The sequence below is a fragment of the Mytilus californianus genome, unplaced genomic scaffold, assembly GCF_021869535.1.
Source record: "Mytilus californianus isolate M0D057914Y unplaced genomic scaffold, xbMytCali1.0.p SCAF_11, whole genome shotgun sequence".
Classification (NCBI taxonomy): Eukaryota; Metazoa; Mollusca; class Bivalvia; order Mytilida; family Mytilidae; genus Mytilus; species Mytilus californianus.
In genome coordinates this window covers 62,758,282-62,830,370 of record NW_026262593.1, presented here as the reverse complement: position 1 = coordinate 62,830,370, position 72,089 = coordinate 62,758,282, and the positions used below count along the sequence as shown (strand labels likewise).

The window sequence follows — 72,089 nt, the reverse complement described above, 5'->3', positions numbered from 1 at the left end:
ATGCCTTCTTGTTTATACCGGTAACTTATTGTGACCGAGATTATTTTGACAGATTTTTGTCTTTCCCAATAAATAAAAAAATAACTTTGTAAAAATTAGATTTGGCAATACACTAACGGCTTTGATCCATTTTGAGGGGGACTTATATGCGGTTTAATCGTATAGCAAACTTCAAATGTACCTGTGCTAAAAGGATCAAATTGGTTAAAATAACGTTGTTATAATCGTCATGTTAACCATGGATTATTACCTTTATTCTTTAACTTTTTAAATTTTCATGGAACCTTATTTGTATTGTTAACGTCTTTCAAACCTAAACTGTGCCAAAAACCAAATTCATCTGTTGACTGTCAATTTAGTCATTATATCAGAACCAAGATCGTCTTTTAATGACAACAAACGGCGTACATATATACTATATGTACATGCCTTCCCTCGTCCGTGACCATGTACTAGCTAATTCTTTTTTTATATATGATATAGCAAATGTAAAATAATTTCTTTAATTATTTTTGTAGGACCTAAAACTTTTATGTATCGTTAACAACACTAGCGAACATCCTGACAATATAATCTACCTTGTGAAAGGATCAGACGATGATGTTATATGTGACACAGAAGAACTTGAGAAACTCAGCGATGAAATACACAAAATCAGCAGAAAAAGTAGTCATAATGAGATATTTAAGAAACTTTTTTTATTACAAGATGAACAAGTTTCTGTTCGTATTGGAATGTGTTTGCTGAACAGTCTTACTTGTATTATCAATAGAATTCTTGAAAAAGTGCAAGTTTTCAATGGCTCTATGAATTACAAACTGACAGATTTAGTAAATAATAAGAATTATCATATCAATATTTTCGAGAAATTTATTTCAAAATCGGGTTTCAAAATATGCAATTTGGCATCACAAACATCAAATCGCGTAAAGATTAGAAAATTGATTAAGCTTTTAAAAAAAGAAATTGAAAGAAAAGACTTGCTTGTTGGAGTTAACATTTCTAAAGGCAACAAAAATAATCAGATAGGTAAAGTCGGTAAAAATCTTGAAACTAGATTTGGTATTTGTCTTCAGAAAAGAAAAACTTTCTTGAAAAAAAAACAATTCCATATACACAATGGGCGCACACCAAAATATTCATCTACGCGATTAACGAGAAGTATGACAAAAGAAGGCTTAATACCCAAAAACTCCAAGACAACAAAGGCATTAGATACAAAGAAGGATATTAAACATATTTGTCTGACCAGGTGTAGCAACATTTTTTGTAGAAATAATTTTAAAGAGATGGCAGAAGAAGTTTATACAGAACTTCTCCATTCGTCAACAAAATTTGTCCACAGCTATACCGAAGATCTAGCAGAGTTTCCGAAGATGATTTCCGACGAACGGTTAAAAAGGGCTTACAGCTTAAACATTCATGAGTGGAAAACAGTTGCTATGAGGTATACTTTATAGGTGAATGCTTTTCTTTTCGGTTTTGAAAATAATAAAGTATTTAAAGTACTAATTGTCTAGTATAATTGTTCCATCACTACTGACATCGATAGACAATGTATGAATTCTGTAATACATTTTATTCTTTTGATTTTATGAAAAAAAGAAAAAAAAAGAAAAAAAGAAGTCAGCAACGGCTTTAACCAATGTTTATTTCTTACAAAATAAACTTATTTATCATTAATTTCAGAAATGTGCTCGTGAAAGGCTTTGGATGTGTTGAAAATAATATGTTTATCTATCTCAAAACCAACGATGAAGATGAAAAGTTTTCAATATCTGAATACGTAAAGAAATATCTCAGTGACCCACCAGATAATTACAAGCTGCAAATCATATATAAACAACGCAAAATCTCTTTATTCTCGAAACTCGAACAGGGAAGCAAAATTAATAGAAAAGAAACTGTGCAGCAACCTGATAAACCTAGAAAATACGGATCGGTCGGAATGTTTCTTGAGGACGAACATGGCAAATCTTTCTTTACAACTTGTGCACATGTTATTGGAAAAGAAGAATATGCATATTCACCAGATGACAATTCAATAATTGGACGGAACGTTTATATCAACCATTCAGTTTGCAATGAGAACGACAAAAAATACCCTTATATTGACTTTTCGCTGGTTCAGGTTTCTCCTGAAAAAACATTAACCTGCACATTTGGTCTAAAAACGATAGGCGGTGATTTTAAAAACGGTCTAATTTTTAGAGGAGACTTGTCAGAAATTCTTAAGCGAAATGTTTATAAATGGGGTGCAACATCACCTTTTTTGCGACAAGGCAAGTGTACTGGATTCGAGGATGAAGGGTCTATTTTGTATTTGATGGTAGATACTAAGGACTTTGCAGAAGAGGGCGATAGTGGAGCCATTGTATGTGTCGGAGAAGACTTTGAAACAGGCTTAGCGGCATTTGTTATCGTAGGCGGTTCGCAGGACGATTCGGCATGTACAAATACTTCAAACTCTGAACGCAGTTATTTAGTTTATAAAGTATCTGATGCTTTAGATAAAATTTCTGGAATGAAGCCATGTTTGATTCCATCCACAAGAACGATTTCAATTTCATCATTACATTCTGATTCCATTCAGAGTACGTAAAAGACATGATGATGTCTGAAGTTTCCTGTAAACAGTTGAGACATTCAAGTTTAGTTGCTTTGTCTTTTTGCTGACGGTAAGGTTGAACCCGAAGACAACAACTGATTCTATTGCTTTCTTATACATAAAGACAAATGTAATCTGAACAATTAGTACAAAACCTTTCTTTTTAAACTGCAGTTTGAAAGGAATTTATATTTGGATAAATCAATTTTCTCATCTTACTTAAAATGTCATTATTTGTATTCATTTAATAGCATTTAAAACACATTATAGCTTAAATGCCAACAGTGCACAAACAAAAATTTAAAACAGCATACGAAAACAGCTGTTTTAAATAGATATATATGCGAGTAAACTGCTGTAGGTTTTAATCAAATATAGTGCTGCGTGATGACATATAACAATAATAAGATATCGTATGATTTCCAATGAGATAACTCTCCACAATAGACCATACAACACAGAAAAAAAAAATAGAACATTAATAACTGTTTATAAAGAAACAAATTATGTTGACTAGTTTGTTGAAATTTTGAACGTATCTTTACCAATTGCTATATTTAGGCACAACTCGTAAAAACCACATACAATATTACCATTAATAAATGTAACGGAAGCCACAGATGTATATTTATTATCATTATCATAGCATTATTATTCCACAATGAAGATTCCTAGTTTCGAAAGAAACTGAAGATACTCGTAAAGCGGATTGTATTCGTAGCGGCTGACAAAGCAGCCAAACATGTGATGATGGTTCCCTTACTTCTATCAAATAATTTATCATTAACTGTTGTAATAAAGCATATAAAAATAAAGGAATAAGTTATTTGTGGTAGTAAAAAAAATATGTGGATGTTTTATATAAAGTACGTGATTTTAGGATTTTTCGTCTCTCACCACCACACGTCCACACACTCTTATCAACTAGAAGAGTTCTTATTTAATAAAATCTACCTTTTAAATCTCATTGCTTATGTAATATAAAATTAAAGGGATGTGGTATGATTGCCAAGGAGACAAATATCCATCAGCGTTCATACGAAGTGGTTGTTAGCAATTATAGGCTACCTGCGGCCTTCAACAATGAGAAAAATAACCTGCGTAGTCGGCTACAAAACGCCCGGACATGAAAAATGTGAAACAATTCAAACGAAACATCTAACAGCCTAATTTATAACAGAACAATTTACGAAAACAATATGACTGATATGAAGCAACGACAAACACTGAAATACTGGCTCCTGACTTGGGACAGGCACATAAAGAATGTGGCAGGCTTAAACATGTTTGGGAGTGCTTTACTCTCCCCCTCACCTGTGACAGTAGTGTAACAGCACAATATAAGAAAAATCTGTAAAAATCAGTTGGGATTGGCTTAATTTAAAAACGCGGTACGAGATACAAATACAACTAACATACATGTGAAAAACAAAAGACACAAAGCACCGTAATAAAAGTACTCGCGGTTACTGAAAGTACTGAGGCAGCAATGCCATAAAACATCATAGTTTCTCCCAGTATGTAAAAATCCAGTGACAGCTCTCACAGAATCCGGTTCTTCTGGTGAGATTTTGTCGAGATTCAGAAGGAATAGCAAACTCAGCAGACAAACCATATTACATTACTTGAAACATACATCAACATTCATAGTTTCTATTCCACTATTAGATAAAAACTTTCCTTAATCAACGCGAGCATATTTACTTAAAATATGTTTTAATCTACTAAAAATAAAAATTAATGATATTCAAGGGTCTTACTTCAATGTTAAATTGATAACCTATGATAATAAGCTTATTCAAGTGATAAATGCGTTAATAGGATCGTATCTAAATTTAGGAGGTCTCTATAAATATCATCGATATCACGGTAAGTACAGTATAAGAAAAGGACATCTCGTTTGTAATAAGGTACATCCAAACTGCCAAACCAAATCTTTGTATCTATTGAGAGAAGTTAGTAATTGTTTTAATTACTAATTTGAAGAAACGAAATCCCTTATTTACCTACTGATCAGATATATATAAATTAAATTTGTTGAAAGTTAAAACGTCAATACAGATACGGACAAAGCGAACAAGATGGAGAATATACACACCGTGAAGATTGGCGAAAGAAACCAACAAAATTACAAAACAGAAATAATCTTTTTTGTCGTAATTTTTGGTATCGAGACCAGTACATGTGTGAAACTGAAACTATTTAATCTAGAAAAAGACAAGTATTGCTGCTTATATTAGATATGTTTAAAGTTCTATCCTGGAAGCATAAATTTCTTCAGTAAAGTTTCAGTTTTCTTGATTACTGAGAAGTATTTAATGCAAACATATCATCAAGGTAACGGTAGGTGTTTTCTTTTTTCTTTTTTACATGAACTGGGATTTAGACGGATCTTGACATTGTTTTACCATCAACAATGATTCATAAAATATCTAAAGCCAATCAATTCTAATTAATATACGTTGTCAAGATCTAAACTGTCCATTATCTAAAAAGATAATGTCAAAGATCTGCTTTCAATACCAAATTTACTTTACTGTTCAATTTTACTGATAATTTATAACTTTGAGATGGAAGATTCCTTAAAACAAAATAGAGACGAAATTTGTGAAAATATAACGGGGTTGCATCCTTTTAGCTATTTGTATCAAAACGATAACCATTGATATATTTTTATCTTGCTCGGTTTTTTGTTTTTATTTCAGGGATCAATTATTTTTGGGATTTCTTCAATATTAATCATTCTTCTAATTAGTATATCGATTGTGATTTTCTTCAATGCTGTTTGCGATTATGACAAACTTATTTTTCGTAGAAGACTGTTTTCCTAGTGGAAAATTACAAAGGCAGAAATCAAATCAAGAAATAGTTGTTGATAACATCCATAAATGATTGCAAATCACACATGACACCAGACTACCAATGTGCATATTTTTTAAATAGTGCAATTAACTGAAACATAAACAGATCAAGCAATTTTGAATTGTGAAAAAGAGTAAGTTTGAGAGTTACACCTGTGGGAAAGAAATATATCCAGCCTTGTTTTCGAAGATCTTTTTACGCGGTCCCAGTTTAATCTATTGTAAAAGGGACGTTTCGCCACTTTAAAGCACAGCAATATTCGTTGTGCAATAAAATTTAACAAATTGGAGATATACACCTGTATAACTAAAACGACAATGTAGACCATGTACATAATATTTTTTTTTAAATAGGTGTAAAACTTTCTTTTTTTCTACTTTTGCAAAGCCGCCTGAAGTCAGTTTTCAGTTATCACCAAACAATACTCGGATTTCTTTTCAACTGCGTTTTACTGTGCGTATTGCTGTGTGTTTGTTTATTGCACATTGTCTAAAGGTATTAGGGGAGGGTTGAGATCTCACAAAACATTTTTAATCCCGCCGCATTTTTGCGCCTGTTCCAAGTCAGGAACCTATAGCCTTTCTAAGTCTTTTGTGTTTTTTTCTTTAAATATTTTTTTTAATTTGTATGTTTCAGAGTTTAGCGTTGCGTCCATTTTGCTGAACTAGTATACATTATTGTTTAGTAACCAACTGAAGCCCGCCTACGGGTGCGGGATTTTTTGGCTGTGTGAAGACATATTGGTGGCCTTAAGGTTTTTCTGTTTTTTGGCCGGGTTGTTATCTCTTTGACATTTTCCCCGTTTCCATTCTCTAATCTAATCAAACAAGACATATTATTTATCATCAAAAATGATTTATATTTTCTATGTTTGAAGATTATTCCCTTAATATTAGTTCTAGAGTTCTCTGTAAACAATAGGTTCCGAAACTTATCGATCATGTCTCATATGAATGTAAAAATAAGGAGATGTGGTATGATTGCCAATGAGACAACTATCCACAGAAGTTCACATGAAGTGGATGTAACCAATTTTAAGCAACCGTACGACCTTCAACAATGAGAAAAAACCATACCGTATAGTTGGTTATAAAAGGCCCCGAAATGAAAAATATGAAACAATTCAATTGAGCATAAGGGCATAATTTATAACAAAACAATTTACGAAAAACAAATATGACTGACATGAACCAACGACAACCACTGAACTACAGGCACATAAAGAATGTGGTGGGGTTAAACATGTTTGTGAGCGTTCACCCCCCACCCCAAAAAAAAAACAACCTGGGAAAGTGGTGTAACAGCACAACATAAGAACAAACTATAAAAATCAGTTGAAAAGAAGTTCATTAACTACGGACTATAGAGATCATTCTTTACTAACAACACGTAGTAACCATGAATTTTTTAATACAGGAAATAAAAAATCAATTAAGGTTATTAGAAACTTCATTACTGACAACTGACTACTGACAAATTATCAATTCTTTCGAACTAGGGGTGCAGTTTCATTAAAGAAGTGAACATCTAAAACACAATTTAAGAGGCCATATTGTCATGAAATATGTTGATAAAATAAATTATAAATAAAAAAAGAGGAATGAAGGATTAAAAATGAAAACAACACGTTAAATAATTCCATGCGTCCGAGGCGCTTTTCTGGATTTACCTTCATCAGGAACGGTCAAAGCCTAATATTTAAAAGCCGAGGAGGTATAAGAACCGAAACAGTTGAAGAGCTATATGACAAACAAAATGGAATATCATTTCATAATAGATAATCCATGTAATAGGTCATCTTCGTTTTCTATCTGATGTATTTTGTGTTTTAAAACAAATTCAAATGGTTTAGAAGGACTAAAGTACTTTTAATCGCTGTCAGTGAAATTTCTGATGGAACTGTTTAGGGACCGTTCAATATTTATCAGATGGGTGGGCCGGTGCAAAATGGGGCGGGGCAGGCACTTTTGTGTAAATATTTGCAGACAAGATTTTTTTTTAATATGTAAAGTGGATGGGCCAGAACTTATTTTACAGGAAAAAATTTTGCTATAAATTTTGTCGGTGTGTAGAAAATTTCTTTTGCAAGCACACAAAATTAACATAATAAAAACAAAAATAACATTTTTAATATGATTTTAATGTATTTAAGAAATAATTAAATCATGTAACATGAAAACACAACATTTTAGAAATGATTAAATCATGTAACATGAAAACACAACATTTTAAAACTTTGATCAACCAACAATTTTCACATGAATGCAGTTATCTCCCATGTTTTAAAGCTTGTAAAATTATACTTGTTTAATATATTCTGTATATATAGCTTCTGATCAATGCTTAAAAATATAAAATGACTTTAGAAATAGATTTGCATACTGACTTATATTTACTTATTTCAAAATGACAGTATAACTTCAAAAGCACATGCATGTATTTAAAAAAAAAGTAAATTATTTGTTCTACTTTAAATAATACCAGAGGCTGTCCTCTATTACGTATTTCACTGATAGATAATTTTATCGTATGGATGATATTTATAATAATCTTAAAAACAGATATAGGATCAATATATATTTAGCAATATTTTGTTCCAAAAATATTTCAAACACCAGTCTTACAGTGTACAAGTATTTCTATTATATTTCAAGAACAAAGCAGGATATAATTAAGGTACATGTATTAAAGGAAAATCCGTTTGTTGATATAGTCTAACGTTTGATTTTGTCAGTTTAATGGACTTCCTCTTTTCTTAATTTAACTTGGAGTTACACATGTTACATCTCAATACATAAGTAATAGTATACTATATCAGCCAGTCTTTAATAGAGGCTAAAGAAGTGCTAACAATATTCATACAAGTTATAAACATATGAAGAAATATTAACCATACTATTAAATGTACTAAGTTTATATTTATTCTGAAATCTGAGGTCATTTTAAAAACAGTTTAATGTTTCTCTTTTTAAGTCTTTGTTCTATTAAATAATTACATAAGTGGTAGTTTTTAACGTTAAAAGCAGAATTCTCATTTAAAAGTAGCAATGTCTGTAATATATCATACATTGTATAGTCATGTTTATTTTGAAAACATTAAAAAGCAGGAGTTATTTCCCCTTAGTTATCAAGAGCAAGGCTGCACTTCAGATAAAATCAAATCTATTCATACTGGATTTAAACAACAATAAAATTTATGATTCTGATATATATATATATATATATAACATATATTTACCTTCATGTTACATGAAGGTAAATTATATGGCCTTCCAAATACCGTTTCGATTTCTAACATCACTGAAGAGACATTAATTGTCGAAATCCGGATATGGTGTACAAATTGTTGCACCTCATCTTTGCGGTATACCATCTTTTCCGTAAGTTTATTGTTTTCTGTTTGGTGATAAATTAATAATAAGATCTATGTTGTTACATCTGGTGATCAATTTATTTGGCAATCGCCAATGGCAGTCAGCAGGGTTTAAGAACATCAGTTGTTCGACCTGTTAGTCGAATGCGTTTTGTTAAAATATACTTTTTCACTTTTTGGTCTTTTGGAAAATGTTGTTTGTGCTGTATTTAGACCCCTCTACCAAGACATTTGTTTTACATGCACACGTATAAAAATTGCGGTTTTTATCCAACGCAATCATAGGTTTGAACGTTGTTTTCAATTTAGACTTGTATATATATATATATATATATATATATATATATATATATATATATATGGAATTAAGAAGCACATTTTGTATTTTGTATTACACCAAAGTCTATTCTTTGATTTCCAGACATAAATTTAAACATGCAAACATTAAAATAGAAAAAGAACCTAAATCAAAACTGATTGTCTTTAAGTTTAAGAGGGGCAAGCACTTTCTTTTATATAATTTTTGAGATGGGCAAGCACTTTTTTGTAGAATTTAAAAGGATGGGCATCAACTTTTTTAATGAAACAATATTAGGTATGCACTGGCCCATCCCTCTGATAAATATTGAACGGTCCCTTATTGAGGTCAGGTTTCCCTTTAATATTTTTAACGCATTTTGATTTGACAATACTTCTTATAATTTTTTTCTAAAAAATAATACTTCAAAATTTCAAATACTATCATAACTTCTAAATGGTTAATTGTTTGAAGGAATGGTGTGCGACTGGCACATGGAAAAGGTAGTATATTGGATAGTCGGAGAAAATTTGCTTAGCTTACTTGCCATCTACAGATCCGTCGAACAGTACATGTTAGACGTCCAGTGGACGTGACTTTCTACCTAGTACATTACAAACCGGATATAAAAACCCTATTCTGACAGGACGTTGCTGCGTATATTCACATCCCACACAACGAAACGGATTGTTATCTTAGGCAAGGGGTTTACCGCCAACTGGGATAAGTTTAGGTGCCCATACACAAAAAACCCAGTCAGCATAAATCGATTTATATAAACATACTGCATTGTGAATGAATTTTTTTTTTGTCCTAGCAGAGGTTGTACTGTTTGCAGTGTCAGTTATATGTGATGCAGTAGCTAAACAATATTTTTCATTGATTTTTCGATGATTTTAATATTATTCATCAAAATGATTAGTTGTTAAAATGTTGTTGTTTTTTTACTCTATCAATATCGTTATCCAAATTGCAGTAACAAGTCTCTAAAAGATATTATAAAGATTTACTTCCGAAATAATTTTAGTTTTGTTTTCGAATGACGTCTGACGTCGTCGTCTAATAACTTTTACAAAAATTTTCTTCTTTGAAATTACTGTCACAATTGGAAACAAACATCATTGGGGTATCTAGTTTAAACATATATATCCGATCATTCCGCCTGTCAAACAATATAGCTGCATGATAGGGCTAAAAATAGCGGTCAAATGCATTTTTTGTCTATCTAGAAAAACCGCGAAAAAAATCAGACGAGGGACAAAAAAGGTCAGAATGTTGGGATCTAACTACTGTCCATTTACATCAAAATGTCAAGCAACTTCTTTTAGGAGTTATTGCCCTTAAATGACCAATTTTACCAATATTTGTCATTTTTACTTATCATCTTGAAAATCATAATAGGATACTTTATTAGAAAAAATGATCAAAATGACAAGATTTACAAATATGTCAACCTTGCCGAAATCGTCAGTCAACCAACAGCCCATTGGCTAGTGCTTTGATATTGACAAGATTTGAATAATACATTTCGTTTGGAAACCTCAAGTTAAAAAAAACTATGCAAGTGTGCTAAATCTATGGTTGAACCTCCCTCACACAAAGTTAACCTTAGACACTATTAACTAACCATTTAAAGATTATTTGGTTTTTATGCTCACATACTTTCTTTTTATGGCTTTCAAAACTTTTTTTCACAAAGTAGTACTCAGTGGGGTTATTTCGGAAGCACGTGTCAAACGCATTGACGTCATATCATTTGAATGTATTTTACAAAATTGTCTGATCCCTAGCAAAAGGTAACATACAAAAAAAGGATAATCAGCAAAATCAGGAAATATGATTTTTGCTTCCCTTTTGTTAAAAGACGACTTTTGCAGGGTAAATTTACTGTATTTCAAATGATTGCAGTCTAAAATTGTAAAATTATAATGCGACCTGTAATTCATTTGCATAGGGCACCTTCATTTGGCCTGGAAGTAATTGTACCATTTCATGTTACGATAGATACCAATTTACAAACACTTATTATATGCAAGAGAATGCGTATCTATACGTATACGACATCTTGCCCAACTAGCACTATAATCTTTTCCTGTTTATGGAACCATGAAATCATGGTCAAAATCGTTATTATATATTTTTATTTGAGAATTTGTAAAAACTTACTAGCAATAAATATCTTTTTTTGATAGTGACTTATTAACTTCAACGGATGCTGGATGCCTGTGTAAAAAAACCAACTTTAAGTGATGAAGTAAATGTTTCTTCATAGATCGACCGGTTTCTTAAACATAAATTAAATATTTCCGCTTGTCCATAATAATGCCCAAGGCAATACTAATATTTTTCCATGGGGATGTTGGACTTTTATCACTTTTTTTTATAAGTCACCAATATTAACTCCAGCCTCGAAAAAAAACTTTACGATGCAATGAATAAAAAATCCCAAAATTATTTTCTTACCAAGATATCACAACCCTCTTACCATCCTTTAGTCCATGACAAATGTAAATCACACCCCTATCGGTCTTTTTGTCCCCCGCCCAACGCGTTGTAGGGGGACATAGAAATACCGGGCGTCCGTCCGTCAGTCCGGTTTTTTTTAGCGCTCTCACTTACAATTCTTGCCAGATTTTTATGGAACTTATATCATAGGTTTATATCAGCAATGTCATGGACAAGTTCGAAAATCAGTGCCGATCAATTATTTTTAAAATAGTTATGTCCCTTGTAAACATTAATTATATGGAAAATTGCATCGTTAGCGCTCTCATTTGTATAATTCTTGCCAGAATTTTATGAAACTTATATCATAGGTTTATATTTGCAATTTCTTGGACAAGTTCGAAAATCAGTGTTTATCAATTATTTTTAAAAGGGTTATGCCCTTGGAAACATTAACTATATGGAAAATTGCATCGTTAGCGCTCTCATGTGTACAATTCTTGCCAGATTTTTATCAAACTTATATCAAAGGTTTATATCAGCAATGCCTTGGACGAGTTCGAAAATAAGTGCCGATCAATTATTTTCAAAAGAGTTATGCCCCTTGGAAACATTAATTATATGGCAAATTGCATTGTTAGTGCTCTCATGCGTACAATTCTTGCCAGAATTTTATGAATCTTATATCATAGGTTTATATCAGCAATGTCTTTCACGAGTTCAAAAATCAATGCTGATCAATTATTTCTAAAAGAGTTATGCCCCTTGGATAGATAAAATATGTGCAACGCGGGGGACATTGGAACTCTGTTCTTTTATAATACAAAAAATAGTGATATTAGAACACAGATATTACAAACTGATGTACAGAAAAAGGCCAGTAATATGAATGTATTTAAGATTACTGAAATGGGCTCAAAATATGAATAAAAATGTTGGATTATTACAGCGATCGTTCTAGTTATAAAATGAATTATTCATCTTCAGACACACCTTTACTTGTGAGAAACAGAAAGGTGCTAACCTTTATTTCACGAATATGGCTGATTTAACCTTTATGAATTTTGGAAGGCATCTTTGGAGAAAAGGAAATGCTGCTTCAGACCACCAAACATTTGCAATTGTGTAATATCCTTCACCTTACTTTTCAGCAACCGTGTCTTTTAGTTTTACAATATAAAAGCTTAGAGTTTGTCTGGCGTTTATTTATTATACATCAGCAAAATAAATTTGAAGAATATGATATCGTTTTCATCGGATTTAACTATAGCAAAGTACAAGATAAAAATGTCATTGTTTTATTTTCATTATTTTTATTTTTCCGGATTATTTTTTTCTCTTTTTTTGTTTAAGTTTATAATGTTATTTTTGTACAGGCATGTGAGGTATGCCTAACCCCCTTTTCATGTTGTTTGCTGATCTTATAAAATTGAGAATGGAAGTGGGGAATGTGTCAAAGAGACAACAACCCGACCATAGAACAGACAACAGCAGAAGGTCACCAACAGGTCTTCAATGCAGCGAGAAATTCCCGCACCCGGAGGCGTCCTTCAGCTGGCCCCTAAACAAATATATATACTAGTTCAGTGATAATGAACGCCATACTAAACTCCAAATTGTACACAAGAAACTAAAATTAAAAATAATACAAGACTAACAAAGGCTAGAGGATCCTGACTTGGGACAGGCGCAAAAATGCGGCGGGGTTAAACATGTTTATGAGATCTCAACCCTCCCCCTATACCTCTAGCCAATGTAGAAAAGTAAACGCATAACAATACGCACATTAAAATTCAGTTCAAGAGAAGTCCGAGTCTTATGTCAGAAGATGTAACCAAAGAAAATAAACAAAATGACAATAATACATAAATAACAACAGACTACTAGCAGTTAACTGACATGCCAGCTCCAGACTTCAATTAAACTGATTGAAAGATTATGTCTTCATCATATGAATATCAGGCACAATCCTTCCCGTTAGGGGTTTAGTATCATACCATCATAACATATATGAGAAGAACATAACCCGTGTCATGCCAACAACTGGTTTTTAAATAAATGTGTTTAGTGCCGATGCAAAGACCCTATAAGTGAATCAATATTAACGCCAAAATATGCAATCTTTAATGACCTGACAACAGTATCGTAACTATATCCCTTCTTAATAAGTTTATTATGTTTATTTTTAGTAATATCGGTTATGATGGTTAATCAATGAAGTTATTTGAACACAAAACATTAATAGGATAACGCTTCCAGCCAATACATTTAACTTCGACTCAATACGACATAAAACAGGACTAAAATGAAAACACCAATTTAATAAAATTTATCAAAGTGATAACAGTATTGATGATCAATGACAACAGGTAATTAACATTTTATGGAAGGGATTCAGATAATCAAACAATATTTCTCAATTTGAGTAGTTTACAACTTGTAAGGAAAAAAATGTGTGCATTAGCTTCGAGATTAGTTTGTGTATAACCCATTATTGTTGCACCAGTTACAAATATTAATAATCTCAAAGTCAAATATATTTTGCTGATTAATGTTGACTCATGATTGTACTAACTTCTGTTATATATGTTTTATTGTATTAATTTTGATAATAACTACAATTAAAATCGTAATCAACATAAATGCTATATACTGTACACCATCCCTACTCATTAAAGGTGATAAAATGATTTTAATGTAAATACCTTTACATTCAAAAATAATATACTTTGATATGAAAGTTTAATATAAACATTTAAAGGGGCACTAGCTACGAGATTTGAAAAAAAAAAAAATTAATTTTTTGTTCAATCATTGATGAAAGTGAAATAGTGAAATAATAATTCGCTTTAGCAGCAGTTTTGTTCCATTTGGCAAAATTAGCTAAGAAACATGGCTGATGAATTAATCACTTGCAAGTGAATAATTAGACCTCATTGAATCCGTATTCATGTGAACTTCAATTTAACCCCTATCTAGAGATGGGTTACGCAAGAATTATGCGTGTTCAGTTATTTAAAGGAAAAGAATGTCAACATTGAAAGTGAAACAAAGGTAAATCATTTGCTTGACTGATTTGATCCACAAAAACTAATTCTTATACAGGTAAAAATCACGATTGGCATATATTTTAACCTTTAATATGAAATCAAACAGACCTAGAAAAATCCAATTGCACGAGTTTATGTTTATGTTTATATCGGGTTATATGACCGTCGGTAGTTTTCGGAGTCACCTCAATGGTTGATTAGATGGCGTCTAGAATAAAATACACACGAAATGCTGATACATATTATCAAGCATATGCATTGTAAATTGGTTATTTTAGACTTTTTATAATCTAGATATACGTTTTATCATGTTATAAATCAAATATGAAAATTTTAGTCAAATCGGTGAACATGATTTGACAGCTAATGCCCCTTTAAAATATTCAGAAAAACAATATTCGAATAAATGTCTCCTTTGATAAAAAATATTTGAATATGCGTCAAAAGCATAATTTTTTATCGTTCACCTTTGCTGTTGTTCATAAAATTCATTAACATTTGTCAAAAATATATAATCTTTATCCCTTGCAAATATTTCTTTTTTGAAATGTGGGTCGGATCCACTTTAAATGTAGGGGTGAATCGACCTGGGGACTGACAACGTGGGACGCCTCGAATTGGGTCCGGATCGTAGTGAAAGCATTATGATGACTTACTAATTGCATACAGTTATAAACAGAATGACGCAAAAATAGCTAAAAGGTAAAATAACAAAAATACCGAACTCCGTGGAAAGTTCAAAACGGAAAGTCCCTAATGAAAGGGCAAAATCAAAAGCTCAAACACATCAAACGAATGGATAACAACTGTCATATTCCTGACTTGGTACAGACATTTTCTTATGTAGAAAATGGTGGATTAAACCTGGTTTTATAGCTAGCTAAACCTCTAAATTGTATGACAGTCGCATAAAATTCCATTATATTGACAACGATGTGTGAACAACACAAACAGACATAATAGGTTAAAATGTTAAAAATAGAGGTACAGCAGTCAACATTGTGTTATAATCTTAATCACTATAGAAACAATCACATATGTCAACGAAGAAACACAAAAAGGCATAAAGACAAAGCACATTAGCAAAAATGAAAGACAAGAATACAAAAATTTACCATAGCACAATAACACAATGACGGGATATATAAGTACCGAGCCACGTCAAATGGATATCACAAAAAAAGATTGAACAGTAAAAGTAATATTCACAAAGACAAATAAAAGAATACTATAACACGTTATTAGGATGATAAACAACGTCAGTACCCAGAATATATACTTCAAGACCATCGTGTATTATTTGTGAAGTTGATACGGAATATTTATCGACAAGGTCTTTGTACATTCCGATGAACTTTTTTTAGAAAAAAGGACGAGACGTTCTTTGACATACCCCTGGTTCATCAAATTTCTGCTCAAACACTGGTGACGTTTTACAAAGTCTGAGTAGCAGTTACAAGCTCTTGAATACCGAATAAGTTGGGAAATGTATATCCCATATGCAGGTGAAGTTGGAATATTGCTACTAAGGCGGGTGAAATTGATAATTTCAAAATTAAAATCGTCTCGTTTGTCATAGATTCTGGTACTGAGACGACCGCATATGTCAAATTCGAAGTATAAGTCTAAAAATGAGGCAAAGGAAGCCGTGTCTGTTGTTTCTATAATTTCTAGTTCTGGGGGATATAGTATTGGAACCCAATCAGAAAAGTTTAGATTGTTAATTGAAAGAACATCATCAATATATCTGAATGTAAAATTAAATGATCTGGCGTCTTTGATCTTCTTGTTTTTGACAAGTGTCTGAAGGAACTCCGACTCATATGAAAATAAGAAGAGGTCGGCAAGTAGAGGCGCACAGTTCGTTCCCAAAGGAATGCCGACAATTTGTTGAAAAAGTCTACCTCCAAATTCAACAAATTTGTTGTCAATAAGAAACTCCAGCATACTGATCACTTGTCCCTCTGTGTAGCATGTTTTACATTTTTGTTCACTATTCACAAAATATGCCGTATGGTTTCCCAAAGTAATAAATTTATATCGTATGCTACCATTTCATGTTGAAAAGCCTTGTGGATTATTTCTTTTAGACAATTTTTCAATTTCACATGGGGAATGGTGGTATACAGGGTTGAAAAATCAAAAGTAATGATAGAACTTATTTCAGAAAAAGATCGAGATATAAAATTATCCAGAAGTTCTTTAGAGTTTTTTAGAATCCACATATTTCTGAAGACCCTCTTTCACTGCGGACAGAATTTTTGTCAATCTAATTGACAATTCTTTTGTCGAACATGCAGATGAGCCGGCAATGTACCGTTGTTTGTACGGAACTTTGGGAAGCTTAGGTATCCAATACAAACAATGTAAGTCCTCCAATTTGCTGTTCAATGTAATGTTTATTGAAGCCATGAAGGACTTATGATTCGCCAAAATCTCATCCTTGTCAAATGATATGTTCTTTTACAAGACACTTGTAGTAGTACGATTTACATACAAAGACAATATTATTTGAAGCTGTGTCCGCAGGAACAACAACCTACTTAACGTGAAGATATGATAGACATTTCACAGCCTCTTTGTCTATGAAAACGGACTTTGGTCGATCATTCATTTCAACTTATGAATGCGACGTTTTATCAGAGACCTGCTTGTTTTGACCTTTTCTTACAAGGTGTCCAGTTCAACTTCTTCTCGTTTAGCCCATGCTTGGCAATGGAATCCGTAATTATTTTGAAGTTATGATTTCAATTGATGTGTTGGGATTCTCAAAACTTAGGACCATGAGATATCACCTTTCGGAGATGTCCATGTTGAATAATGTTTAGATCCCAAGTAATAACATGGCCTGAGGGGCTGTAAATTTAAGGCGAGTGGGAACAGTCAAATGTCAGAGGGTTTTTTAGGTATTGTTTTAAATCAAGGTTCTGCTATGCTTGTTTATAGTTAAATACTTTGGATGCAATTGTTTTGGTGTAACTGTTTAGGATACAATAGGAACAGACTGATTTTAGAAATAAAGTGGAATTTTAGATGTTACCTCCTTGTGATGTAGAACGTTGCTGATGTTGATTGCATCAATACCTTTAATGGTAAACTAATAAAGATATCAAAGAAATGATGTATATAAAGCGAATACTGATATTAAATTGATGACGTGTTAGCTCATACAGATATCAAGTGAATGACTTATTAATAGCTCATCCAGATATCAAGTGAATGACTTATTAATAGCTCATACAGATATCAAATGAATGACGTATCTATAGTTCATTCAGATATCAAAGGAATGCCGTAAAGATAATTGCTCATTCAGATATCAAATGAATGACGTATACACGTATCTATACCTCATTTAAATATCAAAAGAATGACTGATTGAAAGCTAATACAGGTATTAAAGGGAAGACATTTCATAAGCTAATACGGATATCAAAGTAATGACGTATTGATAGCTTTAAGGAAAAACGTTCAATAGCTCTTGCATATATCAAAGGAATGACGTATTTTAATAATTCGTACAGATATGTAAAACATGACGAATCAACATAGCATACAAATATCGAAGGGATAACGTATAACTAGTTCATACAGATATCAAAGGAATGATGTATAACGTGTGGTCTTCTTATTGTATCTGCATGATCTTTATTTTTACTGCATGTCAATTGATTTTTTTCTTTAATATGTATCCAACTCTCTTGACTAACTTTTTATAATATATGCAGAGAATCGGCGTGTTCCGGTTATTCATATAGACAATAGAAAATGAATCAAAGATAGTACACCAGGAATATTGATTCGTTAACTGATTTAACACGCAATTCAATCCTATTCAAATATACCTGAAATTGATTACAGTATATTGAATTACAAATGATACCTTTCATTTAATGAAAAATAAAACATGTTAAATGATTGTTCAAACCGGATTGAAATTTACACAGTAAGATTGTTTTTGAGATAAAAAGTTATCAAAGGTTCTATGCGTAAACCAATCAACAGAATTCTGACATTAATTTATTGATCATTGTGAACATTTTTATACCAAGTTTAACATCTTTTAATGATTATGTCTCAATTTTGTATAATGTTTATTTGCTGTACCTGAAGACACGATTGATATTTAGACTGAATGACGTCATTATAATGAAAGAAATTATACCCGAATTTAAAATCCAATACCTTAGGGTTTATGATTCATGAGGATAAAGTATACTTTTATTTGATAGTCAAGGTACAGTAAATTTGTTGAATGCACCTATTTGAAGTAAAAGTAGCTTATTACTTACTTCTTACTTCGGTTAATCTTTTTTATTTTTAAAAATATAATTAATACCAGATGTAATATAATGTAGGACAGGACATAAGGCACAAAAAGAAAACAATAATTCAACTACAACACGGAAGTGCTTGGATAAACATTAATAATTCAAAATAGACATTGGAAAATCTATTGGAGAAATTGTTAACAGTTGATCAACAAATATGGCTACCTGTTATGAACTAGAGGTTGATTCCGAAGCTTTCACGTGTCTTTGGCTGACACAGAAGTCGTTTAATGAACAGCTTGCTAAGAAGTTCAAGAAAATAACAAGCATTAACGAGATTGGTAGCATTTTTCGTAAGCCTCACATAAGCGTATTGACTTTTTCGCATGTTGATAGTTTTGATTTTATAGTTGGTTGTCACAATCAATGTAAAATTGTCTCTTTTAAAAAGAGTATTAAGATGTTTGAAGATTATACCAAACCCAAGGTTGTGGTAGTTTTATTGAGCCCAACAAGAAAACAGGGGATATGTTGCCTCAGTGAGAAAGTAAGTTTTAACTATAAACTAACTATTTGTTTATATAGTTTGAATCATAATGAAACATTACCTGTTACATTGATATATCTTTCATCTTTTATATTAAATGATTTGTCATGTATTCACCGTCACTTCAAATATTACAAAATAGAAAGAAGATACAAAGTGATAAAGTCTAAATCGTTTATAAGTCATTATGAAAAGCTAACGCAAAATAGTATATATTTCATGTCTACTCCAAAGACATACACACATTAGCATACCAATAGGTGAATGGTTTTGAAAAAAAAATATCGTCAGGTTTTCAGGACAACGGTAATTTCAAGCCCTTGCCAGACAGAATCAATACATACAGAAAAACAAAATCTCACAAACCGACCAAAAATGAAATCCAAAGAAATGCGGTATTCAAAGCCTTCTATACGATATTGGCTTCGCTCATTGTTGAAGGACAAACAATGACCTTTATTTGTTTTTTTCCTTATCCTTTGGTCTCTGTAATTGACAATAATGCCAAATCAATTTATTCTTTTATTGAGGCAATTTGTCTCGCTGTCACTTGGCTTTCAAAAGTGATTCAAAAGTTATCCTTACATACAATAACATGATGATGAAAATACATTTTAAATTGAAACTAAAGTAAGAAATAGATACCATACGTTTTAGAAAAGTATGTTAAATCAAACTTATTTTAGGAGATATAATGAAATAGGATAAACAAACCAATAGTATGTACAAGTTAACTTTGAATATAGTACAATCAATGTTAGATCTGCAAATAATACGGTCTACTGTTTATTATAAAAATAAGGAGATGTGGTATGATTGCCAATGAGACAACTATCCACCAAAGTTCAAATGGAGTGGATGTAAGCAATTATAGGCAACCATACGGCCTTCAACGATGAGAAAAATCCACACCGTGTGGTCGGCTATTCATAGTCGAATGTGAATACAAGCTTTAGAAAAGGGGGAAATGAGTATAATAAACTAGTCCGAACAAATGTATGAATTAAAGATCTATCATATTTTGAGTACTTGTGCCCGTTTTAATCTTTATCTGTGTTGTAACTAAACTCGTCCATACAATAATCAACGCACTGGTAAACTGGTTAAGCAGATAGTAAAACAATCAAATGACTGATGAATTGATAATAAATATTAGCATTTAACTGAAATTTCCTAGAAATAACATAAATCGTCCATACAACTATCAACGTACTGGCAAACGATTTACAATCCCGTTCCCTTTTCACGAATGTGACCTACCGATATAGACTATTTACTAAGTTAGTATTGTACTCACATTAGCAACACGACGGGTGCCACATGTGGAGCAGGATCTGCTTACCCTTCCGGAGCAACTGAGATCACCCCTAGTTTTTGGTGGGGTTCGTGTTGCTTAGTCTTTAGTTTTCTATGTTGTGTTTTGTGTACTATTGTTTGTCTGTTTGTCTTTTTTCTTTTTTAGCCATGGCGTTGTCAGTTTATTTTTGATTGATGAGTTTGAATGTCCCTCTGGTATCTTTCGCCCCTCTTTTATACAGATGGTAACAAAAATCGAATGGCTAATGAATCAATAATATATATTTGCATTTAATTGAAATTTCTTGGAAGTCACTTATAGTGTTGTTTTAATTCCAGTGTCAATTATTTCATACATATTCAGAACAAACAAAAAACAATAAAGGATATTTTAAATGTATACTAGTAACTTAAATTGAATTTTTATAAGATTTTTTTTAAAAAGAATGAACACATAGTCTATAAGTACAAATCCGCAACAACAACTAATAAAAACAAATTTCAAAAGGTCATCGATAACAGTAAACATTGGCTAAAAGTAATTTTTTGCATCAATACCTTCGGAAATCTTTTTAGTTTTTGACTTGCTAAGGAACAGTTCTGTCACATTTTAAATCAAAGTTTTATATTCAAATTTGTAACCCTGTATCTTATTTCCAGTTAACAAGAATGGTAACAACTTGAAAAATTCACCAACGACACAGTATATGTAATTGATAAGGGGGGTTCATATACAATTTCATTTTTGCATATGTTGGATGACAGGCACTGGGCATTTTCCTTTTTATTAGCGTAATGTAGGAATGTATTGTCATGTTTGATCAAATAAGAGACAAAAAATACAGTTCTGATGAACGCATCACTCTTCTGTCACAGGCGTAACATTATAAACAAATTTTCGACCCGAGCTTGATATGTGATTTTTTTCTTTTGAAGTTTTGTATTTATGTATCCGATGTTCTTAGGTGATCCTAAAATGAAACGTATTTATACAATTTGCATTTGCTTTAGTTAAAAAAAAAAAATTCTCAATTCGACATTTATATAATATTCTTTATCTTAAATGGACATTAGCTGTCAAATTCATGACTGAATTGACTCAAATTCTAACATTTGATTAATAACACACTGAAACGTATATCCAAATTACAAACAGTTTAAAATAAACACCTGATAGTGCCTGAACTCGGTAATATATCGTGTGTATTTTTATCTAGACGTCATCTAATTAACCCTCGAGATGACCTCCAAAGAATGCCGACGGTCATTTAAATTGATATAAACATAACAGTCAGGATTCTACTTCGTCAAAATTATCTCCCCATTACGCCAGTTAATTTTTACAATCGTAAAATGGAAGCCATTGTAGGGATGACGCGCTGCCAATTTAACTCTTGAAAACAGATAAATTTATCCACATAGCGCCATTACAATCCTTATATGCTAGTTGTATTTTAAAAGACAAATTTATCTACTATCTATTGAGCATCATTAATTGTACTTTTCTGCATTTAGTCAACTTAAAAACTATTGTCTAATCGATTGTCAGGTGGAATTTTCGAAAGTTAAAATTAAAAAAAAAATTAAATATTTTGTGGAAGGGCAGACTAAAAATTTTCAGAGGTTGAAGACTAATAACCCTAGATAACACGCACAAAAAATGAAGTTTTTTTGAAGTTATGCATTTTTAAGATCCACTTGTAAAGTCTGTCGTAAAGTAATTTTAGTAAAAATTTGTTATTCGAACACACCTACTCTGTTGTCATGACTCATTAGAAAGGTATTTCACTTGACCCATATATTTCATTTTTTAGTACTGTGAATTTTAAATGTTATTAAATCAAACTGTATCCTTAATATAAAAAATAATAGAATCTGAAGCGAGATGATGTTTTTTGCTTTATACGTTTACAAGACAGAATAGTCAACTCAAACACACCAGAACATAAAAAGGTGCACTCGACTTTCTCTTTTCGATGAAATTATTGCCAATTTTTAGGATTTTTCCCCAAAAAACTGTCGCCGGGGGCAGAGATGCAAATTAATGCTTTAAAAAGATCAATCTAATATCTTTCTGTGTAATTTTTTTCGGCATAATTTATGCTTATGCACAAAAAAAGATCCACTTGTGTTTGCATCTACCACAATCGACTGTTTTATGAAAATGTGTCTATAATTTAAAAGGCTACAAATATCTCGAAGCTCCATACTATAATTTAAGTAAAAACACGTATATAAGATGCATTAAATCTTAAATTATGCACATTTATTAAACTTTTAAAGCCTATAAAAACAGAGGTAAACAATTCAAATATACCAATTTTGCTTGTTTACCTTCTCTAACAAAGAGTTCCATTTCTTTTGTTTAATTTCAAGTGGGTATCCGCCTGATAAAAAGAAATATAAATAGAAAATGACCGCGTGCAATTGGATTTTTCTAGGTGTGTTTGATTTCATATTGTAGGTTAAAAGAATGTTCATCATCGTTTTTACCTGTATAAGAATGATTTTGTTGTAGATCGAATCAGTCAACCAAATGGTTCATCCTTGTTTCACTTTCAATGTTGATACTCTTTTCCTATTAATAGTTGAATACATGCATGACCCATCTCAGGCGAATGGGGTTAAATTGAAGGTTACATGAATACGGATTCAATGAGGTCGAATTATTCACTTGCAAGAGCAATGTTTCTTATGTTAGTAAGAAGCAAATTGTTATTTCACTTTTGCACTTTCATTAATGATTCAACAAAAAAATATCATATTTTATTTTTTATCTTATCTCGTAGATAATGCCCATTTAAATCAAAATGACAAATCTGCTTTAATATTAAGGTCATACATCTAACGCCAGAATTGTCGTCCGATCTAAAGATTTACCCCATATCTTTCGTGATTGGTTTGATAAACTCTGGATCCACATGTAGGTCCCTGCTTGCATAGCAGGATAAACTTACCATGTTGACTCTCCTGGTCTCTTCCCGCAGAAATTGATGCGACTCTCTTAGGTTTTTTGTCTTGGTGGATATATTCCAAATATATTTTCGAGTTCATTATATCAGTACACTTATGTAGTACCTTCCGTTGTAGACAAATGCGAATCTCTTATGATTTATTTTTGGGGTGGATACATTCACACATGTTTTCAAATTTTCTTTTATACTCGTAAACTTATGTTGTTCTTTCCGCTCTAGACACCTGCGACTCCCTTTTTTTTGTCTTGGTTGATATGTTCCAAATATATTTCGAGTTAATTAAATCAGTAAACTAATGTCGTTTCTTCCGTTCTTGACACTGGCGACTCCCTTATGTTTTTTTTCTTGGTGTATCTATTTCAATTACTGTGAAAGTACTTTTATTCGTGGGGTACCAATTTTCGTGGTACAACAAATGTATTCGTGGGAGGCTTTATCCACGAATTTAAGTGTCCAACGAAATATTACGAGTGTTGTCCAAAAAAACACATGGAAAGATCCCCTGTAGGTTTGATTACATAGATACGGGCAAATCATAGTTATCTAGAGAAAACATTGAATATCAGCAAACGCATTATGAACTATATGCAGTGTAGTAGCACCAGTATAGCATGTAAAACTTCAGTTGGATTTTAATCTTTAATTAACATAAGTTGTACTACTTTTAACCTTTTTATTCTCATGAAAAAAATAGTTTTGAAAGATGAAAGTCAGACTTCCGTTGAAGATATATGATGATGAAGTGTTCATTTTATCTACTCATATTTCTCACTATAAATTATAACTTCTTATTGGGCTTTCTTTTCTAATTCAAATTACATTTGTAGCATTTCTTGTGCAACCCTGTTCTTTAAATGACATGTTTATGGCCCAATCTTGATGATCGTTAATCTGTTGATTGTTCGATCTCGGGTTAATTAGTGTCACCACTTCTGATTACATATGTGCAACAATTAAAATGTTTACTCTGCAATTTCCTTCAATAAGACCATTTGTATTCAGAGATGAATAATCAGCTTATTTCTGAAAGGAATTATTTTATTAAAAAATTTAATGAATGTTATCAGAAATGAAAGACGAAAATGTAAGTGAAAATGAACAACATATGATTATTTTCAAGAATCTTCGTTTCAGATGGGGTCTTCACCTGAATTTTTTTTTAAAACACGAAAATCCACGAATCTAAGAACCCACGAACATGCAACTTTTGCTCAATCCACGAAAATTGATACCCACTAAGTACTTTCACAGTATATAATATCTTAAATCAGTAAACAATTGTCGTTCCTTCCATCTAGACACCTGGAGTTAATACAAAAAGAATATTAGTCCGTCCGATAACATGGTTATTAAACGAAAAGTGTATAGTTATATATAAGGTATCATTTGAATAAACATTCAAAGTGACACGTACTTATTCAGTCAAACCCAGATAAGTTCATTATCATATCCTTCTAAATGATGAACAAATAACACAAGATAACACATGATAACAAAATTATTGATAATTTTGAGAGCGCCCATTATTTTTTATCCGAACATTTGAGTTGCAGGTTCAGTGTCCTCGTCTAATCATACACTTTTCGCAAATTTCTAGATACTGTGGAATCATTTATTCTTGTGCTGCAAATTTCATGTAATCGTGATTTTGTGGTTTTGTAGAAGTCTGCTTGCTATGCAGTATGGATTTTGCTCATTGTTGAATGTCAAACGGCGATATAGTAGATGATTTTAATCTTAAATGGTCATTTTGATCTGAGCATCACTTTTCAGTCTTTCGGTCAATTTTCATACCCCTCCCCTGCGGTAAATTCAGTGCTGTTCAGACAATTCGCTTGTAGTCAATTCAGTACTGTTCAGTAGCTTTTCAGACAACTGTTGATGTGTACATGTAAAAGACAACTACTGAATATAGAATGAACATAGACTGAACAGATTTTAATTGACTGCAAGCAAATTGTCTCTAGGATTACTGAAATAACCGTAGTGAATAAGTCTGGAAATTACTTAACAGTTTAATGGTAAGTCTTTTGAGAGTTGTTCAGATCAAAACGACCGTTTCAGATCAATATTGGTTCACTCGTGAAATATATTGGTGCTGACTTCTACGTCATTTTATATTTGGTGGATAGTTGTCAATCATAGCACATCTTCTTATTTTTATTTAATCTATATGTTTATGATATTTGTTAAACACTTAATTTTGTGGTTCCACTATACCGATGAAATCTACGGAAATTAATGCAAAACGAAAAATACTAAAAACACAGAAGAAATAATACCATTTGATATTGAAATTTATTATATGTTATACATAATTTTGATATTTACACACTAGCGATTTCTCAAGCACATTTACAAAAAGCAAGCCCTGTAACATGTTCTAGGGATCGTTTTTAACGTGAAATAAAGTGTGAACTTTTCCTCCGTGTTAAAACCTCTTTGTTTCTCCGAGAAAAACAACCAAATAATCGCTGTTCATGTTCTAGTATTTGTAATATAAAAACGTATTAACAAAAATACCAAACACCAAGGTAAGTTTAAAAACGGGAAGTCGATAAAAACTGACAAAATTAAACGTTAAACTTTATCAATCAAAAGACCGAAAGGAAAAAAAACTGTCATATTCCTGACTTGGTAATGGAATTTTCCGAAGACAATGGTGGATTAAACCTGTTTTTATATCTAGCTTAACCTCCAACGTGAGGCTGATAATTTCCTATGACCTTTTCAGTTGTTTTCTCTCGAATTAAATCATTATCGGTCATAATTCTTATAACGTATGTTTAGGTATATGGTAAATGCTAATATAAAATATATTCCTTCGATATCTTTGTAGGACTATAAACTGATACACATTGTAGACGACGTCACTAAACATCCTGCAAATGTAGTGTACCTTGTTAAAGCCCCTGAAGACAACTCAAAATACAATATAGAAGATCTCGAGACATTAAGCGATGAAATAAACTTGAAGACCAGTGGAAAGATTAAAAAGAATGAGATATTCAAAAAGATATTTTTATCACAAGACGACCAACTTCAAGTTCGTATTGGAGCGTGCTTGCTTGATAGTCTTACTCGTATTTTGAAAAGAGTTCATGAAGAGGTGAACTTTTTTAATGACTCAATTAAATATAAAATGACAGATTTAGTACAGAAAAAAAATGCTAATATCAACTGTTTTGAGAAATTCATTTCAAATTCTGATTTTGAAATATGCAATTTGGCATCACAGAGATCAAATCGTGTACATATAAGAGATTTAAGTAAGCTTTTAACAAAGGAAATTGAAAGTAAATACTTACTCGTGGGAGGAAAGCTTTCAAAAGGCCGCACAATTTGCCACCTCGATAAAAATATTAAGGCTAGACTTGATATTATTCTTAAGAAAAGAAAATTATTTTCGAGAAAAGTGTACCATAAACTGTATGGACGCACAACAAAGGCTGCATATACGACACTTACACGAAGTATGACAAAAGAACGTTCAGTAGCCGAAGTCTCACCGTCATCACAAGAATTAGAAACAAAGATGGGTAGAACACACTATTGTTTGACAATGTGTAGCAATATTCTTGTTAGAAACTATTACAAAGAGATAGCAAAAGATGTTTATACGGAGCTGCTTAATTTTTTCAAAAGATGTACCAAAGATCTAGAAGACTTTTTGCAGATAATTTCAGATGAACGGTCAAGGAGGGTCAACAGCTTAAATATTCATGAGTGGAAAACAATAGCGATGAGGTATATACTTTAGACAATTAATTTTTTAATGGTAAACAAATAAAAGGATAAAAACTGTTTAATGTTTTAACCAGTGCTGAAAATAAAATTATAATGTAGGGAGATCAAATGCTTTTTGCGTGGCATTATATGAATTATAATCGACGAAGTCGGGTTACAATAAAACAATCTACATTTTTAGTATATCAATATCTTTTAGTAAACCCAAAATCACAAACTCTCTATGTTCTGAGGCTTGCATCAGGGAATTTATTCTTTTCATTTCCTTTATTCTAAGATTTCATAAAAAAAATCATTAGAGTACACAATGTACACGAACATTTGAATATTTGATAATTAAAAGTAATAATATCAATATTAAAAACTAAATATACAGGATTTCCCATCCTTTGCTTGTTACACCTGTCACATTGTTTTCAGATGACCAAGACATTCGACAATTGTTTTACTCTCACTATAACTTTCAACTCTTTTTTTTCCAGAAATGTACTCACTAAAGGGTTTGGATGTGTTGGAAACAATATACGCATTTACATGAAAAATAATGATGAAAATGAGAAGACATCTGTTTCCAATTATGTAAAGAAATATCTTAATGACCCTCCTGGGAAGTACCAGCTGCAAATTGAATATAAAGAACGCAAAATCACTTTATTCTCGAAACTCGAACAAGGAAGTAAAATTAATAAAAAAAAGATTGCGACGCGAACTGATAAGCCTAGACAATACGGATCGCTCGGAATGTTTCTTGAGGACAAAAATGGAACATATTTCTTTACTACTTGTGCACATGTGATTGGGAAAGAAGAGCATGCATATTCGCCAGATGACAATTCAAAACTAGGTCAAAACGTTTTTATTTACCAATCAGAGGGCAATGAAAACGACCAACAAAACCCTTACATGGATTTTTCGGTAGTTCAGGTGTCTCCAGAAAGAACCTTAACCTGCACATTTGGTCTAAAAACGACTGGCGGTTATTTCATTTCCGGTCGAATATTCAAAGGGGACTTGTCAGAAATTTTAGAGCGAAATGTTTATAAATGGGGCGCAACAACACCTTATTTAAGAAAAGGCAAGTGTGTTGGATTTGAGGATGAAGGCTCTCTTTTGTGTCTAACGGTAGATACTAAAAAATTTGCAGAAGAGGGCGATAGTGGAGCCATTGTTTGTGTTGGAGAAGATGTGGACACGGGATTAGCTGCATTTGTTATCGTTGGCGGTTCTATTGACGATTCCGAATCTGCAAGTGCTTCAACATACGGAAACAGCTATTTAGTTTATAAAGTATCGGATGCTCTTGATAAAGTGTCTGAAATGAGGCCATGTTTGATCCCAGGCAAAAGAACGATTCCAATATCCTCATCAGTTTCAGACTTAGAGCACCTCTAACCGTAAAGGAACCAAAAATGCTGAAAGTCGTTAACACAATTAGAATATGCATTATACACCATTACACCATAATTACAACATGTTCTAACGCCTTTTTGCCTTTCAAATGTGAAACACCTATGTGTCAGTGACTGCTTTAGAATTTTCGTGATTAGTTCCGTTTCTCAGATTTTATAATCAACTTTGCAACTCTTTTCGATATGAGTGTATGGTAAAAAAAAGTCCATCTGACAGGAATCATCTTGACTTGTCCTCTTCCATGGAACCTTGATATTGTTAAGTTCATGTGATACTTTTAGTTATACCATGATATTTAAGACTGTTCACCTAGAATTCAATATCAATCAAAAAGGCGACAGTAGAAAATTTTACACGCATGTTCTATCGTTTTTTTTTTAAATCAAAGGCCTATTCAAAAAACAATTCCAGAAATTTTTTAAAGCTTTCTAATTTAGAATTTAGTAAATTATGAATTACATTAAAAAGTTCATTCTTTAAATCCTAATTTGAAAATTAACACACTATTTGTGTTACAAACTGTTGTAGCAACTAAAGAAATTTCAGTTATATCTCTTTTAATATCTATTGACAAAGGTCTATAGATTCCGTCTCCTCACACATAGTTTTCTTAATTTTACCACTACCCTGTTGGAAGCATTATGAGTAAATCCATTCCTGTCTACAGCAAGTCGACCTCGATAAAAAGGTTGGCGTGTGTATGTGTCCACACAGTTTGCCAGCCATTCTGCAAACTGTTTTTTAACTTAAGGTTGGTACCATGAATCTCACTTTAATCAATAAACACGGTGAACACAAATAACTTTTAGGTATTCTGATGACATATTTTTTTTCAATTCAGGATAAAAAATCTTCTTGTTCGTGTTTCGCTGATAACAAATATATTACCATCACTAGCATTTATGATGGGACTCAGTAGGAGTCAGAGGTTTGGTTTTGATACTGTAAACCAACCAGTCCAAAAATAACGCGATTATAAATCTTCATGAATATTCAAATCTTGGATCTAAGACGATTAGGGTTAAACGGCAGAAAAAATTATTTTACAGTCCTTTTACTATTGTCTACAATAATCATTGTCTCTAGATTGAAAAAAAATTCAAAGTTACAGCTATTTTATCATCTTTAACATAGCACACATCATATGGATCTCATTTATATGATTTCATTTATGTAATAAAGATTTTATCGCTTCTTAACTGAATCAAACGATGTGTAAGTAAAGTGCAAAATACTAAGGAAAACACATAAAAAACGCAAATTTATCTTGTAATAATAAATGTAAACACTATTTGTTTTAAAAAGAAAATTGAAAGAAAGCTAGTGCTTAAAACAAGGCTTTTTTAAACGTGGTGGTATGTTAAAACATGGATGTCAAAAATGCTATAAGATGTTCGCTCCTCTGTTTCAAAATAACAAACTTTTTCAAAGACTTGTAGATTGATAGTATATTAATAACGGAACTTAAAAAGCAGAAAAATGACAGGTGTGTGTCCTTGTTTTTTGGGATATAATCAATTGGAAAGAGGTGAGGCCGATTCCCCCTGATTTTTTTCACAGAAGGGCCAATTTCAAAAAGTGCTGAAAGAATACAACTTACGATAAAAACAAGAAATAAAAATGTTTTTTGATCAATATCTCGATTTTTATATATTATGATATGTCTGAAAAATAGTTAATTTAACCCCCCAAAAAAGATGAAAGTAAAATAAGCGGAATTTACCGTGTTTTTAGGTGGGAAAAACAGGGAATCCCCCGAGAAGGACATTTCAAACCAAAACAAAGTTATGTTTTTTGTTATTTATACAACTTTTGTCCTCAAAAATGAAATTGGTTTAGTGTGTCCTTAATACCTAAAAATCAACTTTTTTAATAAAAAAAGTGGAACAACACTAAAGTGTACCTATATAGCTGCTTAATAACAAAGTTGTCTCCAAGAGTCGCCGTGGCTCCATCGGTAGCGCATAGAACTGTTAGTGATAGATTGTGTTTAAGAAGGGGTTCAAATCTCATGCAGATTTTTTGTGTTGCAATATTACATTGTAATGTTTCTATCAGTTTTTTTTCCGGATGTTTGTTTAATTCATAGTGTCATTATGGATCATTTTGACTATATATCATTTCATTAAAGAAAAAAATTAATGTGTTGCTTATTGTGTGCGTTCGTTTTACTATCCATACTCTTGACTTACTTCCTATTCCTGTATTTACATTTATAATATATGTGCAAGAAACAATTGCCGTCAAACTGAAGTAGGTGCTTGTACATAACCAATAACACGAGAATTGATTATATAGCAATGAAGCCCAAATGTTGTGTGTGTAATATACACATAACGAAAAAAGGCCATAGCAGAAAAAAATATTTCATTTGGCTTGAAAGGTGATCTTAATCTTATATGGCCGTCATATGCACACTTGTCTGTAATTGGCTGAGATGTCCTGTACAAACTTTCTATTATTTGTACTGACGCGCCGACTTTATGGCATCCACAGAAAATAGCTATTTCTGATTGGTCGAAATTTAGAAGTCTTTTTTGAAACTATTATTACAGATAAAATGTAACTTTGGTGGAAAGATGAAGTGAAGGTCTTCTAAAAATTTCGTTTTACCATCGCCCAATATGGTTGCGGTATATGATTAATTTCATGTCCGTCCGTGTCTGTTGCACATTTTTTTTCCTGAATTGCATGGGCTACTAATACAGTTTGGGATCGATTTCACTGGTTAATTTCACTTTTATCGTCCCAGAGTTATGGCTCTGGATAGACTTGAAAATGCATGAAATTTTGGTTTTCCAATGATAAAAAGAGAACCTTTTGACGGATTGCTTAGACATTTTATCGCAATGTTGATGACCACTAAAAACTGTTTTGGTTTGATTTTCGTTGATTAGCACTTGTCCTGTAGTAATGGACCTTGATAAATTTGAAATTGGTGACATTTTGGTTACGGGTTGATAAATAGAGAATCACTTGAGGAAATAAAAAGAAAATTTACAAGAATGCGAAAGAAAACTAAATACAAAATGACCTTTCTATTAGTTGATATCACGCACACTGTTCAAAAGTTGTGGTCGCTGATTGTTACTGGATGGGTGAAACTTTACAGCAATGTGATCAAACGCATACAATACAAGAGAATGGCTTCTCCATTAAATAGTCATATAATTAGAGAAAATGGCACAGAGCACCTACGATTTACCTCGTATTTTTTTCGGGATTGATTTAATTATCCCCTCGTACAACATAATTGAGAAGGGATATAATGTTTGGTCAGTTCGTATATTTGTCCGGTTGAACGTTCGTCCCCGGTTAATCTTGGAGTTAAGGTCCATAACAAAATTAAGACACCTTGACCTACATTTTACTCATGAGTGACTTTGGTTGTTTTGCTTTTTAATGTTTAATGTTCAGATCAAAACAACTACAAGGCATTGAGGAATGATATTTGTTCAGTGGATGTGTCTTGAAAAATAACGAGATCAATACGAAAGTAAAGTTGCCGTGACCTACATTTAATGCATGAGTCACTAAAATTGGTTAAGATTTTGCATTAAAGTCCGTATTTAGTACTAAAAACTTTTATAGGAAGGATATCTCATCCGAGATAACGGATCCTTTAACCGATATAACGGATCGAAATATCAAAATAACGGGTCAATAATCAGAGATAATGCCCCCTTCACATACACCGTTAAAAGTCCTAAGGGATCGCAAAAATTCACGGATCCTTACGATCTGGCCTCTTTTACGACTGACTTAAGAGTTGTCCCGAGTTATTAATAGATGCATCTACGGCAAAAATCCACGATTTGTTACGAGTTGTAACAGATAAATACGTGCAACTTACGGGCATTTTACGAGCTTATAACGGATTGTTGTGAGTATTTTACGGAATATTAGTATTCATGCGTTAATTACAACCTGTTTACTTGTTGTTACGAATACTTACTAAATAGTTTTTACGAGTCCTTACGATTTTGCAGCTTTTGTAGCTTTTCCCAAATCGTAAACAAAACGTAAGAATACGTAAAGTGTAAGTATCTATCCGTAAAATACTCATAACTACACGTAAAATGCTCGTAATAACTTGTAACAACTCTTCAATTGGTCGTAAAAGTGGCCAAATCGAAAGGATCCGTGAATTTGGGCGATCCGTACGGACTCGTTATAAAAATCCGTGTATGTGAAGGGGGCATTACGGATTGAGACATTTAGATAGCGGATTGGTTATCCGAGATCACGGTTTGGAAAAACGAGATAATGGATTTGGAAACCGAGATAACGGGTTCATTTGATTATTTTATGTGTTTCTTTAGGGTTTCCTTGTCTTTGAATTTGCCGTCTTGTGCAAAATATGTTTGGTCTTATTCAGATATTATTGACAAGATCGGGCTATGTTCTATTGAATGATTTGCCTTTGAATACATACGTTTGGAAGTATGATGCGATTGATTAAGCCAGTATATTGTTATATTGGTTTTTTATAGACACGAACCCATTACCAAATTCTATAACTGATTAGTCTCTTATATAACATTCATTGCAATATACGCAAGACATATCGTAAATAAATAGAAATGTTTACAGCTGCTACTTCGGATATGAGGATAAAGCAGTTCACTCAATCCGCTAAGGTTTGCAATTCATTAAATCAAAATAGAGGATTAATAACAAATGTAAGAATTATCTATACGAGGTCAAAGACTGGCATTATCGCTTTCTATCATAAATAAATCAAAGGGCTCCCCGTACAACTAACTTATGAATAAGCAATGGCATTAGGACCATTTGATGTTTAAGTGAATAATGGTTTCTATTCCATAAAAATTTAAGAATGGACTGAAATTGGTTAATTTTGCCAACACTTCACAGATTAATTTCACCTTCTGAGATGGTAAATAGTGTTCGCTATATCAAATAAGGTTATACAGTGTTTTGTATAACTTCAATATATAGCATGCTGAATCAGTCAATTTTTTTTCAAACGTATGTTGTCTTTGCATACATTGTCTCATTGGCTATCATACCACATCTTCTTATTTTTAGATGAAGGAGAAAAACTTTCATCAACATTATATATGGTGTGAAGGTAAATACAGTTTAGGCAGGTTAATATAAGCTGTATGGACTGGGTTTGAATATATTTTAGATGTATCAAGTAAGGTCCCCACCCTTTAACCATATGTCAGCTTATTTGCTATCACAATACATATCCTGAGCTAGACTATGTTTTTAATGCCTTTCATGTACAGCAGCTTCGTTTCTAAAATAATATCTTTAAATATATTGTAGGACATTACGTTGTTAGATATTGTAAACGACACCACAGATCGCCCTGAAAATATAGTCTACCTTGTGAAAGCAAAAGACGACAATGTCCATGACACAGATGAACTTGAGAAACTCAGCGATGAAATACAATTCAAATTCAGCAGAAAGAGTAGCCAGAATGAGATATTCAAGAAGATATTTTTCTTACAAGTTCCTGTTCGTATTGGAATGTGTTTGCTGAACAGTCTTACTCGTATTATTAGTAGAATTCATGAAAAGGTACAACTTTTCACTGACTCTACGAATAACAAACTAGCTGATTTAGTAAAGAATAAAGATTTTAACATACAATGTATTGAGAAATTTATTTCAAAATCGGGATTCAGAATTTGTAATTTAGCATCGCAAATATCAAATCGTTTGAAAATGTGAAATTTAAGTAAGCTTTTAAGAAAAGAAATCGACAGAAAAGACAGGCTTGCCGGCTTTAAAATTTCAACAGTCAACAAAACTAATCAGTTTTGTAAAAAACTTGAAACTAGACTTAATATTTGTCTTAAGAAAAGAAAATCCTATTTGAAAAAGATCAAATTTGTTTAAACAATGGCTGCACACCAAAGTATTCATCTACTAGACTAACAAGAAGTATGACAAAAGAACCATCAACCCTTTAAATGCCAACAACAAGGGCATAAGAACCAAAGACGAGTATTACCCACAATTGCCTGGCAAAGTGTGACAATATTTTTTGTAGAAATGATTATGAAGAGATGGCTAAAGACGTTTATACAGAACTTCTCGATTCTTTAAACAAATTCGTCAACAGTTATACCAAAGATCTTGCAAGGTTTTCAAAGACCATTTCTGATGAACGTTCAATGGGGTCTAACGGCTTACAAATTCATGAGTGGAAAACAGTTGTCATGATGTATTATACATTTGAGACAAATCCTTTTTTTTCCCGATTCTTAAATCAGAAATATTATAAAATATGGCTAATAAAATCATTGTACCACTACTGAATATCAAATTTGAATGTAATAGTACTGTAACGCATTTTTATTTGATGTAATCAAGGGTTTGATATTTTTTTATAACTTCATGATAAGCTTCGTAATCTTTTAATTTTAGAAATGAGCTCGTGAAAGGGTTTGGATGTGTTAAAAATGATATATGCATTTATCTGAAAAACAACGACGAAGATGAGAGGAGGTTAGTAAGTGCTTATGCAAAGAATTACCTCAATGATCCTCCAGAAAAGTACCATCTGCGAATTGAATATAAACAACGCAAAATCACTCTCTTCTCAAAACTCGAACAAGGTAGTAAAGTTAATAGAAGAGAAAGTGTAAACTGCAGTGATGAAGAAAGAAAGTTTTGATCGCTTTAAATGTTTCTGGAGGACAAAAATGGCAAATATTTTTTTACAACTTGTGCACATGTAATTGTAGAAGAAGAACATCCGTATTCACTAGATGAGTATTCAAAGCTAGGAAAGAACGTGTATATCAACCATTCAGATTGCAACAAAGACGACAAAAAAGATCCATATATTGACTTTTCGCTAGTTCTAGTTTCCCCAGAAAAAATGTTAACTTGCACATTTGGTCTCAAAACGACAGCCGGTAAATTTATAAACGGTCGAATATTCAGAGGGAACTTGTCCAAAATATACCAGCGTAATGTATATAAACGGGGTGCAACAGTACCCAATTGACAAAAAGGCATATGTACTGGATATGAGGTTGAAGGGTCAGTATCGTATCTGACAATGGACACAAAAGACTTTGCAAAAGGAGGCGACAGTGGGGCTAGTGTGTGTGTTGGAGAAGACGTGGAAACTGGCTTGGCAACTTGTTTTATTGTGGCCAGTTGCACCGAAGATTCTGTTTCGAATTCGACAAACTGTAGTAGCAGCTATATAGTTTATAAAGTGTCTGACGCTCTTGATCGCATTTATACAATTTCTGAAATGAGGCCTTGTTTGATTCCATATACAAGAACGATTTCAATATCATCATCGAGTTCCGATACGAAATATGCGTGTAAACGTAAAACACCAGACGATGTTTAAGACATTTTAAAGATAATTACTATTTATAGATGAATTCAAAGAAGTCTGGCGAAAGTCGTTATCGTTAAGATCCTGATTTTAAGAAAATGTGATTTTTTTTCGAAGTAAAAAATGGATGAAGCTTATATAAAATAAAGAGATGTGGTATGATTGCCAATGCGACAATTCCTACCGCAGGTCGGTGGTTATCACCTGGTACTCAGGCTCCCTCCACTGATAAAAACTGACGGCACAAAAAAGTACAATAGTGCTGAAAGAGGCGTTAAACACCTATAACTTAATCAATCAATTCAATGCTATAACTATTACACAGAGTTCACTTTAGGGCCTTCAACTGTGATCAAAATCCGTAATGCAAAGTCTCCTATAAGACCAAACGTGTAACAAAAGACGAACGGTCTGATTTAAAACAATAAATTAAAAAAAACAAATAAGACAGACAGTAACCAAAGAAAACCACTAAATTACAAGCTCCTGATTTGTATATTAATTTTACGTCAAACATACTTGTTCAATAAGTTATTACCAATCGATATATAAATGGGTGAGATATTTGATTCGAGGGTCAAAGTTCTCAATTAATGCATCATCAAAATATTTTTTATGTAAACTAAAGGGTCTAAAGAGCTTGTGTCGCTCACCTAGGTCGATGTGCATCTTCTACAATGGACAAGTAAAATTGGTACAAATCGTCATTAAAGGGCAATAAACTCCGATATAAAACCAACTTAAGCTTTCAGCCATTAGACCTTATGTAGATCTTGTCTTGCTCATCATATATGCAATTTAAAATTTTCTATCTATCTATTATAGTTTTTAAGACATTAGGCAAAAAAAAAGGCAAAATATTGTCATAAAAGGGCAAAAATTCCCATAATGAGTCGACTGACGATTTCCAAAAATGTTGAATTATTTGTAGATCTCGTCTTGCTGATAATTTTTTGCTATTTCAGGTGTTTACCTATCTATTATAGTTTAAGATAATAGACAAAACACAAAAACATGATTAAAATAGTCGTTCAAGAGCAATAACTCCAATAAAGATCCGATTGATTATTTCGGCCATTAGACTTTTTTGTAGATCTTGTCTTGCTGGTCATTTTTGTTTTTTAAAGTTTCTATTTGACTATTATAGTTGTCCATATTTAAAACAAAAACGCAAAGAAATGGTAAAAACCGTGATTAAAGGGCAATAATTCCAATAAAGAGTCAACTGACGATGTCCGCCATTAGAATTATTTGTAGATCCTGTCTTGCTGATCATTTTTGCTTCTTAAAGTTTCGATACATCTATTTTATTTTTTTTAAATATAAGGCAAAAACCAAAAAAAAAATGTAAAAATTGTCGGTAAAGGACAATAACACCAAAACGGAGTCGACTGATTTTTGCCATTGGAATTATTTGTAGATTTTGTCTTGCTGATCATTTTGGCTTCTTAAAGTTTCGATCTATCTATAATAGTTTATCAGATATAAGACAACAAAAAAATCGTAAAAATCGTCTTTAAGTGGTAATAACTCCAATAAAGAGTCGACTAATTTTGGCCATGGTGACCTATTTGTGGATCTGGTCCTGCTGATCCTTTTTGCTTTTTAAATTTCTATCTATCTATTATAGTTTTCAAGGAAATAGGCAAAAATGAAAAAAATGGTAAAATCTGTCATTTAAGGGCAATAACTCCATTAAGATGTCGTCTGACAATTTTGATGTAAATAGACAGTAGGTAGATCTCAAAATTCTGAAGATTTCTATCCCTGTCAGATTTGTTCTTTGCTCATGAACAGTAGGTAGATCTCCATTCTGAATATTTCTACCCATGTCAAATTTGAACAGCGGTATACTACTGTTGCCTTTATTGCTCTATGCTCATGAACAGTAGGTAGAACTCAACAATCTGACAGGGGTAGAAATCTTCAGAATATTTAGATCTACCTACTGTCCATTTACATCAAAACTGTTAATGATCAGCAGGTACATCACTTGGCCCTTTGGGCAAGGTGAGCTAAAAAGGAAGCTTTTTATAACTGTGTTGAAGGGAACATTTTGATTAAATGTTGTTTGATTCAATAAAACAATGAAACAAACTGGAGCTATTGTTTGTTGCGCTCCTATAGCTACAACAGCTAGAGTTATTTTTTTCTATAAAAGCCTAATAAATCTAGAACAGAACGATGCAATTAAATTATCAAAATCTTGTTCTTTATTAGTATGCAAGTAATAGTAAATTAAAACAGGAACCGCTTCATGATCACCATAAATTTTTGAAAAAAATTGTCTTATTCACACCTCAAAATTTATTATTATTATTTTCAAAATTAATTTTTCAACACTACAGAAGATAGTAAAATAACTTTTACCTGAATTTTATTTGATACTGTCCACTCAGTTAAATTTACTTTTAACTTCTTCTTATAGAGATATTCATCTATTGTCTACATAAATTAATACAAATACAAATCACTAATTACCTGGGGTGACCACCTCAAACATTTTACTCAAGCTAGTTTATTTTGATACCTTCTGTAATGACCAAAAATCGCATGTTAATTTTAAAATTGATTTAAAAAAACACACAATGAATTTAATTTATTATATCTAAGTCTAGCCATGCCTAAAACATTTCCAGTTGCTAAAGTTAGTATGTACTCGGGAAATGTTTTGACATGTAAACGCGCATATATTTGTTAAAAGATTATAGTGAACCTTAACCTTTCGAGGCAGCTGAGCTCACCTTTAGTTTTGATTGTGGTTTGTGTTGTCAATATTTTTAAAACTAGACAGCCCAGTCATGATTGTGGTCAAATTTGAAAAAAGAGGAAAAGTTTTTTTTATGAAAGTTAAGGGACGACGACGACGACAAACGACGGCGCCAAGTGATGAGAAACGCTCACTTGGCCCTTTGGGCCATGTGAGCTACAAATTAAGTTCTTTCTGTTAACTGATATTTTCGATTTCGGTCTCTATAAGGGTATTTTTTTTAATGCAAAGTAGAAATTGAAAAATGGTCCCACGTTTATTCAGAACATAGACTAAAGATATACTGCTTTAAATAACATTTTAACTAATCATGACTATAGTTTTGTTCACAACAAGCAGAGAACACGCCTGCATTAATTGGTTCATATTCCAAAATTTATTGGATAATTATTGTATATTTTACCTCTGAGTATATAATTATAAGAGCATAACGTAAGAATGACTTCATCTTTCTTTTATTTCCATACATGAATATGAGTTATTCTAACAGGATCTTGAAAGGATGCTTATCTGTTTTCCCTTTTCAAGTACCAGTTGAAAATTGGCTAAAAGCTGAACAATCCAGCAAATTTTCTGAGTGAAATTCTGCTGGTTAAGCTTTTGGTTTTGACTTTCCTGTAAGATTCGGAACTCTAAAAAGTCTCCTCAAACAAAACACCAGAAATTCGGATGTTCAAATGACGATGTATATTTTAAATATGGACCAACATTTTACATATTCATTATCCCCCATGATGATATAATAGTCTTTTATTACATTCATTCTGGAATATGCAAGGTGTTGTTTGAATTTTTCTATTGAGTTCCAGACCGAAGACACTGTTTTCTGAAAATAAAAAAATATAATAGTTGTTTATTTTGAAACTTGCTATAAATCTACATTTAAAAATTGAAATTTTAAAAGATTTGGTTAAATGACATCGAAGTGAAATAAATAAAGTGGTGATTGGTCCTGTTGGCTCTTTGCTTTCATTGTCCATTCAAATTCGATTACGATATTACGTCTAGTTTATAATTCAGTTTTAAGACGTGCATTTTATATCGATAATGTTGTCATGATACGGGTTATGTTCTTCTCGTATCATTTATGATGGCATGATACTTAACCCCTAACGGGAAGGATTGTGCTTGATTTTCATATATGATGAAGACATAGTATTTCAATCAGTTCATTTGAGGTCTGGAGCTGGCATGTCAGTAAGTGCTAGAAGTCCTAAATTTACGTCGATCATTGTCATTAGCTTATTTTCTGCTGTTTCCTATTCTAACATCGGACTCGGACGTCCTTTAAACTGGGTTTTACTGTGCGTATTGCTGTGTGTTTGTTTATTCCACATTGGCTAAAAGTCATGGGGAGGGTTGAGATCTCATATTTAACAGCGCCGCATTTTTGCGCCTGTCCCAAGTCAGGAACCTCTAGCCTGTGTTAGTCTTGTGTGTTTTTTTACTTTTGGTTCAATTATATGTTTCGGAGTTTAATGTGTCGTCCATTTCGCTGAACTTGTATACTTTAACGTGTCCGCCTCGTGTGAAGTCTGCAACCTTTAAGACTTAAGAGATTTGGAAACCTGATACTAATTTGCTTAAAGCAACCACTTATTGTAAAGCTACTCTTTTGTAACAGAGAGGAGGGGCGTAGCTGTGTAATTTCAGAAATATATAAATAGTTACCAAAATTAAGTAAGAAATCGTAGGGATAGTTCTGGTCAAGCAACATAGACTAATGCAATACTTAGCAATAGATTAATAATGAGATTTATACAAAAATTCGGTATAAAATTAACGTTTGAATATGAAGGTCACGTTGACCTAAAATAAATAGCTTAACTTAAATAGTTTATTCTATTTAAAAAAAGACTCTGGAAACTAGTCGTTTGAACAATGGTAGTAGTAGTTATTCCCTTTAAATATGAAGTGAGTCCGAAGTCGACTCAAAGGACTCAAAAAGTTTTTATTAAGCTAACCTTAAAAATGTGTCAATTTTTATAGTCCTTTATGGCTAAATGTTCGACCACATCTGACGGCAATGCAAATCGCACGCTCTTTTATACAAAAAATTGTGACTCGAAAATAACGTTTCGACTCTAAAGACTCAATATGTGAGCCAAACACCTTCAAGTTGATCCCGTGATAAGACTGCTGTCGGTCGAATAAGCTTGGTGATGTCGTCGTGTTCATTGTAGTTAGTCTGCAGTCCACATTTCTGAGTCTTTCACCAAATACATTGGGTAAAGTGGAAAAAGCAACCTTTGACTTGAACACCAGGTAAGACGAAATGAGCTGCATTGTTCGTGGCTGTTTCATAGTCGATTGCACCATCAACCATTGCTCGGATTGTGTAAAGCTGGTGGAACAGAGTTGGGCATGTGTAGAAGATTCTATCACAGCAGATAGTGTCAACAGAAGCAAGGTGTCTAAGGTTGTCTGTAGTTGAGAATATAAGCATTGGTTGGTTGATGTTGTCAGAGGGTAGAAAAAACTGATCTCCTTTAGTAGTAGATTGATGTCTGCTGTTGTCTTGGTTAGTCCGGTTATATTTAGAGATCTTTGATGGTACAGTGACGTCTTAACAGAGTAAGGTAGTTGTTCTACAATCTGTTTGGTGTCGTCTGTCCAATCTGGGTTACGGAGTTTGACTAGCTCCTCCTCGTATAGTTTTGGCATAGGTGTGACTTCTGTCTTGGCTAATTGTGTCATTGTCTGTAGGATTGTTGATACCTCTATCTTGGTTGGGTTAGCTTGGTGGTTGTGTGGTGGACCGAATTAAATCGGGTGACCCTCATGTCTATGGATGTTGCTGGACATGTTGAAACAGTGCATCTCCAGTAGATTCTGTTATTGTTGCGTCTGTTCTTAATACTATAACGGTGACCTCCTAATACTAAACTATCTCTGCCAAACTTGTTCTGAATATACTAAAGTGGTTGTAGTTGTGCATTTGCCATACTTTACTTGAATGGCTTGAATTTGACAGACCGGTGTATTTATAATACTAATGAATTGTGACAAGTGTTCAAAGAGATGATGATAATCTTGGCTAAGATAAGAGAATTTTCTACAAAAGCATAACTTGAATAGTTGACGTCCTAGATTGGATGAATAATACTGTTCACATAATTATAAAATATATATAATTTTTTTTTATTAAGCATTAAAAAGTAATAGATATCTTTTTCTCAAATTTTAAATATTTATTTCACTATAACCTAAAAAATGTGTTATCATAAATTAAGATAAAGATGAATAGATAGAAATCTGATTACAATTATTTTTTTTTAATTAGTTTATAAATATATTTGTTTTACTTTATAATCTCATTTAAAATTCTTATGACATTTATCTCTTTTTTTATTATAGTTATATTTTATTATAATATTTTGTCCTTTTTAAATCTCAATATTAATATTCTTACAACATTTATCTCTTTTTTAATTATATTAATAGTTTTTGTTATAATAATATTGTTTCTTTTTAAATCTCAATTTTGAACCAGTTTTCAATCAAAAATATGTATTCTTTATAAGATTTTACAGGTAAATTATAGGTAAATAATATGCCTAAATTTAAGAAACAGACTTTAATAGTTAAAACAACAATTCCCCTATGTTTATATATGCATGTAATTATAAGTGGGCAAACCAGGATGACACCGTCACACTAACCTATTATGTATGTTTGGATTGCTCACTCAATTGTGTCAATATAACGGAATTATACACAACTGTCGTACAAACTGGGAGGTTAAGCTTGCTACAAAACTAGGTTAAACCCACCATTTTCTTCCGAAAATGCCTGTACTAAGTCAGGAATATAACATGTTTTTCATTTGTTCCGTTGTATGATAACGTGTGATTTTGTCAGTTTTTATGGATTTAATGAATTTACCACGGAGTACGCTATTTTTGTTATACTTTCTGGACGTTGTGTTGTGACTACCAATCTCGCTTTATTGCACAGCAACCTTGGGAATTAACTGTACGGCGGTTTAACCACGTGCAGATAATTATTTTGCTTTTTAGAAACTACGCTTTTAGGTTTTGAAAGAAAACTTACTTCTTTTTAGGTATGTAATTATGTATAACAAATGTATAATTATATATTGAAAAAGAAAGGCCCTTATAAAAGTAAAAGATTTATTAACTAAAATACCGACCTCGAAGGCCAATTATCAACCCAGTGCATGGTCGTGTCAGATAAATTGAAATTAAACTATTTAAAATTGTTCCATTTTGAAATTAATTGGAATATTTCTATTGACGTTATTTTTTAAATTACCTTGTCAATTACGATAATATCTTTCACATACTGAAATTATTTTTTAATTTACCGTTTGGAAATTGGGAAGTCAAGGAAGATTCGTATTTAATGTTGTTTGTTAAAAATTATCTATATATATTTCAACAAGGATCTGTATAGTTATAACTAACTTTACAAATCCTTGATTTCATACTTCATCATGCCGTTGTAATATAGATACTATTCGTAATTTTAGAAAGACAAGGTTTTCTTCAAGAAAGAACATCGTTTAAGGATGTGCACCTCTGAAGGACCAAAACTAGAATTAAATTTTTTTTTCTTAATCTGAATTTTGGGTTTATATGACTTTACTTTAAGAAAGTAATTGACGAAGAAAAAATCGTATGGTGGTGCACTACTTTTTTTGCTACGGCCATTTGAAAAGTACCCCATTTTTAATAATTTTCCCATTTTTCATCATTTTTTACCAATTTTTGGGCTATAATCATGGAAAAATCACAGTTTCACAATTAAACTTTTTTTTCATACTTTCACTAACGATGAAGAGGACCAATCTGAATAAATTTAGCTTAAACAAAACTATAGGTTGGTGTAAATATTAGAAAATTTTATAACATTTCGTTGCTTTTTCGTGTCAAATTGAGAATGCTGTTAATTTTGTAAATTTGGGATTTTTCTCTTTTTTTTAGAGCAAAAAACATATTATTTCAACTTCTTTTTTAAAAATGATTAAAAAATTATATATCTAAGAATTTTGAAAGAAAATTTTGATATGCGATGTACAAATATTTGGTAAACTCATTTCTTTGTATCCCTCACCCATTTTCTCAACATTTTGGCTGATGACACTGACCGGATTGATTAAAGTTTCTAAAATTTCAATACCTCTGCTGGTGGACTATCGGTCCCCGAGGGTATTATCAGCTCAGTAGTCAGTGCTTCGGTACTGACACGATTTATAACAAAACTTTCTAAAATTGTCCTTTAATAAATTTTGATATCATAAGAAACTAAGGTTTCAACTCTCTCAGGCAAAATTGACCTTAGATAAATTTGGTTATTTTTTTTTAGGTCCTTTTTGGTCATATAGCTTTTCAACTATTTAGGTTATTATACATTCTTCGCTTCCAAATATTCGGCTTTTAGCGTTCCGGATGAAGGTAAATCCAGAAAGTGTTTCGGACGCATGAAATTTATAACGTGTTATTTCCATTTTTTATTGTAAGTACACAATATTTTCACAGAGTTTAGTTTGATAATAATATTTTTCAAATTCATTGATATTTTCCACTTGTATCACATGCTTTTTAAATAATTCTCGATCGAGATTTTAACGAGTCTGAAACATCAGAAGAATACATCCTTAACGACAATGGCCAAAGTTTATGAATTAGAGGTTGATCCCGAGGCCTACACATGTTTATTGTTGACACAAAAATCAATTAGTAAACAGCATGTTGAAGAATGTGAAATATCTACAGAGTTCCTGAATTTTACTTTATCAATCGTAAGCTTAATATAAACTTTTTCACAGATTCGCTGTGCGACAATTTTAACTTTCTTACTGGTAGTCATTATCAATGGCAAATGAATTTTTCTCAAATGAGTATTAAGATTTAAAAGGATATTACCAAACCAAAGATTGTAGTGTTTTTATTGAGTCCATCAAAATAGCAGGGCATCTGTGACCATAGTGAGAAAAGTTAAAATAATCAGTTCATACAAATGAAAAGTTCAAGGGATCCATCAAATAAATAGAATAAAGAAAATGCAGAAAGAAAAATCGACAGAAAAATATAAACGGTTCTAAACAAAGAGCTAAACCCATACCGTATAGTAAGCTATAAAAGGATCAGACATGACAAAATGTAAAACAATTCAGTTGTGAGATTTGTTGTATTTTTCATACAGAAAAACGAAAAGCAAAAAAGACAGCGACCAATGACAACCACAAAATAACAGGCTCCTGGCGTGGGACAGTCACATAATACATAATTATAAGCACACAATAACACCTTACAAAATAACTAAAGACACAAAGTACGATCTAATAGTATTCGCAGTTACTGAAAGCTATTTTGAAGACAATTACAACTATAAAACTTAAATAATGTTTCGCAGACTTATATATCAATTAGTACACATAAAATGGATTTACCCTAAAGCGGTCATAAACGATCTGAGAAAAACATGACCTTATACAATGCCAATATATATATATATATCGACAGGATGTGGTTTATACCTGTATAGTAACACATTTGTGTTATGTATTAATTTCTTGATAACAAAATTAATGTAAGGACCTATGAAAACAATATTCAAAGATCTTATTACAGTGAGAAATAAGTCAAAGTTGATAACCTCTTTTATAAATTTATTCAGAGAATCGATATATTTACATGAATCGTATCTACATTTAGGGCTCATAATACAATATCAACGAACAAATGTGGATGTAATTTCCAGTTTGTACTAAGTTTTCAACAGATAAACACAAACTTCGAAAGGAAATCTGTGTATCTATATGGAATAATAAAGTAAAGGTTTTATGTGATTTGTGGTAGCAAAATCCATGACTTATCGTTGAAACATAGCTTATGTTCATTGAAATCTAAAGCGTCGCTACAGACTAATTATAAAACGGGGCCGAACTCCGATACTTATGAAGGTTACACACCTTGCTGTACTAAAAATGCTTTTTATTAATTTTTTGCTCATGCCAAGCAAATTTCCAGTCTGATAAATCGACTCTTGTGGTATTTACAAAAATAGCAACAGTATGTTCAAAACTTTAAAATCCATTTATATGTACGGACAAATAGTAATAAAGTCACGTAAAAGCACTACTCAAAATGGGCCGACAAATAAGAAAAAATAGACAGGAGTTTGCAAATGAGGTAATTGACAATATGTAACAACCAGCTTTGTAACAACATGAACTGTACAAATTTACTGCACGGATATCAAAGTGTAGGTCAGCCTAGTTTCATATTATCAGGTAAGATACTTTGAAGTTGATTGCGCAACTTGGAGCATTCTATGAAATGGTATTCTTTTGGATTTGATTTTTCTTGTACTCCTGTTCCATTTATACATTGATTATATAGTTAAAGGCTGTTTCTGTTCTGATTTTGGTTGTATCTTTTTTATGTATCATGTATGAACCTACTTATCGAGATTTAAAAGGGAAGGCTCAACTGTTATTGTGCCTGTCTTAAATCAGGATCCTTATCTATGGGTTTCTGTTGTATCTATACAGTTTTGTCATCTTTTATGAATGTGTGTGGTTGGCACATCTTTTATAGTCTGTTACAAACATTTTCGAACTTTTCAGACGAGGTGCGGAATAAAACTTGGCGTCTTATATATGCATCTGTCGGTTGTTAAAGACTATATATTGAAAATAATATTTTTTGTAAAATCCTTGTGGCAAATATTAACTTTAAAAAAATAGGTTCTGCCATATAGGTAGACAGGGACGATTATATCTGCTACTGGAAAATGAGAGTATGAATCCTATGCTACAGGTTAAGCTAATAAAGTCTCCCATTTTACTCCTAGGTAGACAAATGAAAGAAATGAAAGAAAAATGCGATTACGGCCAACTACAAGTAATGATATATATATATATGAACCAAATTTGTGATTATATATTTCCATTGCAGTTTAATCCCGATTGCTAAACTATTTTTTTTATGTAATGCAGGTTTTTGAGCACAAACGACGCATCATTTTCTTCTATTTCACTTGAGTACAGCTTTTTACATCGGCCAGTTTTTTTTTCGCGTACTACTGTTATAACGTCTTTGGTTATTTATTCAAAACTGAGCTGCGTCTTTTTTTAAAGGATATAAGTACAAGAACGAATGCATTCGGAACAATTAAAACCTTTGTTTTTGTTCTATCTATGTACTTAAGCAAAGGACAATAACACAAAGTCATGAAAAGGCAAAACAAAAATGTTTATGTGTTTATTATATTTAGAAATTCATATGACTCTGTGTACCCATATTATGTAGACATACTGTTGATATTTTTGTAATGTTTAAGGTTATGTTATTTATTGTGTTGTGTATTTTTTTTTCAATTAGATTTTGTTGACATTCAACATTTAGTGCACAACTTAGTGTGCAACAAATAATACATTACAAACAAAAAACTTTGCAAACTGTAAATAAAGCTCTATGAAACAATATAGAAAACAATAGTAGGACCCCTGTCCTGATAGTTCTTATGATCGTTATAGTAGCACAAAACTGCACGGTTATGGTAAGATGTGTTTAGAACAGAAGGTTAACATTAAATTGAAAAGGGTTTAATGTTCATAAATATGTAAGTTTTAATTTAATCCCTTAGGAAAAATGGTAAAAGCAAAAAAAGTTTATAAAATATGCCCAATAGTGTTCTGTGGATATTTTAAAAATAAACATCAGTTTGATGGATACATTTTACCATGAATCTGCAATAAAGTGCAGGTAAAAAGTTTTTAAAGTCATGACAATTGTAAAAAAACCCAGAGAGAACACACCAAGGTGGCAATCAAAAATCATAAGTCCAATCATGAAAGTATTTTATTGACATTTATGGTCCATGGTCCAATGAAATAGACAAAACCATGAACAAAACAAAAACGACAAAAAGACAAATAACAATATCGAAGCATCACTCACAAAATCAAGATTGAGCAACGGAATTCCTTCAAAAACTGGGATGAACTCAATTGATCCGGAAAACTCTGCAATGTGTGGTTATTTTTATCGTTAGGTCGCTGACTCATTGACGTTTACTCCACATCTCCTTTGCTTATAGAAATATAATATGTCGTATGAGAATGAAACATCAGCGAGATCCGATGGGATTATTCCTGATTGTCCTACTTTTTAAAAATCTAGAGTTCTGATTGTCCCCCAATATTGTATGGTCTAAAATGTTCTTAAAAAAACAATGTAATCGTTCGGTCTTTTGCAATATCTAATCAAAATAAATAATTACATGAGCATACTAGTAGTTGATATCAAGTTTACAAATGTAGATATGAATTGGTGTTACAAAACAATATATGTATACTATCAACTTTCTGCTTGTGTTAGTTGTGTAACTGTAAGTTATATGACCGCTTTATGTTTAGTAAAAATATATTACTATTATACTTCTTTGTGTATGTATATACATATTTTTTTTCAAATCAATCTCCAACCCGTCATATGTAGTGTTAAACACTACATATGACGGGTTGGAGACTGATTTGAAAAAAAAAATATTTATATACATACACAAAGAAGTATAATAGTAATATATTTTTACTAAACATAAAGCGGTCATATAACTTACAGTTACACAACTAACACAAGCAGAAAGTTGATAGTATACAACACAGACCTCTGTATAATTTTTGTTTACAAAATTTAAAAAATAAGAGGGTGAGGCCTAAAACCACTGGAATTCATATTTTACAAAGTTGTCAAACTGAACACGCATGTGAATAGATGGTTTTAGAGAGTTCACATGGTATCTTACATAAAAACAATTTATTTCTGTTAAAACTAAAATTGAATAGTCTATTTTTATTCTAATGAATTCATTACTATATTCTCTAAAGAATCATAATTTAACAGTGTGTTAAGGTTTCATTTTCAAAATTTACGGGAAATAATATTATAATTCATTCTCATCAGATAATCTTAAGTAGGAAGACAATAAATTCATAATCATCTTAAATATCAATTTGTTTTGGTGCCGTTCGTGTTGCTCAGTCTTTAGTTTTCTATGTTGTGTTTTGTGTATTGTTGTTTTTCTGCTGGTCTTTTTCTTTTTTAGCCATGGCTTTGACTTATGAGTTTGATGATGTCTTTTTGGTATCTTTCGCTTCTCTTTTAAACCGGTCACTTTGAGAACAACTGACCAAAATGTTGTAGCATGTGAAACTATTTTTATCATTATATATTTGTCTATAACTATCTTTTTTTTAATATCTCTTATTATTCTTTTAAATTTTACAATAACAATTTTTTTTTCAATTAACAATTTATTTTATTGGAGTTTATTTTATCTTCTTGAAATTAAAATCTCCCCCTTAAAATATATCTACATTTTGTTTTATATTGTTCTTAGTTTGATCAGTAGTTTAACAAAATATTACAAGACAAAATGAATTATGCAAAAACTAACTTTTCTTCATGTTTATTTCAAATGTCATAAGCTGCATTGATTAATTGCTTGAAATTACTTCTAAACACTGACACTAATAAATTACTATCAAAACAATTCTCGATTGTCCAATATCTAAACTTCACAATCTTCCCTATTGTCCCACGTAATTTCATTACTTTTTTTACCTGTTATTGTAAAAAGTATGACACAATCCAATGCTACTATTTTGCATCCGTTTATTCAGCATTGGGAGAATATGGAGATATGAGACTCCTTTGATATTCATTGTCAAATATGACTTTTCAAAATAAATCAATGACTAATTTAATAAAGCAATCATGGTGTACTGTGCATGCATTGAACGTCTTTTCTCTTATTGGAATGATAGTAAATATTTTTATATCTAGCAAAATAGAAAATGAAAACATTTACTCAGTGTATTTGTCAACGTGAGATCAAATGTTCTTTGTCTTAGTGTTTTTAAAAGTACATTATTTGAACGTAAACCTTTCTATTTTTGTTATACGTAAAAGCACTGATAGATCACATTCTAACCAATAGAAATATTGTGTATTTACTCAATTAACCTAGCGCTACTCGAAAAAAACAGACCGTTCGAAAAAACCAGGACGTATGCAAATTTATATTTAAAATTAATTGCTTTATCCGAATACAATTATTTTCAAAAATTGGCTGCAAGTGTAAGAAAATAAAAACATATTGAATTCATTTTATTTTTATTTTGCATTCGTATGTATACAAAAAAGGGCTTTATTCTGTTTTTCGAAATAAAACCTTTTTAAGGATATATACATTTTTTAGAACTCTAAATTATGAATAGTTGATGATAACTTCTCACAAACATTAACGAACCTTATACATCTATTCCAAGCATTGGTAGTATGTTTTACTAGACCAATACTCGAATTGTTATAATTTAACATAATATTCTCCGTAAAGCCTTCAACAATGAACAAAACCCATACCGCATAGCAAGCTATAAAAGTCCTCCAAATGACAAATGTAAAACAAATCAAACGAAAAAACTAACGGCCTGATTTATGTATAAAACAATAAACGAACAAAAAAATATGATACATAGCAACAAACGACTTCCTCTGATTCAGGGGCCCCTGACTTGGGACAGGCATATACAGAATGCAGCGAAGCAATGCATGTTAGCGGGCGACCAATCCTCCCTTACCTAGTTTACTTTAATAATTCTAATATTTTGCTTGCCGTTTTTCTCGACCTTATTTTGGACTCCTTGATTGTCATAGAGCGTGTCATATTAGTCATGTCAGTTTCAATGAAACTAAACATAAAGACTTGATGGAGATCAATAAATTTGAGATTTACATTACTGATAAGGAAACGAATGAAAAATATACGAAATGAAATCTTGCGTTAAATAATTTGTGGTTTTTATTTGTATTTTTGTGTTGAAAGCTCCACCGAAAGTTTTGAAAGGATAATTACATCCTTTATTATATTGAACGAATGTTAATACAAGTTAATCATCAGTAGAGTGTCGTGCCTGTCGTAGTTTTGGCCAGTCTTTTCAAAACGCTTACTTTTAATTACTCAATCAATGACGATAAGATCTGTCACGTTATCGAAATTATTTTTTGACAAGGAAACAAACGAACTCTGTATAAAATGAGATCGTAATACCATTATGGTGTGTTGAAAACTGCACCTAAATGTTAAAAAAGAATTACATCACTTAAATATAAGTATATATATATATATTGAAAGAATAATATGATATTAAAACTCAACAGTCGATCGGTCATGTATGCAGATATTTTAAAAAAAAAAAAGGTTTATTGCATTGCAAAAATAAAACCTTTCACGTTACTGAAATTATTTGTCATTATATATTGTCAAATGTATATTATTTGGCAGTATATATATTTACATATGGTATTGTAAATTAGGGAATCAACAACGTTTTTATTTACAGGTGATTATGTCACTTCACTATAGTCACTCTTCGTAATTTCAGAAAGACAAGGTTTGTTCCAAGTAAGAACATAGATCAACAACCATGGCAACAGTTTATGAAATAGAGGTTGATTCCGAAGCCTACACGTGTTTATGGTTAACACAAAATGCAGTTAATAAACAGCATGCTGAACAACGAGAAAAATTAACAAAGTTTCATGAATTAGACTTCATTAATCGTAATCCGAGTATTAACGTATTCACAGAATCACCGTGCGACAATTTTAACTTCCTAACTGGTAGCCATGATCATTGGAAAAAAGTCTCGTCTGAAACGAATATTAGGCTTAAGATATCTAGGGATATTACCAGACCAAAGGCTTTAGTCTTTTTATTGAGTCCATCTAGACACCGAGGCATCTATCACCTTAGTAAAACAGTAAGTCATATATATTATATATCTATATATAAACAATCATTTTGATTCTGGTTAGCCATGCTTTGCATTCTTAATTTTCCTTTGTCAATATCGTTATAATCATTTAAAGATGTCACATTTTGAGTAGTAAATGCATATTCTTTCGAAACACTCGATTTAGTTCCAAGTGTGATATGTATTGGTTAGCATATAATTTTAAAAAAATTGTGCCAAGTTAATGAATGGCTGTTTCTTTTATACTTAATTTTTTGTTGATGTTTTCCTCTTTTAATCATGATTTTGCCTTTTTCCTTAATGTGTAGTTTCTGGTCGTAATTAAAGTGTTTTCCTATTGTTTTTGGTTTTTTTTTTTTAGTTGGTAGTTCAATTTTGTGGTTTTGAGAATAATCCGGGACAATCAAAACTAAAAAGTCGAAGAAAGACTAATAGCAAAATGTTCCTTCTCAGAAAAAAGAAAAAAAACAAATTGAGCGCAAAAAGAGTTGCTAAAATACTCGTTAAATCAAAAGGGACCAAAAGTAAAGAGACCCGGTAAAGTTTGCACAATTTGAGTAGAAAACGATCCAATTGTAAAGATTCTTGATTTGTATAATAAAAAGTTGACAATAATAATATTTTTGAAAATGTTGACGGATTTTAATTTTTTTTAAATTTTTTAAATGCCATATCTCAAAACATTATTATGTTTAAGCTTCTTTACTGACAACCATATATGTATTGATCTTAACTACTATATAAGTAAAAGTTTCAACGTTTTTATTTTGAGTATTCGAACTAAATCCTTGTATGTTAATTATGATTTTATATTTAAAGCTTTCTTTGAGACATACATTTTGTTAAACATACTATCTCGATATGCACGGTATGCCAACTGTAACCAATTTTATGCGGTATGGGCTTTGCTCATTGTTGAAGGCCCTACGGTGACCTATAGTTGTTCATTTCTGTGTCATTTGGTCTATTGATGAGAGTTGTCTCATTCGCAATCATACCACATCTTCTTTTTATATTTAATTTACACCCCTTTTTACAAAAAGTATTGTATTTAATTACCAACATTTCATATTGCACATTACTATCTTTGACTAAATGTTTACCGAAGAGATCAAAAGGAGAATGTTTAAAAACATATTATTATGCAAATCATCTATTATTATTAAAAGTACCTAGGTGTATATTGTACAGGGTAGTCTTATGAAGTGACGCAACACCACTATAATCATTTGAAATCAAGCTCAAACTTTAGCGAAGTTAAATTCCGAGAAGATTTTATGTAACAATACCATGAAATGCAGATTATATATGTGTGGTAACCGTTTTCTAAATATAAATCAGTAAAAGTCATTATATTAGACAAACCATATGCAAATGTCCTCTCTATTATCTAAACGCAGAGTATTAGTCAATATTCACAAATAACCTTATCCTACTGATGAACATAAAAACGGCCAGGTACAAAAGCTTAAGCAGTACTGCTAACGGTGGTTTTAAAAATCTTAACCTAAACAGCAGAAAATGTATGTTTGCAAATGAAATAAGACGTATTGTGTTTATTAGAAAATTATAACACATTCACGTCGTTTATCTTCTTGTTTTCATTTATAAAATCTTGTACATGGATTTGGTTTTACTTTATTACATGCATGTTTAGAGCGTCAGTCATTACATTAGTAATAACATTAACGGTACCAATTTTATTGCACAACATGTACATTTGGACAATTAATGTCTATTCAGTGATGCTTTAAGCCCAAATATATGAAGTTCAAAAAACTAAACAGAAAAAGTATTTGTTTTTAGTTTGTGTTTTTCATGGTTTTTATTTTTGTTGATGACTTTTAACTGAATGTGTAGCCTTTACAGTTGTCGTTTGGCGGCAAAAGGGGAATACTTATATTTAAGAATTTTGTGTTGAGTGACGGACAAATTCCAGATTGTCATGCTTTTTAACACTTATTGGTTTTTCAATATCGTTGAGCACGGACATACACTTGGACAAGAATTATTTACAAAACTAAAAAAGTAATGTTGAAAGTCAATGAAAATGTATTAATGTCACTGATGAGTCTTTTGTAGACGAAACGCGCGTCTGGCGCAAATACAAAATTTCAATCCTGGTATCTATGATGAGTTTATTTAAAACATAAACAGCGTTAATCTTTGTCTCTTATACTCATCTTTCAAATTGGCATACATTTACCAGAGAAATATATGAAGAAAATCTCTAATTTTTACACACACGATAACCAATAAAAATAATTGGTGGTCCAAATATTGTGTTAGTTATATTCTCATCAGATAACAGTATAACCAAAATCAAGTACATTTCACCCATTTACGGAATTACAAAACAGTGTATGCCAATACATTGACTGAATTGAAAAATCGTTAAAAATGGGTGATAAAGCTATCACGGTCTAGATGGATTTTGTTTTGTTCACCCAGTCATTATGTTATCCGTTTCTACGATTGTCTCTATCTCCTTTTTAGTTAAAAGTCGAATTGTGAAACAGTTTAATTCTTTCTTGGGACAAGACCTTCATTGCAGGTAGCATTTAATATATAGATATAGGAAGATGTGGTATTAGTGCCAATGAGATAACTCTCCATCCAAGTTACAATTTATAAAAGTAAACCATTATAGGTCAAGGTACGGCCTTCAACACGAAGCATTGGCTCACACCGAACAGCAAGTTATAAAGGGCCCCGAAATATTACTAGTGTAAAACCATTAAAACGGAAAAACCAACGGTCTAATCTATATAAAAACGAGAAACGAGAAACACGTATGAACTACATAAATAGACGACAAGTACAGTAATCAGATTCCTGACTTAGGACAGGTGCAAACATTTGCAGCGGGATTAAACGTTTTAATGGTACCAAACCTTCTCCCTTTTCTGAAACAATAGTATAACATCACAACATAGAAAAACACACTATAAAATATCAATTGGAAGGCTTAACTCAATCAAAAAACGTAAATTAACACACAATGAACGAATAAATTTGACCTGTGACACCTGAATGCAAATACACAGTTAATAAAAAATCACAAGCTTAGGGATAAATAATTAAAGTCAAAAGTAAAAAAACAGGTTTAAACAAAGTTAAAGTATGATATCATTGTGAAATTTCAAACAATTTATAGAAAATCATCACTTTTGAAGAAACCTGCGTCATATTATACACAGGTATATAATAATTTTGTTGTTAAGTATACTTCTTCTTCTGTGTGTATAAAATCTTCCGTTTAGGAATACCAAGAAATTTCTTTAATATCAATAAAACTAATCTAACACTTGGTACACATGGGGTGAATATCAACTATAAAAATATACAATTAATGTTAGATGAAACTTCCTGTACAGGTCCAAGAACAGCATCTAAGGAAAAATGAAATAATTTTGATGTGCATAGTACGAAGAAGTGAAAATTTGTAGTAATTAAATACCAAATAATCAAAGCTGGTATATAGACAAGATCCATGTTAACATTAAATAACAAAAAAGCATTACAAATAGTATCAACAGGTCAAATTAAAAAGAAGGTAAGATTTGAGAGTACTCGCAGTTACTGACAGCTAGTTAAAAGCCAAAAACAATTAATAATAAAAAATCATGCATCAGAGACTAATATACCTTTATTACTGTAAGTTTAGAAATTTTGTTTTGCAATGTTCTTAATATTACGAAAGTTGCAACGAGATGGATTTCGCAAAAATAAAAACTTTAGTTGCATACATTGTGTGCAGCATTTCCTGAAGTCGCTAGTATTCATCTGCATTTTTGGTATATTGTTCAACGAGCACATTAATATTATCAAATTTATAATGTTTTAATCTACTTTCAGGACTTAAATTTGTTAGATAAATTACACGATATTCCTAAATGTCAAGAAAATTTTATCTTCCTTGTAAAAGCCTCTGCTAGTAGCGTCCCTTATAATACAGAAGATCTTGAGAACCTTAGCAGCGAAATACACGCCAGAATCATTCAAAAAGGAGGAAAGAATGAAATATTTAAGAAAATTTTCCATGTAAATGACAACCAAATTCCTGTACGAATTGGAGTTTGTCTACTTGACAGTCTCATTTGGATAATGAAGGAATTCAATGAAAACGCGAAGCGTTTCTCTGAATCGATGAATAATAATCTAACAGAATTAGTTGAGAAAAGAGAATCTAACATAAAATGGCTTGCGAAAAAAATGTCAAAATCAGGGTTTACGGTTTGCAATTTTGCATCGCAAAAATTAAATTATGTCAAGACAAAAGATTTAAGCAAGCTTTTAAGAAAAGAAATGGAAAGAAGAAATTTACTGGTCGGCATCAAACTTTCCAAGGAAAACAGGACATGTCAGCTCGATCAAACATTTCAAACTAAACTCAATATTTTTCTGAGGACAAAAAAACTGTTTCTAAAAGGAAACCAATTGAATTCATACAAAAGACTCCAATCAACGGCGTCATCAACCCGATTCACAAGAAGTATGGCAAAAGAAGATTCAACATCTAAAGACTCATCGACAAATGGAACATTAAAAAGAAAAAGAGGAATTACACATCGTTGTTCGGCAATGTGCAATAACATTTTCGATGGAAATGACTATCAAGAGATGACAGAAGATATCTATGCAGAGCTTCTCAATTTTGTCACTTGTCTTGTTAACCGTTTTACCGAAGATTTAAAACCATTTTCAAAAACCATTTCCGAAGAACGATTAAAGAGGCTTCACAGTCTGAAAATTCATGAATGGAAAACAGTAACTATGAGGTATGCATATTGGAATAATATAAATTATTTCGATGCTTCAAATATTACTGAAAATACATGTGTAATAGCTAATGTTTTGTTATCCCACTTCAAAAAATTATGGTTTGTAGACTGTTGTTTGTCGTTTTGTCGTTGTTCGTTTACTGGGGATTTCTGTCGTCATCTTGACCTCTCTCGTCTTACTTTGATTTAAATTTTCACAAACGATCACTTTAAAAAGGTTCAATTTTATTCATACTTTTTTGTCGGTACACAGTTTACTCAACTTAATATCTTTCACAAGTTTGAGCTTTCTAAAAAGCTGTGGACTACTTCGCTCTATCATAATTTAAGGTAATATGTGTGTATGTGGTTGTTGATTTAGTATTGGAAGTGTGGTATTTTTTAGATATTGATTGATATAAAATGGATTTACTTGAAGAGTGTGCGTTATACACCCATGCTTTAAAAATTTTGTTCACTTTACTTGTTGAAAATTAAAACATTTACAAATAGACATGACTCTGGAGGTGTGCCTAGATTGGCAGAAGTTATAAGGTACAGGTAATGCATTTTTGTAAACGTTTTATAAGAACATTGTTTAGCAAAATAAATCGTGCATATTGCAGATTAACAAAGCAACTAAACACGTATTAATAATTGATATTTCAATATTGAATTTCAGTGTGCAATATATGCATAATAAAACGAACATGAATTAATAACAGTTGATCGGAACTGAAATACACATAGTAAATTTTCCGGCATTTGATGTCTTATCCTGAGACGAGAAAAGTCTGTAATTCTTTATCTCATTTAAGCCAATAGCTGTTGCTGTATCTCAGCCGCATCATAAAGCAACCAATCAGAATCTATATGTGATAAGTAATTATTTCAAGATGGCGTGTATGTGGACTGAAACTAATAGCTCCGCACCGTGATGCGAAGCAATGATAAATTACTTTCTACGTGATCTAAAAGTAAAATTCACATTTCAGAGGAAAAAACATGTACATGTAATTGTATTGAGTGAAATGGTGAAAGCGCTAGAACGGAATAGTTCAAACAATATGAAGGTCCGTTTCGTTCATTTAGAGCCTTGGTAATTTGTATTCTCATAGCTTTTACAATCTTCAATTTCATAAATATATCGCAGCGGTTTTATTTCAGAAGTGATCAAGAGTTTAATAAATTTGTATTACATTTCATTATTGTACATGTTTTCTATATATTCATAGAAATGTGCTTGTAAAAGGGTTTGGATGCATTGAAAACAACATATGCGTCTACACGAAAAGGGATGATGAACACGAGAAGAAGTCTGTATGTGAATATGTAAAGAAATATCTCAATGATCCACCAGGAAAGTACCAACTGCGAGTTGAATATAAACAACGCAAAATATCCTTATTTTCGAAACTCGAACAAGGTAGTAAAATTAATAGAAGAGAAAGTGGAAACTGCAGTGATGAAGGCAGAAAGTTTGGATCGCTTGGAATGTTTCTCGAAGACAAAAACGGCAAATATTTCTTTACAACTTGTGCACATGTAATTGGAGAGGAAGAACATGCATATTCACCAGACGACAATTCAAAACTCGGACGGAACGTATATATTAACTATTCAGATTGCAACAAGGACGACAAAAATGATCCCTATATCGACTTTTCACTGGTTCAGGTTTCTCCTGAGAGAACATTAACCTGCACATTCGGTCTCAAAACGACGGGTGGTGATTTTATCAACGGCCGAATATTCAGAGGGGACTTATCAGAAATTTTAAATGAAAATGTATACAAATGGGGCGCAACAGAACCTTGTTTGCGAAAAGGCAAGTGTATTGGATTCGAGGATGAAGGATCTCTATTGTATTTAACAGTAGACACCAAAGACTTCGCAAAAGGAGGCGACAGTGGGGCTATTGTGTGTGTTGGAGAAGACGTGGAAACGGGCTTGGCAGCTTTTGTTATTGTGGCTGGTTCCACTGACGATTCTGGTTCCGAATCTTTGAACTCTGGAAGCAGTTATTTAGTTTATAAAGTGTCTGATGCTCTTGATCGTATTGGTACAATTTCTGGAATGACACCGTGTTTGAATCCATATATAAGAACGATTTCAATTTCATCACCGATTTCTGATTCGAAACGGGCTGCATCTAAACGTAAAACACCTGACAAAATATGAGATATTTTTAAGAAGAAAACAGGTCCGTTTGCTTTGATTTTCATACAACGCGAAAATCTGTGATGAAACTGAACACACCAAATTAAATTGTTGGTTTTTCTGCCTAGGTACAAAGATGACAAATCTTAAAACTTTCCTGTAAAGCAAACGGGATTATGATTTGAGTCATTAATTGGTCCCTGAAATTGCAAAATTGTAATATTAATCTTAATTTTATCAATGAAATAATAAAGTGATTTAATCTTGACATTTTACAACAGAATTGTCATTTGTGGTATCAATATGATTTCACAACATGTCGATATTTACATATACTGCAATAGCCATTTCACTATTTATAGTTTTTCGACATATTGAATATGAGTCGATGCTTTACTCAGGACAGTATCTTAATCACATTGTGTTTTGTAAGGTCTTTAATAATGTTTAAATAAACATTGAGAGTAAGGAAAGGAAAAAATAAGCGTATGTAGCAACACATGAAAATAATTTATTAATCGGCAAAAAATCCTCCCCAGTGGCGGATTCAGGAGGCGTTGAGGGCGTACGCCCCACCCTTTGGATTGGAAAAATCATATTTTTTTGCATTAAATTGTCCCCGAAAAACTTTCGCCTCGCCCCGCTCGCCAGTTAACATAATATATATTCACATGTATGGAATTACGCCCCCTTTCAAAAATCTCATCGAATTTTTATTTGCCATGAACAAAAAGTCGATTGCCATAGAGGAGCATGACCTGCTTATCCCTCCAATAAGTTCCGCTCCAGAACATAGTGCATTCACAGAATACGTGCAACCTTTTAAAATATCTAAGAATTTCATAAGCTTTAGCTGCATTTAAGCAATTTTTGCTTCGCATCACGATGCGGAGCTATTAGTTTCATACGATATTCATACCATCCTGAAATTATTACGTAACAGATATCGGTTCTCATTAGTTGCCTAATGATGTGGGAATGATTCTATTGGCTAGAATGAGATATAGAATTGGGAACATGTCCCGAACAGAAGAAGATATTAAATACGGACAAAATTACAGTATGAGTATTCAAGATTCGATCCAATTCCCGACCAATGACTAGTTTTGCCTTTCCTGGATTACCCTGCTTTATAATGTCGCGTCAACTTCATGTTATATAATAAAAGGAGGGACTAAGACGAACAAGTTTCTGAGTCCTTATCTGACTATATATGCATTTTTTTTATTATTAATTGTTATTGGCTTTGAACTAGCTATCAGTAACTGTGAGTACTCTCAGATCTTAGTGCCTTTTTGTTGTGGGGATTTATAAGTACGCTGCCACGTCCACTCTTGTGTTTTTGTTAGATGTATTTCTATTTGTATCCATCTGATGAGTTAAGCATTTTTCAACTGGTTTTTGTAGTTTGTTCTTATGTTGTACTATTACACCACTGTCCCAGGTTAGGGAGAGCGTTGGCGCCTTTAAACGAGTTTAACCCCGCCACATTCTGTATGTGCCTGTCCCAAGTTCGGAGCCTGTAATTCGGTGGTTGTCGTTTGTTGCTGTGTAACATATTTGTTTTTCGTTCATTATTTTGTACATAAATTAGGCCGTTGCGTTTTCTCGTTTGAATTGTTTTACATTTGTCATTTCGGGGCCTTGTATAGCTGACTATGCGGTGTGGGCTTTGCTCATTGTTGAAGGTCTTATGGTGATCTATAGTTGTTAATTTCAGTGTCATTTGGTCTCTTGTGGAGAGTTTTCTCATTGGCAATCATACCACATCTTCTTATTTTTATATGTACACCAACACTTAAAATACATATCACCGCCAATGATCTTCCAGAATTTTGTCCGAATACATGAAGTTCATGTTATAAAGCCAAATAATATACCAAAACCACAGGGTACCCAGAATTGTGCATAAGAATTGCTTTGAGAATGATCGGGATACATCTAATAACAATTTATTAAAATGATTGTGTAGGAACACATGTCTGAGGATATCCAAATGCAAATAAATATTGCGTAAAAAATGACCAAGATGGGCTTAAAATACCACACTTATGAGTATATACACTAATGAGGTAAATAACTCCTCCCATACCTAAACACCACATCTTACTTAAAACTATGATACAGCGAGTACTCCAAAGCTTTTTAGAAAGCTAAAACTTGTTTTGCCTTTATGTTTATCTTAGTTCACTTTCTTCAAATTTGACTTGTCTTGAAATTTTGTTCCTCAATTTTTGAACTCAATCTTATCTGTGTAATAGATTACCACGGATATGTTTTAATTGTCATTATCCCAATATTGTTCTCTTTTCCTCGATTGTGACATCACCAAATGAGACTTCTATACGAATTTGTATACTTGACATGATCAACATGACGGGTGCCACTAGTGGAACAGGATCTGCTTACCCTTCCTGCGCACATTAAATCAACCACGGGTTATTTATGGTTGCTTTCGTGTTGCTCAGACTTTTTCCAGGTGGAGTTTGGTGGACTTGTTTGTTATTTTCGTCGCCATTTGTTCTGCCTAGCGTTGTAAGTTTCTCATCGAATTACGTGTTTTAAATACCCCCTTCGTGTCTCGTTTTATTTTCATAAAATTTTGAAAAAAATATTTACTTTGACCAGTTGACAAAAATATAAGAATTTCAAGAAATTTAAACCACACAATTTACAGGAATTTCGTTGGATATATAGCAGTTTGGCAAACACTAATTTTGATCATTGAGAAGATTGATTTCTCTTTACTAATAGTATGTGATAAAAATTATAAAGAGTTAAATCCCTATGGTGGTCTGTACCCCCTTAACTTACTCTACTTAACTGAACCAAGCAGAAACTGCACTTCACATATCATTTTGATTGGCCCATCGTATTTTCTAACAATGAAAATATCTTAGTATGTGTAGAAATCTATACTAGTATTACTCTATTAAAATATCTTGTTCCATGGGATTATACTTTAGATTAACCTCTTGAGAAACTTTTGCTTTCATCATGTTCAACACTTTTAAAATTAATTTTAAAACAGCTCTTCGTGAAATAAAAAAAGAATTGACCGGCTGAAAGAAAATTATTAGTTTACGCCTAGTGGGTGTATGATTTTGAGTGTAAGTGCTTTGGTTTAATAGAGTGAAAGAGAATTAAATATGTCTAAATATGTCTAAATATGTCTAAATATTTGTTGATATTTTAGATAACTAAAAATAAATTTGAGAATGGACATGGGGAATATGACCAGACTCAAGCTAGCGACCAATTCCAGCGACCAATCAAGCTAGCGACCAATTCTATTCATCAATATACGGCAGCCGGCACGGGCACAGAACCGTACAAATGCAGCACCGGAATACGTCTCCAGAACCATTCAAAAGTCATGCGCAGCATTTGTTAGCTAATTACCGACAAACAATTGTGACCTGAATGTACACCAATAATCACGACATATATATTGATCTACAAATCGGAGACATATATTATATCTGAGACTACTATAACACAGTAGTCTTAGATTATATACACTTTTAGTTGGTATATAAGTCTCTGATTTTATGATAAAATATAGAACTTAAAGACTTCACTTAAAGACTTCATTAATTGCATGTTAGCCGGTGTTTTGGGTTCAGTACGTAAAATTTAATGTTTTGAGATGCGTCCTTAATCAGATAACTTTATATTTTGTTATCTTTGTCAGTTATATATTAGAAACATCTGTTATATACACTTCATGATCTATTGGTCCCAAGAGACATATTTTAATTTGACTTTATGTGCTAGATAGTGTATCCTACAATAAAATATGAATATTATACAATTGGTTTAATTCTTAATCTTTGGTTTATTTTCTTTCTAAATACTTTTGTCCGAATTTACACGTACAATTTTTCTTCTAATACACTTGTTTTCTTAAATATGGAATATGGAGTCTGTAAGATAAACAAATTAAAACATTTATGTCACATTAAACAGCTGTTATAAGGGAAAACAGTTGCTTCTCGATAAATTTGTGCGTCTATCCATTTTTGCTTAATTTTAGGAAGGGGATTTTAAGGCATTCAAAGACCAGTATATTTAACAATTAAAATATTTGTTCATTAACTCATTACATGACTTGAAAAATGAGTATGTGAAAACTGACAATATAGAGCATCGCAACCTCTGAAAATTTTCTCTTCAAAAATAAGTTAAAAAAATGGTTGGTTATAAGTAGGTAACAATTTATGAATAATGAAGATTGGATTTGACTTATATTATTAGGGAGCTACCATTTGATTTTTATGGAGGCAGGGAGGGGGGGGGGGGGGGGGGGGGTTTGGCTAGGATGAAATTTGAAGAAAAAAAAAGCAGGACAAGAGTTTTGAGTAAAAAAAAAGGCAGGATGAGCAACTTGGTACAAAAAAAAAGGCAGGATGTCAATTTATGTCAAAAATGTCAGGATAAACCATACAATCTGATAAACTAATAAAAAAAAATAGGCAGGATCGAATAGAGTGTAAAATAAAAAGGCAGGACAGAGATTACAACTAAAAAAAAATGCAGGACACAATTTTTCATCCCTTGGTTCTGAGGAGGTACCGACAAAAAATGTAGTTAAAAAATTTGGTTCTGCCAGGGTATTGTTTTTTTTTACTGTAAATAAAGGTTGGTTCTGATGAGGTACCAACATAAAGTTTACATAAAAAATTTTGTTCTAACGAAAAGGTATTGTTGTTTTCACTGTAAATAAAGGTTGGTTCTGAGGAGGTACCGACATTCAGTTTACTTTGAAAAATTTGGTTCTGGTAAGGTATTATTTTTACTGTAAATAACGGTTGATTCTGAGGAGGTACCGATATTCAGTTTACTTTGAAAATTTGTTCTAAGAAGGGATTGTTGATTCAACTGTATATTATGGCTGGTTCTGAGAATGTACAGCCATAAAAGCTACATTTAAAATTTGGTTCTGACAAGGTATTAATGTTTTTACTGTAAAAAAAAAAGTTGGTTCTGAGGAGGTACCGACATTCACTTTACTGAGAAAATTTGCTGTAAATAAAGGTTGGTTCTCAGGAGGTACCGACATAAAGTTTAGATATAAAATTTGGTTCTGACAAGGTATGAAACTTCTGATAAGGTATTGAAGTTTTTACTGTAAATAAAGGGTGGTTCTGAGGAGGTACCGACATTCAGTTTACTTAGAAAATTTAGTTCTGACAAGGCATGGTTGTTTTTATTGTAAATAAACGTTGGTTCTGGACAGATATCAACATAAAATGTACATAGAAAATTTTGGTCTGAAAAGGTATTGTTGTTTTTACTGTAAATAACGGATGGTTCTCTGGATGTACAGATATAAAAATTACTTAAAAAATTTGGTTCTGACAAGGTATTGTTCTTTTTACTGTAAATGAGGTTGGTTCTGAGGAGGTACCAACATAAAGTTTACTTAGAAAATTTAGTTCTGACAAGGTAATGTTGTTTTTACTGTAAAAACGGTTGGTTCTGAGGAGGTACCGACATTTAAATTACTTAGAAGAAATTTAGTTCTGACCAGGTATTGTTATTTTTACTGTAAATAAATGTTGGTTCTCAGGAGGTACCGACATAAAGTTTAGTTAAAAAATTTGGTTCTGACAAGGTATAATTATTGTTTAACTGTAAATAACGGTTGGTTCTCAGAATGTACAGTTATAAAAGTTCCATTTAAAATTTGGTTCTGACAAGGTATGGTTGTTTTTACTGTATATAAAGGTTGGTTCTGAGGAGGTTCCAAGATAAGTTTACTAAGAAAATTTAGTTCTGACCAGGTATTGTTGTTTTTCCTGTAAATAACAGATGTTTGGTTCTGAGGAGGTACCGATAAAAAATTTACTTAAAACATTTAGTTCTGACAAGGTATTGCTGTTTTTACTGTAAATAAACGTTGGTTCTGAGGAGGTACCAACATAAAGTTTACTTAGAAAATTTAGTTCTGACAAGGTATTGTTGTTTTACTGTAAATAAAGATTAGTTCTCAGGAGGTACGGACATCAAGTTTACTGAGAAAATTTTGTTCTGACGAAAAGGTATTGTTGTTTTCACTGTAAATAAAGGTTGGTTCTGAGGAAGTACCGACATTCAGTTTACTTTGAAAAATTTGGTTCTGGTAAGGTATTATTTTTACTGTAAATAACGGTTGGTTCTGAGGAGTATCGACATAAAGGTTACTTATCATTTTTTCTGAGAAGGGATTGTTGTTTCAACTGTATATAACGGCTGGTTCTGAGAATGTACAGCCATAAAAGTTGCATTTAAAATTTGGTTCTGACAAGGTGTTAATGTATTTACTGTAAAAAAAGGTTGGTACTGAAGAGGTACCGAAATTCACTTTACTGTGAAAATTTGGTTCTGATAAGGTATTGCAGTTTTTACTGTAAATAAAGGGTGGTTCTGAAGAGGTACCGACATTCAGTTTACTTAGAAAATTTAGTTCTGACAAGGCACGGTTGTTTTTATTGCAAATAAAGGTTGGTTCTTGGGAGGTACCAACATAAAATTAACTTAGAAAATTTAGTTCTGACAAGGTATTGATGTTTTTACTGTAAATAACGGATGGTTCCCTGGAGGTACCGACATAAAAATTACTTAAAAAAAATTTAGTTCTGACCAGGTATTGTTATTTTTACTGTAAATAAAGGTTGGTTCTGAGGAGGTACCGACATAAATTTTACCGAGAAAATTTGGTTCTAACCAGGTATGGTTGTTTTTTCTGTAAATAAAGGTTGGTTCTGAGGAGGTACCAACTTAAAGTTTAGAAGTAAAATTTGGTTCTGACAAGGTATTAATTGTTGTTTTTCTGTAAATAACGGTTGGTTCTGAGGAGGTACCGAGATAAAGTTCACTTAGAAAATTTGTTATGAGAAGGGATCGTTGTTTCAACTGTATATAACGGCTGGTTCTGAGAATGTATAGTTATAAAAGTTACATTTAAAATTTGGTTCTGACAAAGTATTAATGTTTTTACTGTAAAAAAAAGTTGGATCTAAGGAGGTACCGACATTCACTTTACTGAGAAAATTTGATTCTAATAAGGATTGTTGTTTTTACTGTAAATAAAAGGTGGTTCTGAGGAGGTACCGACATTCGTTTTACTTAGAAAATTTAGTTCTGACAAGGCATGGTTGGTTTTTTTTTTTTGTAAATAAAGGTTTTTACTGTAAATGAGGTTGGTTCTGAGGAGCTACCAACATAAAGTTTACTTAGAAAATGTTGTTCTGACAAGGCATGGTTGTTTTTATTGTAAATAAAGGTTAGTTCTGTGGAGGTACCAACATAAAGTTTACTTAGAAAATTTAGTTCTGACAAGGTATTGTTGTTTTTACTGTAAATAACGGATAATTTTCTGGAGGTACCAACATAAAAATTACTTAAAAAATTTGGATCTGACAAGGTATTGTTGTTTTACTGTAAATAAAGATTAGTTCTCAGGAGGTACGGACATCAAGTTTACTGAGAAAATTTTGTTCTGACGAAAAGGTATAGTTGTTTTCACTGTAAATAAAGGTTGGTTCTGAGGAGGTACCAACATTCAGTGTACTTTGAAAAATTTGGTTCTGGTAAGGTATTATTTTTACTGTAAATAACGGTTGGTTCTGAGGAGTATCGACATAAAGGTAACTTATCATTTTTTCTGAGAAGGGATTGTTGTTTCAACTGTATATAACGGCTGGTTCTGAGAATGTACAGCCATAAAAGTTGCATTTAAAATTTGGTTCTGACAAGGTATTAATGCATTTACTGTAAAAAAAAAAGGTTGGTTCTGAAGAGGTACCGAAATTCACTTTACTGAGAAAATTTGGTTCTGATAAGGTATTGAAGTTTTTATTGTAAATAAAGGGTGGTTCTGAGGAGGTACCAACATTCAGTTTACTTAGAAAATTTAGTTCTGACAAGGCACGGTTGTTTTTATTGTAAATAAAGGTTGGTTCTGGGGAGGTACCAACATAAAATTAACTAAGAAAATTTAGTTCTGACCAGGTATTGTTGTTTTACTGTAAATAACGGTTGGTTCTGAGGAGGTACCGACATTTAAATTACTTAGAACAAATTTAGTTCTGAGCAGGTATTTTTATTTTTACTGTAAATAAAGGTTGGTTCTGAGGAGGTACCGACATAAATTTTACCGAGAAAATTTGGTTCTGACAAGGTATTGTTGTTTTACTGTAAATAACGGTTGGTTCTGAGGAGGTACCGACATTCAGTTTACTCACAAAACTTAGTTCTAACCAGGTATGGTTGTTTTTTCTGTAAATAAAGGTTGGTTCTGAGGAGGTACCAACATAAAGTTTACTGTAAATTTTGGTTCTGACAAGGTATTAATTGTTGTTTTACTGTAAATAACGGTTGTTTCCGAGGAGGTACCGAGATAAAGTTTACTTATAAAATTTGTTCTGAGAAGGGATTGTTGTTTCAACTGTATATAACGGCTGGTTCTGAGAATGTATAGTTATGAAAGTTACATTTAAAATTTGGTTCTGACAAGGTATTAATGTTTTTACTGTAAAAAAGGTTGGTTCTGAGGAGGTACCGACATTCACTTTATTGAGAAAATTTGGTTCTGATAAGGTATTGAAGTTTTAACTGTAAATAAAGGGTGGTTCTGAGGAGGTACCGACATTCAGTTTACTTAGAAAATTTAGTTCTGACAAGGCATGGTTGTTTTTATTAGGTCTTTCCACTTTTCTGTGGAAAGACCTATTGTATTTGTTCTGATTATTATTATTAGGTCTTTCCACTTTTCTGTGGAAAGACCTATTGTATTTGTTCTGATTATTATTATTATTATTTTTTTTTTTTTCTTCCGCCAAATTTTGTTCTTGCGATAAATATTTGTTTCGCAATATGTCGCTTAGATATTTCTCATATTGTATCGTATAGTTTATGCGGTTTTAAATTTCACCCTGCTAAGCTGAACAATTATCTTTGTAAGAGTTATCTCCCTATTCATTGTTTATCAAGTGTGTGCATCTCCTTCGTAACAAAAAAAGATATCGACAAAATTCTTTTTCTAAATTGTTCGTTACATCCTCAGGAATTTTTGGCTAATTTGGATCGAAGCGATTCGATGAAATTTTTTTAGGAGTTATCTACCTTTATCAAATAAATTTGTCGTTATGTTTTTGTTACTCATAAACTGTAAGCCGTATAAACCTATAGTCTTTTTATTTGAGGTCCTTGGATCCTTACTTCGAAAATGAGGTCAAGGTCAAACGTCAAGGTCATGTTCTGAATTTTGTCTTTTGCTTGTTTTTGCATTTTCTCCGATATTTTTAATGTTATATATTAAAGAACAAGTGCAAAATGTTTGTTATATTGTGATGAAGATATGATACATTTGGTCTGAGACAATCCAGTGACATCTTATTGGAGTTATTGCCCCTGAAATGTTTTATTTTAAGGTAAATTGTTTATTACTTCATATTGGTACATGATAAAGCCATAAGATCTTTTGCAAAATGTTGGGTAACATATGACCTTGAAAAATGTCAACCGGAAGTGACCTTGAGTGAACCGGAAGTAGTCATTTTTGCACTTATTTTATGTAGAAGTACATAGAAACCATATATTTTTTGAATGGTCATACATTAATCTATCATTTGAGACCGGAAGTGATATTTTATAAAAAGGAAGTACCATATTATCTCCCTTATTACAGGCATAAGTATATATAAACCATATATTTTTGGAATCAGCGTAAATAAATCTATCATATGAGACCGGAAGTGAAGTTTTCTAAACCGGAAGTAGCCAATTATCTCCCTTTTTACAGGCAAAAGTATATATAAACCATATATTTTTGGAATCAGTTTAAATAAAGCTATCATATGAGACCGGAAGTGACATTTTCTTAACCGGAAGTTGACAATTATCTCCCTTATTTCAGGTAAAAGCCTATAGAAACCATATGTTTATTGAATCAATATGAAGAAACCTATGATTGGACGCCAATAGTAGCTTTGAGTAAACCAGAATTAGCGTCTCATCAATTATTTAGAAAATTGATGTGGAAAGACCTTCAATTGTTCTTTGAACAATTGGTTTTTAATTGTAAATAAAGGTTGGTTCTGGGGAGGTTCCAACATAAAATTAACCTAGAAAATTTAGTTCTGACAAGGTATTGTTGTTTTTACTGTAAATAACGATTAGTTCTGAGGAGTAACCGACATAAAATTAACTTAAGAAATTTAGTTCTGACAAGGTATTGTTGCTTTTACTTGTAAATCAAGTTGGTTCTGAGGAGGTACCAACATAAAGTTTACTTAGAAAATTTAGTTCTGACAAGGTATTGTTGTTTTACTGTAAATAACGGTTGGTTCTGAGGAGGTACCGACATTCAGTTTACTCACAAAACTTAGTTCTAACCAGGTATGGTTGTTTTTTCTGTAAATAAAGGTTGGTTCTGAGGAGGTACCAACATAAAGTTTACTGTAAATTTGGTTCTGACAAGGTATTAATTGTTGCTTTACTGTAAATAACGGTTGTTTCTGAGGAGGTACCGAGATAAAGTTTACTTATAAAATTTGTTCTGAGAAGGGATTGTTGTTTCAACTGTATATAACGGCTGGTTCTGAGAATGTATAGTTATGAAAGTTACATTTAAAATTTGGTTCTGACAAGGTATTAATGTTTTTACTGTAAAAAAGGTTGGTTCTGAGGAGGTACCGACATTCACTTTATTGAGAAAATTTGGTTCTGATAAGGTATTGAAGTTTTAACTGTAAATAAAGGGTGGTTCTGAGGAGGTACCGACATTCAGTTTACTTAGAAAATTTAGTTCTGACAAGGCATGGTTGTTTTTATTGTAAATAAAGGTTGGTTCTGGGGAGGTTCCAACATAAAATTAACCTAGAAAATTTAGTTCTGACAAGGTATTGTTGTTTTTACTGTAAATAACGATTAGTAACCGACATAAAATTAACTTAAGAAATTTGGTTCTGACAAGGTATTGTTGCTTTTACTTGTAAATCAAGTTGGTTCTGAGGAGGTACCAACATAAAGTTTACTTAGAAAATTTAGTTCTGACAAGGTATTGTTTTTACTGTAAATAACGGTTGGTTCTGAGGAGGTACCGACATTCAGTTTACTCACAAAATTTATTTCTAACCAGGTATGGTTGTTTTTTCTGTAAATAAAGATTGGTTCTGAGGAGGTGCCGACATAAAGTTTAGATATAAAATTTGGTTCGGACAAGGTATTGTTGTTTTTACTGTAAATGAAGTTGGTTCTGAGGAGGTACCAACATAAAGTTTACTTATAAAATTTGTTCTGAGAAGGGATTGTTGTTTAAACTGTAAATAACGGCTGGTTCTGAGAATGTACAGCCATAAAAGTTACATTTAAAATTTGGTTCTGACAAGGTATTAATGTTTTTACTGTAAAAAAAAAGTTGGTTCTGAGGAGGTACCGACATTCACTTCACTGAGAAAATTTGGTTCTGATAAGGTATTGTTATTTTTACTGTAAATAAAGGTTGGTTCTGAGGAGGTACCGACATAAATTTTACCGAGAAAATCTGGTTCTAACCAGGTATAGTTGTTTTTTCTGTAAATAAAGGTTGGTTCTGAGGAGGTACCAACATAGAGTTTAGATGTAAAATTTGGTTCTGACAAGGTATTAATTGTTGTTTTTCTGTAAGTGTTAATAACGGTTGGTTCTGAGGAGGTACCGAGATAAAGTTCACTTAGACAATTTGTTATGAGAATGGATTGTTGTTTCAACTGTATATAACGGCTGGTTCTGAGAATGTATAGTTATAAAAGTTACATTTAAAATTTGGTTCTGACAAAGTGTTAATGTTTTTACTGTAAAAAAAAGTTGGATCTAAGGAGGTACCGACATTCACTTTACTGAGAAAATTTGATTCTAATAAGGATTGTTGTTTTTACTGTAAATAAAAGGTGGTTCTGAGGAGGTACCGACATTCAGTTTACTTAGAAAATTTAGTTCTGACAAGGCATGGTTGTTTTTTTTTTTGTAAATAAAGGTTTTTACTGTAAATGAGGTTGGTTCTGAGGAGGTACCAACATAAAGTTTACTTAGAAAATGTTGTTCTGACAAGGCATGGTTGTTTTTATTGTAAATAAAGGTTGGTTCTGGGGAGGTACCAACATAAAATTTACTTAAAAAATTTGGATCTGACAAGGTATTGTTGTTTTACTGTAAATAAAGATTAGTTCTCAGGAGGTACGGACATCAAGTTTACTGAGAAAATTTTGTTCTGACGAAAAGGTATAGTTGTTTTCACTGTAAATAAAGGTTGGTTCTGAGGAGGTACCGACATTCAGTGTACTTTGAAAAATTTGGTTCTGGTAAGGTATTATTTTTACTGTATATAACGGCTGGTTCTGAGAATGTACAGCCATAAAAGTTGCATTTAAAATTTGGTTCTGACAAGGTATTAATGTATTTACTGTAAAAAAAAAAGGTTGGTTCTGAAGAGGTACCAAAATTCACTTTACTGAGAAAAATTGGTTCTGATAAGGTATTGAAGTTTTTATTGTAAATAAAGGGTGGTTCTGAGGAGGTACCAACATTCAGTTTACTTAGAAAATTTAGTTCTGACAAGGCACGGTTGTTTTTATTGTAAATAAAGGTTGGTTCTGGGGAGGTACCAACATAAAATTAACTTAGAAAATTTAGTTCTGACAAGGTATTGATGTTTTTACTGTAAATAACGGATGGTTCCCTGGAGGTACCGACATAAAAATTACTTAGAAAAATTTAGTTCTGACCAGGTATTGTTGTTTTTACTGTAAATAACGGATGGTTCTGAGGAGGTACCGACATTTAAATTACTTAGAAAAAATTTAGTTCTGAGCAGGTATTGTTATTTTTACTGTAAATAAAGGTTGGTTCTGAGGAGGTACCGACATAAATTTTACCGAGAAAATTTGGTTCTGACAAGGTATTGTTGTTTTACTGTAAATAACGGTTGGTTCTGAGGAGGTACCGACATTCAGTTTACTCACAAAACTTAGTTCTAACCAGGTATGGTTGTTTTTTCTGTAAATAAAGGTTGGTTCTGAGGAGGAACCAACATAAAGTTTACTGTAAATTTTGGTTCTGACAAGGTATTAATTGTTGTTTTACTGTAAATAACGGTTGTTTCTGAGGAGGTACCGAGATAAAGTTTACTTATAAAATTTGTTCTGAGAAGGGATTGTTGTTTCAACTGTATATAACGGCTGGTTCTGAGAATGTATAGTTATGAAAGTTACATTAAAAATTTGGTTCTGACAAGGTATTAATGTTTTAACTGTAAAAAAGGTTGGTTCTGAGGAGGTACCGACATTCACTTTATTGAGAAAATTTGGTTCTGATAAGGTATTGAAGTTTTAACTGTAAATAAAGGGTGGTTCTGAGGAGGT

General features: G+C 32.0%; 2 protein-coding genes across 2 annotated transcripts; both read left to right on the top strand.

Annotated features, from left to right (window-relative positions):
- Positions 1–18,739: 18,739 nt before the first annotated feature.
- On the top strand, positions 18,740–30,216 carry LOC127720486 (uncharacterized). The gene is made up of 3 exons (XM_052227072.1): positions 18,740–19,454; positions 26,565–27,472; positions 27,955–30,216. The coding sequence occupies exons 1-3, from the start codon at positions 19,125–19,127 to the stop codon at positions 28,862–28,864; spliced, it is 2,148 nt and encodes a 715-aa protein (XP_052083032.1). The 5' UTR covers positions 18,740–19,124; the 3' UTR covers positions 28,865–30,216.
- A 15,841-nt stretch (positions 30,217–46,057) lies between these two features.
- LOC127720485 (uncharacterized) lies at positions 46,058–58,972 on the top strand. Its single transcript, XM_052227071.1, has 4 exons — positions 46,058–46,249; positions 51,410–51,787; positions 55,640–56,562; positions 57,780–58,972. The coding sequence occupies exons 2-4, from the start codon at positions 51,452–51,454 to the stop codon at positions 58,723–58,725; spliced, it is 2,205 nt and encodes a 734-aa protein (XP_052083031.1). The 5' UTR covers positions 46,058–46,249; positions 51,410–51,451; the 3' UTR covers positions 58,726–58,972.
- The last annotated feature ends 13,117 nt before the right edge of the window (positions 58,973–72,089 follow it).

Coding starts and splice junctions, on each gene's coding strand:
- LOC127720486 (XM_052227072.1), top strand. CDS start 19,125: ATGGCTACCTGTTATGAACTAGAGGTTGATTCCGAAGCTTTCACGTGT. Junction 19,455..26,564: donor TATGTTGCCTCAGTGAGAAA/GTAAGTTTTAAC, acceptor ATATCTTTGTAG/GACTATAAACTGATACACAT. Junction 27,473..27,954: donor TGGAAAACAATAGCGATGAG/GTATATACTTTA, acceptor TTTTTTTTCCAG/AAATGTACTCACTAAAGGGT.
- LOC127720485 (XM_052227071.1), top strand. CDS start 51,452: ATGGCAACAGTTTATGAAATAGAGGTTGATTCCGAAGCCTACACGTGT. Junction 51,788..55,639: donor TCTATCACCTTAGTAAAACA/GTAAGTCATATA, acceptor ATCTACTTTCAG/GACTTAAATTTGTTAGATAA. Junction 56,563..57,779: donor TGGAAAACAGTAACTATGAG/GTATGCATATTG, acceptor ATATATTCATAG/AAATGTGCTTGTAAAAGGGT.